Source organism: Oncorhynchus masou, chromosome 12 (genome assembly GCF_036934945.1).
Source record: "Oncorhynchus masou masou isolate Uvic2021 chromosome 12, UVic_Omas_1.1, whole genome shotgun sequence".
NCBI classification, from domain to species: domain Eukaryota; kingdom Metazoa; phylum Chordata; class Actinopteri; order Salmoniformes; family Salmonidae; genus Oncorhynchus; species Oncorhynchus masou.
In genome coordinates this window covers 57098897-57170985 of record NC_088223.1, presented here as the reverse complement: position 1 = coordinate 57170985, position 72089 = coordinate 57098897, and the positions used below count along the sequence as shown (strand labels likewise).

The 72089-nt window shown below is 43.6% G+C and overlaps 2 protein-coding genes across 7 annotated transcripts; one reads left to right on the top strand and one right to left on the bottom strand.

Annotated features, from left to right (window-relative positions):
• Nucleotides 1-33029: 33029 nt before the first annotated feature.
• LOC135550479 (protein phosphatase 1D-like) lies at nucleotides 33030-45527 on the bottom strand. Of its 6 annotated transcripts, none has more exons than XR_010457114.1 (8): nucleotides 44839-45527; nucleotides 44019-44244; nucleotides 40616-40740; nucleotides 40261-40442; nucleotides 39925-40161; nucleotides 39609-39681; nucleotides 36308-37917; nucleotides 35854-35922 (listed from the first exon to the last, which is right to left on the bottom strand). XR_010457114.1 is itself a non-coding variant. In XM_064981330.1 (7 exons), the coding sequence occupies exons 1-6, from the start codon at nucleotides 45356-45358 to the stop codon at nucleotides 39610-39612; spliced, it is 1362 nt and encodes a 453-aa protein (XP_064837402.1). In that variant the 5' UTR covers nucleotides 45359-45527; the 3' UTR covers nucleotides 35831-35919; nucleotide 39609. The 6 variants fall into 6 exon arrangements, 4 of the variants coding, with proteins under 4 accessions (XP_064837399.1, XP_064837400.1, XP_064837402.1 ...); XR_010457115.1 differs by having other exon boundaries at nucleotides 35904-35922; nucleotides 36308-36433; XM_064981330.1 differs by lacking the exon at nucleotides 36308-37917 and having other exon boundaries at nucleotides 35831-35919.
• Nucleotides 45528-55464: 9937 nt separating this feature from the next.
• LOC135550478 (amyloid protein-binding protein 2) lies at nucleotides 55465-71570 on the top strand. Its single transcript, XM_064981326.1, has 13 exons — nucleotides 55465-55867; nucleotides 65764-65852; nucleotides 66097-66248; nucleotides 66322-66445; nucleotides 66559-66727; nucleotides 66826-66915; nucleotides 68259-68326; nucleotides 68418-68523; nucleotides 68607-68731; nucleotides 69108-69193; nucleotides 69436-69626; nucleotides 69900-70065; nucleotides 70181-71570. Exons 1-13 carry the CDS (start codon nucleotides 55730-55732, stop codon nucleotides 70435-70437), a joined length of 1761 nt encoding a protein of 586 aa, XP_064837398.1. The 5' UTR covers nucleotides 55465-55729; the 3' UTR covers nucleotides 70438-71570.
• The last annotated feature ends 519 nt before the right edge of the window (nucleotides 71571-72089 follow it).

Below are 72089 nucleotides of genomic sequence, written 5' to 3'. Positions count from 1 at the left end.
AATGAGCTGACCTATTCATTCTATTAGTAATATACACTACATGGCCAAAAGTATGTAGACTCCTATAGACACAACATCTCATTCAAAATCATGGGCATTAATATGGAGTTGGTACCCCCATTACTGTTATAACAGCCCCCATCCACTTTTCTGGGAAGGCTTTCCACTAGATGTTGGAACATTGCGGGGACTTGATTCCATTCAGCCACAAGAGCATTAGTGAGGTCGGGCACTAATCTAGGGCGATTAGGCTTGGCTCGCAGTCAGCGTTTCAATTCATCCCTAAAGGTGTTTGATGGGGTTGAGGTCAGGGCTCTGTGCAGGCCTGTCAAGTTCTTCCACACAGATCTTGACAAACCATTTCTGTATGGACCTCACTTTGTGCATGGGGGCATTGTCATGCTGAACCCGGAAAGGGCCTACCCAAAACTGTTGTCACAAAGCACAGAATCATCTAGAATAGCATAGTATGTTGTAGCGTTAAGATTTCCCTTCACTGGAACTAAGGGGCCTAGCCCGAACCATGAAAAACAGCCCCAGAACATTATTCCTCCTCCACCAAACTTTACAGTTGACATTATGCATTGGGGTAGGCAGCGTTCCCTGGCATCCGTCAAACCCCGATTTGTCCATCAGACTGCCAGATGGTGAAGCGTGACTCATCATTCCAGAGAACGCGTTCCACTTCTCCAGAGTCCAATGGAGATCTTAGGCTTGTGTGTGGCTGCTTGGCCATGGAAACCCATTTCACGAAGCTCTCGACAAACAGTTCTTGTGCTGACATTGCCTCCAGAGGCAGTTTGGAAACTCAGTAGTGAGTGTTGCAACCATGACAGATTATTTTTTACACGCTTCAGCGCTCTGCGCTTCAGCACTGTGAGCTTGTTTGGCCTACCACTTCGTTTCCACTTCACAATAACACCATTTACAGTTGACCGGGGCAACTCTAGCAGCGCAGAATTATTATGAACTGACTTGTTGGAAAGGTGGCATCCTATGATGGTGCCACGTTGAAATTCACTGAGCTCTTCAGTAAGGCCATTCTACTGCCAATGTTTGTCTATGGAGATTGCATGTCTGTGTGCTCAATTTTATATAACTGTCAGCAACAGGTGCGGCTGAAATAGCCAAACCCACTAATTTGAAGGGGTGTCCATATACTTTTGATATATACTAGTATATATTTAAGAGAACGATGTGTATTTCAAAATGTTGAAATTGATGAATGGAGCTCAAACCAATTAGACCACCAGTTTGTACAAAGATTAGGGAACTCCAAACAAAAAAGTCTAATTTGTCACGTACACAGTTTACAGCAGGTATAAAAGGTGCAACGAAATGCTTGTGTGCTAGCTCCCTCAACGTTAAAGTACAATAATCAATAATCAGAAGTCAAATAGAAAACGTATTTTTAAAAAGCAGCAGTAATAGAAAAGGGACTACTAATAGCCTGATATGTACACAATAGGATATACAGTATAGAGTGTGCATGTTCTCTGTCAAGTATGATTGTATTTACAAATATAAATTGGGTAGTGGCTTGGTCACACGGTTGAATAAATAGTATATACTAGAGCAGCAGCGTTGTGTGAGTGAGTGAGTGAGTGAGTGAGTGAGTGAGTGAGTGAGTGAGTGAGCGAGTGAGTGAGTGAGTGAGTGAGTGAGTGAGTGAGTGAGTGAGTGAGTGAGTGAGTGAGTGAGTGAGCGAGTGAGTGAGTGCGTGCGCTTGTCTGTGTGTCCTTGTGTCTGTGTCGATAGTCTCTGAGGTGCAAATAGTCTCCAAAGTGCAGGTCTGAGCAGGTAGACAGCTAGGAAATAGAAACCTCCATGACAAAAAAAAAAGATTATTTACGGAAACTTAGATAAATATATGCTTTGAGAAGTGGTCAGCATTAACTAGATATTTCTTAAGAATTAGACTTTAGCATGTATAAGCACAGATAGCTTTGGACTTTCAAATCAAAATCAAATCAAACTTTATTTGTCACATGAGCCGAATACAACAAGTATAGACTTTACCGTAAGGGCTTGTAAGTAAGCATTTCACAATAAAGTCTACACTTGTTGTATTCGGCACACATGTAACGTTTGATTTGATTTTGATTTGATTTGATAGTCCAAAGCATGCAAAAAGTACTACACGTAAAGTGGTGTACAACTGTGCTGTCACTAATGTACTTTTACAAAAACTATTTATTGAGCATATCCAATGTACTTATTAACGACAACTCACTTAGTAATCATTTTATATGTATAATATTCAGTTGACATATTTAGTCATATGTCCTGTATAATGCAATAGATATTACAAGCTTCATAAACATGTGACTTCATAACTATTTAATCATTTAATTGTACTGGTAGTAAAAGGCAACTTTTTACAGGATTTGTTTCCCTTCTAATAGTTTTTAGTGTGGACAAAGCTAAAACAATATGTTGCATTTGGACCAAACTCACTGAGTGGAAGCCACAACTATTCTGCTCCTCACACAAGCCATTTCCATTCTGCCACCCAATCTACACCCACAAAACAACACTCAGGCAGAATACAGAAAGAGAGCAGTGAAGTAAATCCTGAGGTTGTTTTCTGGGGTTTGTGACCATGTAAAAACTGTGAATGTTTAGTGACTTGGTGAATCTACAGCGTTCACTCCAGAACTGGAGCACAGATTGTGTGTCCCGCACATGAAACTTATACCATCCTCTCTTATTTTGTCCTTTTTAGCATCAGAACTGATGCTCACGCAAACCCCACATTTTGGCTGATGATTTGTGAGAAGTGTCAAGTTTTATTTTGGAAAGTAGTGAATAAATAAAGTGGACACAATGTTTGAATTATCTAACCATGACATCCTCTCCTAGCGCCTGGTGGATAGGGAAGTATTTTTCAAACCTAAAAATATACTTCTATTCATGTGGTGGTTATATAAATGCATGCAGCACAAATGCCACTTTCACATGTATTGCCAGCACTTCTGTTTTAAATGTGTTGTGTGAATTAGTCCTTACCGGATATGCATTAAATTACACCTTTTAGAAGAGAACGCCTATAATGACCTATCAAATAAACACTTTGAGAATGAAGTTATAACTCATTTATTAAGTTATGACTGACTACGTTTTGATTTAGTTATAATTATATGTAAATAAATGTTCTATCAAACATACTGATAGTGAATTTGAGTCAAAGCTCCCAATAATACTTCAAATGATATTGATAATTGTTTTACGGTTTACAAAGCCTTCCTTCACTCTGTTTTAGTGTGGCATAGACGAGAAGTGTGTCAACACAGAGGCTACTCCATATTCCAATTATAGACAGGTGAACCTTCCAACATCTCTTTGAAATGGAGGCTGATTTACAACACATACAGACTGCTGTTCGGAGACGCACAGTGTTTCCCTGCCGTGATGTCACTCTGGTCCATTCCACATGTTACGTCCCCACTGGTCAGTCATTTAGCTGGGGAAACCAGAGGAGAGATAGGAGTTGCTGTTGCTGGTAAATAATGGGGATATTTATCTGTCTGCTGTTCATCTGCTCTGTGTCCACTGAGTGCACAAAACATTAGAAACACGCCCTTTCCATGACAGACTGACCAGGTGAATCCAGGTGAAAGCTATGATCCCTTACTGATGTAACTTGTTAAGTCCACTTAAATCAGTGTAGATGAAGGTAGAGGAGACAGGTTAAAGAAGGATTTTAAAATATTGAGACATGGATTGTGTATGTGTGCCATTCAGAGGGTGAATGGGCAAGACAAAATATGTAAGTCCCTTTGAACAAGGTATGGTAGTAGGTGCCAGGCGCACCGGTTTGAGTGTGTCAAGAACTGCAACTCAGCCCGGTTTTTCACGCTCAACAGTTTCCCATGTATCAATAATGGTCCTCCACCCAAAGAACAACCAGCCAACGTGACACAACTGTGGGAAGCATTGGAAGCAACATGGGCCAGCATCCCTGTGGAACGTTTTCGCCACCTTAGAAACGTGTTCTAATGTTTTGTCAATTCAGTGTACAACTCTTAAACCTCTGCCTGTGTGTCTCAAAATGCTATGGTGCTGTTGCAATAATGACAATGGGCTCCATATTAATCCCATATCCTCTAACAATATAGATCTGGTTTAAAGATCTAGCAAATATACTTCAGGTCTAGGTTTGCCTGCAGGAAAAATGGTGTGCTTCTGGTTACGAGATGTAGAGGACAGACATTGATAATAAAGCACGATGTAGAGGCAAAACTAGAGCCAGCAGATCAACAACACTAACATCCACCACAATAAAATACCGTCATTGTATCAAAAAAGTCTCTCTTTTACAGTAAGTTTCTCCAAAAAGCACTAGTGTTAAGACGAGAAGAATCTTGTAAAATAACCTTACAGCATTAACATAGTATCACATTGATCTCCATAATTCATTGTTTGTAATGCCTGGCGAGGCTGCCACTCAACAGCCTTCAGACGATCTACCGGGATTCCTCCACTAACAAAACGCACCAGATAAAATCTCTTCAAATATTCCAGACATGCAGCAGAGACAAAGGCGAGAAAGGGTGGGGGTAACCAGTGAGACCATCTCAGACAGCACAGGGTCAAATAGCGATGTCTTTGTCACATTTTTGATCCGTGAAATGGGTGGCTTCAGTAGTCTCTGCCAATCCCTGGCCCCGGCCAGACAAAGTCACATGTGTACCTGTGCTTTTCATGTGGGCCGGCCTCAGACACTGAGGGAATAATTGCCTGGGCAGTGACAGATAATGGCTATATCCCTGCCCATCACCCTCTACAATCACATTCCTGGAGGATTGGCTTTCTCCCTTTTAAGGTAGCTGCTACATTGAACAGCTTTGATTAAAGCTCTGGCCTGCGATGGTTTTGGAATGTAAGGTCAAAGCAAAGGCCTCATGCCAACCAACGCTAACCAGCGCTACGCTGAACAGTCTCAATAGTGTGGCCCCTTGTTTCTCCCCAATAGTCCTCATCATGGAGTTGACGCAGAGTGATACATGATACTGTACATGTACAATTACCGTGTGAGTATTAAGGGATGGTGTTCCATATAAGTGGTTAAGTTTGATATACATACAGCCAAAGCCATACTAAAAGTAATATAATTCAGTTCATTGACTCCAACATCTTCCACGCCTTATCTTCAAAGGTCTGGGCCGATCCCAACTCAAGGACATAAAGTCATTCCAGGGTCTAGGACAGAGGGTATATAATGGAGACCACTGGCTTGACCCACTTGGTAAGTAAGTGTACTGCATTCTAAACTGGTTGACACTGAGTTACTGCCCTGGCCCCCCTGGCCCCACAGTACCCCCCTCCCCTGGTCGTCAGCAGGGCCCATTTCCCTCCACCACCAGCAGCAGCAACACCCACTGAGGTCAGTCCTGAGAGCCCTCTCAGAGAAAGAACAAGCAGAATCAGGCTGCCAGAAAGATAAGGCAAGGTCCCAGCCCTCCGCCGGTCACCATTATCAGTTTACTCTGGGAGAGATAACGCAGCTTTCAGGACGCTTTCTCTCTTCTCTGTGTTTCTACTGTTTACTGGGACCGGGATCAAAGCTTGACGCATGAGCAGCCTGCAATCCTCTGCTGTTCAGTCTTTGACAAATTAACCAGCACTCATCTGGACTGAGGCCTGCCCTCCCATTGCCGGCCCCTGCCATTCTCTCCTCTCTCATGGCTTTGTACACGAGCAGTCCGGCTCCCTGACGGAGCCTCGAGGTGTTTTACACAGCAATTACTCTTGCCTAATGACAGCCCACACTACACTAGGTTGTAAACTACAGGAGGGTCGTAAAGTCGCTGCCACCAGCAGAGGCGCAAGCTTTGTGGCATGGGCCTGCAGCTATGTGGACAGCCCACCCACAAACTCTACCTCACTCTCTGGGTCTCGCACAAAACACCTCTGGTCGGGGCAAGTGCACCAGCTTCCAACTCAGTCACCTCTCAGATGTCATACTAGTAAAGAATGCTCATTAAGTCAATAAACAGTATAGAGAAGGGACTCTACCGGAACATCTGACTGTGCTGGCCACAGTGCTTGTTTTCATGTGTGAGCATGAGTGCATGTACTTGTGTGTGTATACCACGACCCTTTGGGAGTAAATATTAGTTCTGCTGAGTCAAACAGAACCTCACAGGTTAGTGAGGTCACAAAAACAGGTTACAGAGAGCGTAATTTTGAGGCCACAACTAGTCTTTACATTTCTACAACATAACAATGTGGCCCCGATACTTGTTTCAGAATAGCCTCTCTAGTGGCCTTGTCACCTCTTTACACCTACATTTAAACGTCGTCTCGAAGATTGTCTCACCAAGCAAACATTTTTCAGGCCAATTGTTCCTAGGACAATAACCGAGACCTCCTATTTACCAAGTACTTCCTGTTTACCATGTACTTCCTACAGAGAGACAGTCAGCTATTTACTCCCACTGTAAACAACGTTTGTTTTCAAGGCCAGAGATATTAAATATGCTTTATTCCGTTTCGATGGGACCATGGCAGATGACACATCAGTGTCCCTAGACACTTTACCTGGTCTGCACTGACGGTGGCCTGAGTATGTCCCAAGGAGAGACTCAGGAATAAACCAAAATACTGAGCTCGCTCTGGTCTCAGACACTATGGGACAGTGAGAGTTTTTGACAATAAATGCACAGACTAGAATGCATCCAGAAGCACTGAAACTAGATATATAACCCCCACAAAAAAATGGTTAGATCTATCTAAGAGGAAACACAGACCTATACAATTGAAGAGACAACGGTTGTCCTTATTTTCCAAAGGCAGCTACTTCCAATTGGATTTATTAGTAGTTTAACCACCAACTTCACAATATTAGATTTTCCTTGTTGAAGCTCTGAAAGCACTATTGACGGAGAGAGGGAAAACTCAGCTGTATGAACACATAATCAGCCACTTATTACCACTTTCTAGTCATCACACTAATTGTTTTGGCTTTGAAATATGTTGCTTTGGATGGCAATGACTTGATTCGGAACAATGCTGCAATTCCACAGCTGCAAGACATTTTGTCGCACAAAGGTCTTGTATGTAAAAAGCAGTCTCTTGGTCTAAATAATGACTCCCACAAATCAATCCAACTCTTTCGTTTGAGAAAAAGAAGAACTATCTGGATTTTTTTCTTCTCTACGGATATCTTCATGGCAGTCCAGAGAGAGTCTGTTAAACAACACCCCCGTCATCTGGGAAAGGAGCCTGTATGTATGTCTGTATACGTGTATATGTGTGTGATGTGTATGTGTGTGTTTGTGTCTGTGTGTGTGTGTGTTTGAGGTTTATTCTGCTTTAGTACAGATACAGTGATTCTCAAGTGTGTCTGGGAGTCACATCTCTTGACAGTATTTAGATAACACAGGGAGTTACAGGGGAGGATTAAAGGCATTGGATGAATGGTGATTTCCAGTTATCGTTGAGACACAGAGCTGCAGTAAACACTGCACTGCTGGGTGGCCCTGCCGGAACCTAAACACACAGAGAGGGGCCATGCACTGTTACAAAACCTGAGAGTAGGGTTTCTTAACATGGCTCCAAGATCTTCTTTACCTCCTACATTACACACAGAGAGGAGCCATGCACTGTTACAAAACCTGAGAGTAGGGTTTCTTAACATGGCTCCAAGATCTTCTTTACCTCCTACATTACACACAGAGAGGAGCCATGCACTGTTACAAAACCTGAGAGTAGGGTTTCTTAACATGGCTCCAAGATCTTCTTTACCTCCTACATTACACACAGAGAGGAGCCATGCACTGTTACAAAACCTGAGAGTAGGGTTTCTTAACATGGCTCCAAGATCTTCTTTACCTCCTACATTACACACAGAGAGGAGCCATGCACTGTCACAAAACCTGAGAGTAGGGTTTCTTAACATGGCTCCAAGATCTTCTTTACCTCCTACATTACACACAGAGAGGAGCCATGCACTGTTACAAAACCTGAGAGTAGGGTTTCTTAACATGGTTACTCCAAGATCTTCTTTACCTCCTACATTACACACAGAGAGGAGCCATGCACTGTTACAAAACCTGAGAGTAGGGTTTCTTAACATGGCTCCAAGATCTTCTTTACCTCCTACATTACACACAGAGAGGAGCCATGCACTGTTACAAAACCTGAGAGTAGGATTTCTTAACATGGCTCCAAGATCTTCTTACTTCTTTACCTCCTACATTACACACAGAGAGGAGCCATGCACTGTTACAAAACCTGAGAGTAGGGTTTCTTAACATGGCTCCAAGATCTTCTTTACCTCCTACATTACACACAGAGAGGAGCCATGCACTGTCACAAAACCAGAGAGTAGGGTTTCTTAACATGGCTCCAAGATCTTCTGTAGCTCCGACATTACAGACCGATTCATCACAAATATATTACTCCGTTTCTGTTTCTATTTCAGAGAAATTAAAGAATGCGCGATGGGAATGACCTCCACTGAAAAAGCTGTCCTACTTTGGTAATGCAATTAGGATTCCATGTCATGGTTGGTCACCCAAAGTGACTTTAAAAATGGAGTGTTGTTTTGGAAAAACAACTGCTTAAATAGCCTGACTTGTTATTGACATTGTGTATTCATAAGATGGAGCTACCATGCAGACTACAGAAAGTCAACATATCAGCGTCTGTGCGCATGTGACCCATTATTGTAGTACATTTCCAAGAGTGAAGTCTTGGGGTGAGAAGCAATATTCAGTATTATGATTTGTTGTAGTCCCTTCGTCACATGTTTCCAATATTCTCAATGCAAAACATTTGCAGAATCCAATAAATAGTTGCAGGATGTTTCATATACAGAAGTGAGTTGCCACAGCCTCTCTCTCGATCTGCTGGACTAAACAGATTGGAAACAGCAGCTGAAACAGTAACCTATGTCTTATAGGCAGCAGTAACACCATTTTATATTCAAGTGTTGACTGTTGACAGACATTTTGAAGAGAAAAAAGTAGTCTTGAAGAAAAAGAAGAAGTCTCTCAGCGGTCGGAGCACATTTGCTGGATTCACCAAGTTTTGGCATTCAGGCCAACTGTCTCTAGTCTAGGCAATAAATCACAGTGTGGAGTGTGCAGAAAACACACAGTGTGGAGATGCAAAGACCAGGAAGGTAGCTAAAGATCGGGAGAGACCATGCAGGAAACAAGAGAGTGTTGATACTGAGTTACTGACTCACCCACACCTTATCACAAGCCATCTTTCCCCTTGGCCACCCTAGTCTGGAATCCCAGACGGAGTCATCATACAGCACGGTCAGTTAGTTGTTAATGGTTTACCGACAAACCTGACTCACAGTTTCTTCACTTTAATTAATTTCCTAAACAAGGGGTTGCATGCTATTTCGCTCTTTGTTTATGTGTTAGTCTTAACAAATAGTTTCCACCCATTAATGGACATGTGCCCAAACTCCTGGTCCTTCTCAGTGACTCCACTGTGACTCACAGAGAACACAGTAGAACAGTGATGATGACTGGTGGCTTTGGGAGCCTAAATGAATCCCAGTGGTGGGAACCATCATGAGTGAGAACCAGGGGACCAGTATGCAGTGGTGTAAAGTACTTAAGAAAAGTTATTTAAAGTACTACTTAATTAGTTTTGGGATTATCTGCACTTTACTATTGCTATTTGCCAACTTTTACTTTTACTCCACTACATTCCTAAAGAAAATATGAACTTTTTACTCCCATACTTTTTCCCTGACACCAAAAAGTATTTGTTACATTTAGAATGCTCAAGCAGGACAGGAATATGGTCCAATTCACACACCTATCAATATAACGTGTCAACCCTACTGCCTCTGATCTGGCGGAATTACTACACACAAATACTGCACTTGTAAACTATGTCTGAGTGTTGGAGAGTGTCCCAGTCTGTCCATAAATTAAAGAAACAAGAAAACCGTTGCTTAAAATAAGGAATTTGATGTGGAGAATTTACTTTTACTTTGTACTTTTACTCAAGTATGACAATTGAGTACTTTTTCATTTTAAACCAGATAATTTTACTCAAATAGTATTTCACTGGATGACTTGTACTTGAGTCATTTTCTATTAAGGTATCTTTACTTTTACTCAAGTATGACAATTGAGTACTTTTTCCAGCACAGACAGTATGGATGATCCAGCAGGGTGGAGCACGCAACACCCCAGAGCTCTCACTGTGACGAGTCGGGGCCACAGCATGCCACATAGGCCCTAGTCATGGGGAGGTGGAGCATTGTTAAGGATGGTTCAGTGGTAACTGAGAGCCATGATACATCCTCAACAGTGACACCAGCTAGAGCGATTTAAGAAAACCACAACCAAGGTCCCTTTGAGGACAGCGAGAGAGAGGATGGAAAAATAGCACTGGCAATTTGCTTGATACACACTGAAAACCACCAGCCTACCTTAACCACTGTAAAATCTACAATTTGCTGTTGTCCCATTTTTCCAACTGAACAAAGCCATACCAAATGTGACCAAAACCAAAGAGAGAAATATTAAGATTCTCACAAATGTTTTCTGCGTTTCTAGGAAAAATAGCACCATTTCAAAAGGCTTTAGGGTTTAGAGAATGTGTAACCTTTTACTTCCCCACAGACCACTAAAATCTCAACCAAACCTCCATATCCCAGATTAGATCAAAGATCTGAACAGAGCAGCCAAGTTCCTGACCGTCAGGCAGTCTGTAATGCTCCTCTTTGTATCGGAGTGTTACGTTTAACTAAGTAATCCTCCCAAACATGCCCAACACACAGGGAACATTTCACAGTCTTTACCATTCTCTTGTTCCCAATCTAATTGGCTTTGGTGGGGATTAGATTTATTGTAAACTTTTATCTTCAAAACTCTCCATAGTTTCCACAGTACCTCAGTTGTTTTGATGACATACGCGAACGTAAATACAAGTGGCAGAGCCAAATCCTGTTGTAGAGAGAAACTGTCGCCAAGGATGCAACCACAGACAAAATAGTCCTCTCCTCATGTAAAAACAACAACTCCAAACAACCAAACACACTGTGAGGAAGTTCACTTGATGAAATGTTATTTTAACTGAGAGAGATGTGGTGTGTTTGTTCCATCAAACCGTGCAGTGTTGTGTGACAAAGTGGCAGCCAAAGACAACACTTACACAATCTTAATGGAGACACCATAAAAGAAGCTACTGAGCCTTGGACCTTAAACATTGTCAAGGAACATTACCATCGGGCCCACAGGAAAATGGGAGTCTACCAGTTGAATGAAATGCACGTCTCTCTTTTCAGAGCCCATGGCCAAACACAGTCCAAAACCAAGCTAGTCTCTGTCTGACTGCTCTTCTGTGGAGGAGCAAATTCCTTGATTCTTATCAGAGAGGTAATTGAGGAGAATTATAGTGTCAGAGCCTCCTGGGCAGTAAGGGTCTGTCCACACCACCGCCACTCCCCTCCACCACCACCCCCCTCCACCACCACCACCCTTCACAGGCTCCCATGATTTTACAGCGAATTCAATTCAGGCTTTTCCCTCTCCTCTCGAACCATCCGACCACTCCTCCTACGAGACCTTTTTGATCATAGTATAAGCATTAAGAATTAAGGAGGCTAAACCACAGCAAGCTTGGCATGCAAGTCAATTTGCATCCTCCGCAGCCTTGTTAGGCTCACTAACGCAGGTATAACTGGTGACTGGCTTCGTCTTTTTCTTTGTTCTTTTGGTGCCAAACAATTTCATAACTAAAAAAAATTATTGGGAAGGTTTTTAGATTTATACTGAATCAAATGAGGTGATAACAGACATCTCTCATTATTTCTAATCAGAACTGACAGTGGAGGCTGGGAGCGTTTGAAGTCCTCCGCATCCTGCTGTTATCTGAAACTAGCCGCCTGCAGACCTCTCGCCATGGGGCATCTGTGTTGGCGGCACTCAGCTTACCCCACTGTTTTTTAGGCCTTTCACAGAGATTAACGCAGTTGAGAAAGGTAAGTCATGGAAAGCGCTCACCACTGTAAATACAGTTGGTGCCAGAAAATATAGCCTAACCACATACAGTTTTTTTCCCCATGTGTTATTACTGCAATAGTCAAAAAATATAAGAGCACATAAATGTTTTATTTTGACTATTAAAAAAGTGACTAATTGCAGTACAAGTGCACACTTATTCAATGTGCATCTAGCCTACATGCAATAGAAATATTTATATAATTCCCATTCTATTTGTCAGTTGAATGTTGCCAACTCCAACAGTGGTGGACATACAGTACACACATGGCTGCAAGGGAAAGTACTGTTGTGAAGTAGGCATTTACATTACTCTACTCTGTGCATATGGACCAAAGGTTGACCAATAGCGCCCCCTGGAGATAATGCTACACTGTCCGAGGTTGAGTCTCTCCATACCGTCATATTCTTGTTGTTTGTAAATCTGTATACCTGACTGTTGCTGCCTCCTCCTTTCACCTGTCCTTTGGTTCTTACAAATAAACAATGCTTTGATCCAGCAACAATAGCTTTTGAAAGTAAGCCCTAGTAGTGATGCTGATTTGTAGGCTGATATAAGTAATGTGATATTCTTCAACGCTCACATGATAAAAGGGCATCTGTAACCAGGCTTCTATTCAACCTTTTTATGCGGATAAAAAAAATGTCATGACAGGCCTTATGGAGAAAAAAAGTTTTCGCCAAACTTTCTAAATGTCGACAAAACGCTAGACAATGTGGGATCTTTTTGTGTGGGTCAAATTAATTTATCGAGAAATCGCCGTGGATACGCTTTTAAAGGGAAATAATAATCATTATATCTTAAATGAATTTGGAGTCACGCGGTGACATTGTGTGTGGTCCTCCCACTACGCCTCGGGAAACCATGCAGTTTATTAGACTACATATTAAATCAATTATTGTGAACTTCACAGGGTGGTGAAAGTGCACGGTGATCTTGATGCTCCTTTCCGATAAATAGCAATGGTCTTTTTCTGGTGACATGATGATCGATGTTTGACTCCCGTTTGAAAAATAAACATTATCAATCTCATCATGTAGACTAGTTTACCCACAGCCTACCCGCACTTTTTCTGCGAGCTGTTGGCTGGAGCGCTTGTGTCAAAGTATTCACATTGGCTTTTTAACGCAACAGTTTGTGACAAAACTAACGGTCGATGACAAAACTAACGGTCGAGTTGAAAATGCGATGGAAACACACTGAACTTCAGATTTGTATTCTGTACATGAAAATGTAAGCGAAAAAGTGCATTTTATGTGCACTACGTCATCACGCACTGATCTTAATCTGTATCAGGGCAGCTTGGTGGGAACACACCACTTGTGGGAAAATGTGCATATTCCTTTATACTTATTTTTAGAATATTCGCATGAAAATCTGTGACCAATTGGATGGAAACCTAGCTTCTTACAGTAACAATATGACAAATGAAGTGCTAAATGTTTCAAATCGAATTCCTTGTCAGTAGAGCTGCATTAAATATCTTACCTTTTGTTTAGCTTCAGTAACACCATAATCACGACAATGGCTGAGACGCACAGCTAATCTGTGCTGCTTTCCTCCTGGTCAGATTCTTAATATCCCTCTATGATACTTCCTGTCTGCCTGTATAGAGAACACCAATTAAGACCAAGGTCACAGAATGAAAACTATGCTTTCTTTCTCCACAAGGTTCATTTCCAATATGACACGAGTGCTTAGAGAAAGCGGGTTTACAGTAAAGACTGTTGTCATGGTCTGCTCTCACCTCATTAACCTGGATTAACATGCTGCACTGACAACAGATGTGATGATATAACATTGCAAAGGATGTAGGACTAGTTTGAAACACATTATTTTGCAAATCAATGACTGATAACGTATCACGCATAAACTGAGAGGAATCACTTGTACAATACCGTAGCAACAGACTAGGAATTATTTCATGATTTGAAGTATTTTATCTTGTATTTTAAAGTGTGCCTTGCAGTGGAATAAACTCCCAGTGGTCTCAAAGGGCTTTGCAATGGAACGCTGTTTGCAATCCTATCTTTTCCTGGAGGAAGCAGAGCAACGATAGGGAGAAGCAGACGCTGTGTGATTCAAAGCCGTCCACAGGAGCAGTTCAAGCCTGAGGCCAGGACATCTCTACAGATCAGCCAGGGCTCCAAGGGGGAATAGACAACGCTAAGGTCTTTGACAACTCACCATATATGCAGATTCCCTCTAGAAGTTAGCACTACAATTTCATGTTTCTCTGTAATATAAACATGCCCTAATAAGGATGACAGAGCCTGTTAATATCTGGGCTCGTAGCAACAAACCCATCCAACAGCAAACGACAATATAATCAACAGTATAGTATACAGTACAATAGATTCATTAATTGTGCAATACATTTCTGTATGACGGATAATTGCACCATGAGTTCTGCTGTATGTTAAGCCTTTAGGCATCAATAGGTTGCCTTGCCAATGTTGCAGAACATAGCTTTATTTCCCTACTGCCGCAGCTGTACCAGGTTACCCCAGCCTCTTCTCTCCTCCTCTGTTCGTGACAACATTCCTACAAACACTCAGCCTCACACCTACAGAGGCCTGTCCACCATGTCAAGCAGCACTCGGCCATCTTCTCACCCTTTACCAATCAGATCACTGTCTCAGCCGTGCACTTACAAGAACCATCTCTGTGTGTGTGTGTGTGTGTGTGTGTGTGTGTGTGTGTGTGTGTGTGTGTGTGTGTGTGTGTGTGTGTGTGTGTGTGTGTGTGTGTGTGTGTGTGTGTGTGTGTGTGTGTGTGTGTGTGTGTGTGTGTGTGTGTGTGTGTGTGTGTGCGTGTGCATCTACCGGAAGACCAGACTCATCAGAGCATGTGGGAGCCAGTGGAGAGGAGAGGGCCACAGTGTGGTGCGCTGGGGGAGAGAAAACCCTCCCCTGACAGGAGTGAGGAGCTGGCTCGGTCTGCTCCTAATGGACACCCGGTCTAAGGGCTAACGGCTCAGAGTAGACACCGCTCCACTTAAGAAGCCCAGGCTGATGTGTGGGAGAGGCATACTTACCCTTAAGTGCACCAAAGAGCTGCCTCTAAGACAGAAAGCCTGTGGAGGAGAGGTGTGGATGAAATGAAATGTCTGTAGTACTACAGTCGGTCTGTGGTTGGTACAGTGTGTTCTTGTAAAAGCTTTTGTTTTTCCATTTTAAATGAATTGACTCCCAGCTCTGGTGTTCTGATTTCAGGGGGATCTCAAAGTGTTCTCTGTTGAAGGGCTTTAAAGAGACAGGGTGCCATGCCCTATATGCAACTCTATAAGAGTGAGTAGCGTTGGCTCCTACAGTCTTTGTCTCTCCACGAGGCACTGTAGCCTGTGTATGAATAAATTAAGCTATGGTAAATCACACCACAACTTTTCAACAACAAAAGTCCAAGGTACACTTTGAAAAGTTGATCCAAAAGTAACTAAACTCAAACATCTACAATTTGAGTTGACCAGGTGATAAATCTGTGGCCACAGTGCAATTATGGCCCAAACGTCTTATAACAGGATCCCCCGCAAAGAACAGCAAAAGCACCACCAAAACACTAAAACACAGACGCTTATTCCGGATGAAAACAGATCCCTTTATTACGGATGGTAGGACAATATTGTCCTGTCGGGTATCCTGTCGTTCTCTTTGAAAGAGAATTAGCAGCAGCCAACGTCTGTGAGGTAATCCTATTACACAGGAGACAGGGGGCTCACTGCACTCAATCAGAGGGTCAGTCCTCTCCTCTGAAGACGCCGCCTCTGTGGGGACAAAGGGCTGAGGAACGGCGCTAAGAGGCCTGGGAGAAGGCATTGCTGAGGTGACCTGAATGGCTGATTCTCTAGGCTCCCTCCAATCTCTCCTTTCACAGCAGCAGAAGGCATTTGGTCCTGAAAGAACCCAGGCCTGCACCTTGACAGAGCTGAGAGCCAAGCCTCAGGAATGTGCTTCCAATAAGTCTGTGAGTGCTGGCACTACTGCCAGGGCTGAGGCTGAGCTGAGTATTTGAATGGCAGTGGTCCACCATGAGGTAGACAGAGCCAACACAGACATCCTCGGACCCGGCCTCCAAATCTACAGGGGAGCCAACAAGACTATTCCTGCTCTGATCTCTAACAGGGGCAAATGGCCACACTCTCAAAAATATATGTTATAAAAGGGGGGGGGGGGGGGAAGTGAGGTCACTACCAGGACATAACTGTCCATGTTGAAATATAACATTCATGATTCTGGATTCAGTTTTATTTTCACAAAGTATACATCACATTCCATTTATGACAATGTTTAAAAGGGACTGGCAAAAGGTGTGTGGGGTCTGGTGGTGTTTGCTTAAGGGGTATAACTCAGTTCTTCCGAGCAAAAACAAAACAAACAACAACAAAAAACTCAGCTCATACCAACTTTTTACAACCCTCGGATAAGAGGTCTGCGTTCCTGGGGTCATGACGCTCCACCACTGGAGGAGGGAGAAAGGCTCTTACTCAATCAGCCATGTGTGAGCACAGCAAACGTTTCAAAAGCAACTGCCTTTAAAAGGCAACGAATCCCTTTAAAAACGTCCTATGTGACATCAATATGCGTCAGAAACAGTTATTCTACTGTCAAAATTGACTACAAAGTGTAAATAGGATCATTCTGGTCATAAAGTCAGTCTCGTCTGAAACGGAGTTTGGAACATATGTGCGTCACAACGGGTAAATGAAAGACGGGTTTTGATTTGGCAAATATCCATTTGCCCACTAACATGGGCTGAACAGCTTGCTCTGTCTATGCTCTCTATCCAATAGCATAGACAGTGAGACAGACCTGCCCAGCAGCTCTGACTTTGTTTACATAAGACGACCCGTAGCACGTTTTCTTTTCTTGAGAAATACAGCACCACAGAGGTTGGTGGGATCTTAATTGTGGAGGACGAACTTGTGGTAATGGATGGAGCGGAATGATGTCAAATACATGGTTTCCATGTGTTCGATGCCATTCCATTCGCTCAGTGTCAGCTATTGTTATGAGCCGTCCTCCCCTCAGCTGCCTCCGCTGTACTGCACCAAACACCTTAGTTAGATGTAAAATTGCGCAACTAAAACATCCTTGGCAAAAACGTCAAAATGGTATTACAGATTTCGAGATTCATTCTGGGGATTGTGAGAAAGTGAAATAGGCTTCTGCGTCTTCAGTGTCTCATGGGGGACGAACATAATTAACCAAATGGGGAATCAGTCAGGAAACACACCTCCAAGACTGAAATTTCATTTTTTTTCTTCTAATGAGCAACAAAAAAACTCTTTAAACAGCAAACTGTCAAAAGAGCTCCATGTTAGAGGTCATTTTCTTCTGAGTGTGACGTAGGTGGAGGGTAGATATGTTGAGATTTATGGCAAGAGATGTATTTTTTTAGTTTCCAGTCCTCAGACCAAACGGAAGGACGAACCTCTCTGAAAGGAACATATTTAAAATCTTCTGTTGACTCACTGCCTGCCTTCATTCGGCATAGTGAAAGCTGACATGCGTGACCACACCTGGAGGAGATTGGCAGCCTGTGCTGCCTGCTGAGATGACTAAAGAGCATTTACAGTACAGTGTGTGTTTATCTGGAGCACTGGCAGCGAGTGCGTCCTCATGACAAGGTGATGACAGCCCTCGCCACATGGAGAGATGTAATCTCCACTGAACAGGACAGACGCACAGTCTGATTTAATACAAGGTGCAAACTAAGTGGACCGAACATGGAAACAGGCTACAAATTGCCACAATATCCCCTGACTCACCACTATAGAAGTATATAAAAACAGACTGTTTTCAAGCAGAAAGTAAAGAGAGATGTCTAAACACCAAATACAAATTCAAACCAAAATAGCAATAAAGTAAGGATTAGATCAGACCAGTAGAGGCTGCTGAGGGGAGGACGGCTCATAATAATGGCTGGAACGGCACAAATGGAAATGGCATCAAACACATGTAAACCTTGTGTTTAAGGTTTCACCATTCCACTAATTCCGCTCCAGCCTTTACTACGAGCCCATCCTCCGCAATTAAGGTGCCACCAACCTCCTGTGGATTAGACAGTAAACTACAGTATGTACAGTGGGGATAAAAAGTATTTAGTCAGCCACCAATTGCGCAAGTTCTTCCACTTAAAAAGATGAGAGAGGCCTGTAATTTTCATCATAGTTACACTTCAACTATGACAGACAAATTTAGAAAGAAAATCCAGAAAATCACATTGTAGGATTTTTTATGAATTTATTTGCAAATTATGGTGGAAAATAAGTATTTGGTCACCTACAAACAAGCAAGATTTCTGGCTCTCACAGACCTGTAACTTCTTCTTTAAGAGGCTCCTCTGTCCTCCACTCGTTACCTGTATTAATGGCATCTGTTTGAACTTGTCAGTATTAAAGACACCTGTCCACAACCTCAAACAGTCACACTCCAAACTCTATTATGGCCAAGACCAAAGAGCTGTCAAAGGACACCAGAAACAAAATTGTAGACCTGCACCAGGCTGGGAAGACTGAATCTGCAATAGGTAAGCAGCTTGGTTTGAAGAAATCAACTGTGGGAGCAATTATTAGGAAATGGAAGACATACAAGACCACTGATAATCTCCCTCAATCTGGGGCTCCACGCAAGATCTCACCCCGTGGGGTCAAAATGATCATAAGAATGGTGAGCAAAAATCCCAGAACCACACGGGGGGACCTAGTGAATGACCTGCAGAGAGCTGGGACCAAAGTAACAAAACCTACCATCAGTAACACACTACGCCGCCAGGGACTCAAATCCTGCAGTGCCAGATGTGTCTCCCTGCTTGAGCCAGTACATGTCCAGGCCCGTCTGAAGTTTGCTAGAGAGCATTTGGATGATCCAGAAGAAGATTGAGAGAATGTCATATGGTCAGATGATACCAAAATATAACTTTTTGGTGAAAACTCAACTCGTCGTGTTTGGAGGACAAAGAATGCTGAGTTGCATCCAAATAACACCATACCTACTGTGAAGCATGGGGGTAGAAACATCATGCTTTGGGGCTGTTTTTCTGCAAAGGCACCAGGACGACTGATCCGTGTAAAGGAAAGAATGAATGGGGCCATGTATCGTGAGACTTCGAGTAAAAACCTCCTTCCATCAGCAAGGGCATTGAAGATGAAACGTGGCTGGGTCTTTCAGCATGACAAGGATCCCAAACACACCACCCGGGCAACGAAGGAGTGGCTTCGTAAGAAGCATTTCAAGGTCCTGGAGTGGCCTAGCCAGTCTCCAGATCTCAACCCCATAGAAAATCTTTGGAGGGAGTTGAAAGTCCGTGTTGCCCAGCAACAGCCCCAAAACATCACTGCTCTAGAGGAGATCTGCATGGAGGAATGGGTCAAAATACCAGCAACAGTGTGTGAAAACCTTGTGAAGACTTACAGAAAACGTTTGACCTCTGTCATTGCCAACAAAGGGTATATAACAAAGTATTGAGATGAACTTTTGTTATTGACCAAATACTTATTTTCCACCATAATCTGTAAATAAATTCATTAAAAATCCTACAGTGTGATTTTCTGGATTTTGTTTCTCATTTTGTCTGTCATAGTTGAAGTGTACTACCTATGATGAAGGCCTGACATAAGACAGTAAAGCAGTGAGTGACGTGCTGTCCGTCACCCAGGCCCCGACTGAGCACCAGCAGTGAGTCAGTGACATGATGGGAGTGATTGATGATGAGAGAGCCAGGCAGCTCCCCGCCTTAGTCTGGCTCCAGACTGCTCATCAATACTACTGACTACTCTGATTATCACTAAACACTCTTAGGTGCAGTGATTAGAAAACACACTACAGTTAATCAATCCAGAGGTTAATGCTTCTCTGAATAATTAAGGAGGGACAATTTACAAACAGTCAATGTAGTTAGAGGATTTACAGACAGAGAGCCCTGCCAAGATGGTTAAAGTGCTAATCTACAGTGGGGCAAAAAAGTATTTAGTCAGCCACCAATTGTGCAAGTTCTCCCACTTAAAAAGATGAGAGAGGCCTGTAATTTTCATCATAGGTACACTTCAACTATGACAGACAAAATGATAAACAAAAATCCAGAAAATCACATTGTTGGATTTTTTATGAAATTATTTGCAAATTATGGTGGAAAATAAGTATCCGGTGGAATAACAGTGTTGGTTGTTTGAAGTAACTTCTTTGTTGTTGTAATATTGTGACCAGTCATGGCAGTTTCACCATGTACAAATTCCAGCTTTAAAAGCAGCCACTCCATAAAAGTACAGATTTCGAATCATTCTGAGAAGTCCGATTAGAGCCTTGCTTGTCGGGCTCTTACAGCTGTTCAGAATGATTGGAGGGGTCGTTCTAGCTGGCTCCCGGGCTGTCCTGGTCCATGGCTGGGCCCACAGACTCACAGGAGAGGAGATGCGAGCGAGAAAGCGAGAGAGAGAGAGTGGGGGGGGGAGCTGAGGCTCGCCTCAAGGGCATCGTTACAAATTAAGGCGCCGTGCTGCAGACGGGCAGTCTGCACGCTTAGTCCCTCTAACTTAGTTTTCTCCGTTCACCTCCATCTCGGCACAGCCCCTTTGATCTGGCCCACCATTAAGGCTAATGGCCCTTGTCTCGCTCAAGCTGTTGGGAGCTCATTAGGGGGCTTTGGAGTGGCAGGGGGATACAGACGTAACCTTAATAAATCATTGATAATGCTTGAGAGGCTGGGAGAAGACTGGAACCATATGGGAAGCAGAGTGATGCTGATTCATCAACACAGAAGAATAAAGTATTGTATGGTAAGATATGTTACGTTTCAGGACACTGCTGGTCCTGGCCCTCCTGAAGAGATGGGTATTAAAGGTCAGGTAGTATGACATTTTACCCACATGGGTTTCAAGTGTAGGTTAAAGGCCTGCTGTACTCTGATAAGTGGGTATCAATATATTCGGGAGATCTGTTGGGAAGGAGAAAGGAACCACTTCTCCATGGTGAAAAAGCAAAGTTGTGACCCCTAATCTGCACCCACAGATTGCCCCACACCCCCCAGGTGTTGGTGAGTCATCGCTGAAGTCAGAGGCTGGCATGTGGGGTGAGCCGTCACAAGACCGCTGACAGGTTGAGCTGCATCCAGGGATGGACCATCATCACAGACTCCCACCACCACCATACAGGTGTCACTGGACTCAGGGAGAAAGAGTAAGGGTAGAGATAGCTACACATCACACAGAGACAGTGAGCCTCTTGGATCAACCAGGTTCGGGCCAGGGAGACAATGTATTGCGTCAAGGGGACAATTTGCAACAGCCATTAAAATAAATGTCTCCATCTAAACCTATTAGGCCTGCGTGTCTTAAGTGGCAGCCACGTTAGCCAGTGGCTGGAAGATGGCTCCTGTGCTGATTAACTGACAGACATATTGACCCCTCTGACCTCGCTAAGCCCTGAGGGGGGAAACCACTGTCATGAGCAATCAATTTGATCATCCCACTGCAACAACTGAGCGTGGAGTTCTCCTGAGCTAATGGATCAAAGCAAACACACACACACAGTGTTGGTTAAGTCTTGAGGTTCCTCGGGGGTCTCCACCGAATTAGGTAAATCCGCTTCAGTTTTAGTGCCCCCCACTGCTGGAACAATCTGCAGATCTCATAAAAATTGGATGTTCTGGTGCCACTCAGGCAGTTTGAAGTGTTGATTGAGGACTGAGTCGCTAAGAAATGCAACTGTTGTTTATGATTGTTTTTTTGTGCATATTTTTGTATATTTTAACATGTACTTATGGATGTGTAGTTTTAAAAGTGCATATTGTATCATGTGTTGTGTGCACAGGGCTCATCTGGAAATTAGACCCATGTCTCAGTGTTCACTCCCTGATAAAATAAAGGTTAATTTCTTTACAATACACTATAGGCCAGCGTTTCCCAAATTAGGTTCCCAAAACCTGGGAACATCATGGGTGCATGTTTGTTTCTGCCCAAGCACTACACAGCTGATTTAAATAATCAACTAATCACCAAGTTTTGATTACTTGAATAAGCTGTGTAGAACAATGGCAAAAACGATAATGCGCACCCCTTGGTGGCCGCAGGACTGTTTGGGAAACGCTGCTGTAGGATATATATATATATATATATATATATATATATATATATATATATATATATGAACAAAAAAAAATATGAATGCAACATGCAAAGTGTTGGTCCCATGTTTCATGAGCTGAAATAAAAGCCTGCAGTATTTATGCTGCAGTAGTGTCGGGGGACTAGGGTCAGTCTGTTATATCTGGAGTATTTCTCCTGTCTTATCCGGTGTCCTGTGTGAATTTAAGTATGCTCTCTCTAATTCTCTCTTTCTTTCTTTCTTTCTCTCTCTTGGAGGACCTGAGCCCTAGGACCATGCCTCAGGACTACCTGGCATGATGACTCCTTGCTGTCCCCAGTCCACCTGGCCGTGCTGCTGCTCCAGTTTCAACTGTTCTGCCTGTGGCTATGGAACCCTGACCTGTTCACCGGACGTGCTACCTGTCCCAGACCTGCTGTTTTCAACTCTCCAGAGACAGCAGGAGCGGTAGAGATACTCTGAATGATCGGCTATGAGAAGCCAACTGACATTTACTCCTGAGGTGTTGACTTGTTGCACCCTCGACAACTACTCTGAATATTATTATTTGACCATGCTGGTCATTTATGAACATTTTGTCACGCCCTGGTCGAAATATATTATGTTTATTCTTCATTTATTCGGACAGGCCAGGGTGTGACATGGGTTATTGTGGTGTGTTTTTGTCTTGGGGTTTTGTGGGATGTCTAGCGTTAGTCTATGGCTGCCTGAGGCGGTTCTCAATCAGAGTCAGGTGATTATCGTTGTCTCTGATTGGGAACCATATTTAGGCAGCCATATTCTTTGTGTGTTTCGTGGGTGATTGTCCTTAGTGTCCTTGTTCCTGTCTCTATGTTAGTTTACACTAGTATAGGCTGTTTCGGTTTTCGTTACGTTTTTTTTGTTTTGTAGTATTTGTATTGATTCGTGTTTTATGTTTGTTCATTAAACATGGATCGCAATCTACACGCTGCATTTTGGTCCGACTCTCCTTCACCGCATGAAAACCGTTACAGAATCACCTACCACAAACGGACCAAGCAGCGTGTTAACAGGCAGGTGCAGCAAAAGGAGGAATGGACATGGGAAGACGTTTTGGATGGCAAAGGTTGTTACACTTGGGAGGAGATACTGGCTGGAAGAGATCGCCTCCCATGGGAACAGGTGGAGGCACTTAGGAGAGCAGAGGCAGCCGGAGAGAGGAGCCGGCGATATGAGGGAACACGGTTGGCAAGGAAGCCCGAGAGTCAGCCCCAAAAATTTCTTGGGGGGGGCTCACAGGGAGTAGGGCTACCGCCAGGTAGGAGACCTGTGCAAACTCCCTGTGCTTACCGGGGGGCTAGAGAGACCGGGCAGGCACCGTGTTATGCAGTGGTGCGCACGGTGTCCCCAGTGCGGGTGCATAGCCCGGTGCGGTATATTCCAGCTCCTCGTATCGGCCGGGCTAGAATGGGCATCGAGCCAGGTAAGGTTGGGCAGGCTCGGTGCTCAAGAGCTCCAGTGCGCCTGCACGGTCCGGTCTATCCAGTACCACCTCCACACCCCAGCCCTCCGGTGGCAGCTCCCCGCACCAGGCTTCCTGTGCGTGTCCTCGGCCCAGTACCACCAGTGCCAGCACCACGCATCAGACCTACTGTGCGCCTCGCCAGTTCAGCGCAGCCAGAGCCTTCCTCCTCTCCTGCGCTGCTGGAGTCTCCTGCCTGTTCAGCGCAGCCAGAGCTGCCAGCCTGCATGGAGCAGCCAGCCTGCATGGAGCAGCCAGAGCTGCCAGCCTGCATGGAGCAGCCAGAGCTGCCAGCCTGCATGGAGCAGCCAGAGCTGTCAGTCTGCATGAAGCAGCCAGAGCTGCCAGTCTGTATGGAGCAGCCAGAGCGGCCAGTCTGCATGAAGCAGCCAGAGCTGCCAGTCTGCAAGGAGCCGCCAGTCTGCCCAGCGCCGCCAGTCTGCCCAGCGCCACCAGTCTGCCCAGCGCCGCCAGTCTGCCCAGTGCCGCCAGTCTGCCCAGAACCGCCAGTCAGCCAGGATCTGTCGGAACCGCCAGTCAGCCAGACTCTTCCAGATCCGCCAGTCAGCCAGACTCTTCCAGATCCGCCAGTCAACCAGACTCTTCCAGATCCGCCAGTCAACCAGACTCTTCCAGATCCGCCAGTCAACCAGACTCTTCCAGATCCGCCAGCCAGCCAGGATCTGCCGGAGCCAACTACCTGCCTGAGCTTCCTCTCAGTGCCGGGCTTCCTCTCAGTGCCGGGCTTCCCCACAGTCCCGAGCTTCCCCTCAGTCCCGAGCTGCCCCTCTGTCCCGAGCTAACCCTCTGTCCCGAGCTGACCCTCTGTCCCGAGCTGACCCTCAGTCCAGTGGGGTTCTGGGTGAGGACAACTAGGCCATGGTCGGCGGCGAAGGTGGACTATCCTAGGCCTAGGACGCGAGGAGGGGGGACTAAGACATTTATAGAGTGGGTTCCACGTCCCGCGCCGGAGCCGCCACCATGGACAGACGCCCACCCGGACCCTCCCTATTGTATTGATGTGCGTCCGGGCGTCCGCACCTTAGGAGGGGGGTTCTGTCACACCCTGGTCGAAATATATTATGTTTATTCTTCATTTATTCGGTCAGGCCAGGGTGTGACATGGGTTATTGTGGTGTGTTTTTGTCTTGGGGTTTTGTGGGATGTCTAGCGTTAGTCTATGGCTGCCTGAGGCGGTTCTCAATCAGTCAGGTGATTATCGTTGTCTCTGATTGGGAACCATATTTAGGCAGCCATATTCTTTGTGTGTTTCATGGGTGATTGTCCTTAGTGTTCTTGTTCCTGTCTCTGTGTTAGTTTACACTAGTATAGGCTATTTCGGTTTTCATTACATTTTTTTGTTTTGTAGTATTTGTATTGATTCGTGTTTACGTTTGTTCATTAAACATGGATCGCAATCTACACGCTGCATTTTGGTCCGACTCTCCTTCACCGCATGAAAACCGTTACACATTTGAACATCTTGGCCATGTTCTGTTATAATCTCCACCCGGCGCAGCCAGAAGAAGACTGGCCACCCCTCATAGCCTGGTTCCTCTCTAGGTTTCTTCTTAGGTTTTGGCCTCTCTAAGGAGTTTTTCCTAGCCACCGTGCTTCTACACCTGCATTTCTTGCTGTTTGGGGTTTTAGGCTGGGTTTCTGTACAGCACTTTGATATATCAGCTGATGTAAGAAGGGCTATATAAATAAGTTTGATTTGATTTTAAATAAAAGATCCCAGAAATGTTCCATATGCACAAAAATGTTATTTCTCTCAAATGTTGTGCACAAGTTTGTTTACATCCCTGTTAGTGAGCATTTCTCCTTTGCCAAGACCTCCACATGACAGGTGTGGCATATCAAGAAGCTGATTAAACAACATGATCATTACACAGGTGCACATTGTGCTGGGGACAATAAAAGGCCACTCTAAAATGTGCCGTTTTGTCACACAACACAATGCCACAGATGTCTCAAGTTTTGAGTGAGCGTGCAACTGACATGTTGACTGCAGCAATGTCCACCAGGGCTGTTGCCAGATAATTGAATGTTCATTTCTCAACCATACCTCAACCTCCAATGTCGTTTGAGAGAATTTAGCAGTACGTCCAACCAGCCTCACAACCGCAGACCACTTGTAACCACTCCAGACCAGGACCTCCACATCTGGCTTCTTCACCTGCGGGAACATCTGAGAACAGCTACCAGGACAGCTGTTGAAACTGAGGAGTATTTCTGTCTGTAATAAAGCCTTTTTGTGGGGGAAAACTCATCCTGATTGGCTGGGTAGGCCTGGCTCCCAAGTGGGTGGGGCTATGCCCTCCTAAGCCCACCCATGGCTGTGCCCCTTCCCAGTCATGTGAAATCCATAAATGCTGGCCTAATGCATTTATTTCAATTGACTGATTTCCTTATATGAACTGTAACTCATTAAAACCATTGAAATTGTTGCATGTTGCATAAATATTTTTGCTCAATTGAGTAAAACAACTGTTGGCTGTATGGTATGTGTAGGACTATTTTTAATATGGCTACTAGAACCACAACAGTGTGGTGATTGGTGAATAAAAAGTCCAGTGAGAAAAGCTAATAATTTGGAATGCGGGAACAACCAATAGGCCCTTGTGATTAAAACAGGTTGGACCAAAGTGCTATCCAAAATGTAGTGATAATGAAAAAGCATGAATAGCAATGCAAATGTGGGTGTCGTCGAATGTGTTATTACCTTAACAACAAAACTTATCGCAAATGGCCTATCTGCATTTTTTTCCAAGGAGCAGCTGTCCTGTCCTGCTTTGCAAAGCCAACCTATTAAGAAAGGTGTTGCAGACCTCACGAAAATGGAGTAATTCCTCTATAACCAAAGCTGTAGGGCTAACATAATGCCTGGGAAAATACTTAATTTGGTGGTATAGCCAATAGCCACCTTCTGCAAAATCCCAATTCCCGCTGCCTAGTCTATTTCCAAGTAAGTAGGCTAAATTAATGCGCAGGCATTATTGCATTCGTAATTAAAGTACTCCTAATGTTCTTAGACATTGCATTATTATAGCTTCTCAAATAGCCCTACAACAGAGATCGAGGCCCCTTGAGAGTTAGACAGGCAGAAGTAAATCAAATAAAATCTCACACCCATAACTATAGCAGGCCTACTTACGGTTAACCCAGAACTAAAGTCTCGCGTAATTGGTCAGATGTATGTTTACATAGCCCCCACACTACGGTAAAATGTCTTAAGGGACAGTTGACAATTAGGAAGATGCCACTTGTATTTTGCACAAGGGCCTTGAATCACATTTTTATAGATTCCCCCTCTTCTGATGAACAATTTCCCTTTACTGATGGAGCCTAATGTAATTTCTACATACTGGAAAACAAAAGCACGGTTTTAGATTGCAGTGATTATTATGAATAATGTCTGAATGTCAGACCCTGATCAGGGTCTTCCAATCCTGTCTAATATCTGGTGTGATTGCATTATATTAATGTATCAACTATGGTGAATCTGATTGTCCTTTAACTGGATATCCCAGAGGACCAGCAGGAGACAGATCATTGGATTAAACTGGGGTGATGGTTGCAACATACACAGAGCCATTATAATCAGTTTAGCTGTGAGAGCCTCACAAGAGCATTGCCTTTGATAGCAAAGATCTGCGTGGTCTATTGTAATAAGGTCATGTCGGATTTGAACATGGTTTGAGGTTTACTCAAAGGCACATGCTTTAACTAAGCTGACAAACATCAATACCCTTCAAATACCAAGTTGGTACTACTTCAATTTAGAGTCGACCAGCACATCTCGGAAAACCCTTAATAATCAGTGAACCACAAAGCCTGTGCCCAGAGATATGTATGGCTATCCACATTAAAGGATTCATTTAAACAGTGATGAGTATTCATAAGCATTGATGGCAATAGTGCAAGTCCTCCACTCAGTTAGGAAAGTATTTCCATTGTGAGTGCCTTTGGCACAAATTCTAGGTATATGGAACATCACACATGCTTTTTTCCTTTTTGTAGTTTCCCACTTTTTTTTTGTAGATCTTATAATCTTTGCCCAAAACTGAACAAATCAACGTCTAAACCCAACAGAGCCACATTGGCCCACAGCAAAAATCTGTTTTCTATCCATGTGTGAAGAACAAGTCTGCATCTTTTTAGGTGGTCAACAAAAGCCATACTTTTGAAATGATTATACAATACATTGTGTGAGGACAAGTTGCAAGTTTATGAGCTGGTTTATGGAAAGGATTATTCCCTCTGGAGGCTCACAAATAGCAGGTTATTTTCCGAACTCTTGTGTTGAGATGCCATGGTCTCTGGTTATTCCAAGGCCTGCTCTGAAGACAAGGCTATGCTTGAGAGGGATAAAGTATCAGATGTGGGTTCCTTCAAAACAGTCATTTCTTATGCGGTTGTTTGAGGAGACACATACAGTATGACAATGTCATGTTGCTTTGGCTATGATGAGGGCTGGAATGGGTTGGGACTTTGTAGGAACCCTGCAGCTGAGACATCTAGGACAGAGAAGTACAGTGGAGGGCCCCTAACTGTGAGGTCTGAATGATGGATGTAGCTCATGGCCCTGACAACTGTGAGGTCTGAATGATGGATGTAGCTCATGGCCCTGACAACTGTGAGGTCTGAATGATGGATGTAACTCATGGCCCTGACAACTGTGAGGTCTGAATGATGGATGTAACTCATGGCCCTGATAACTGTGAGGTCTGAATGATGGATGTAGCTCGTGGCCCTGATAACTGTGAGGTCTGAATGATGGATGTAGCTCATGGCCCTGATAACTGTGAGGTCTGAATGATGGACGTAGCTCATGGCCCTGATAACTGTGAGGTCTGAATGATGGACGTAGCTCATGGCCCTGATAACTGTGAGGTCTGAATGATGGATGTAGCTCATGGCCCTGACAACTGTGCTCTGTTTTTTGTGTTTGTTTCATAGTAAATGTTATGCTGATCAAAGAATAAATGACAGACCTGTGCTGAAATTGGGGCAGGACTGTGTATCGTCACTACTTACTTGAAGTGGTTTTGTCTAGAGGGTGGTCTTGTCATTACCAAGCTGTCACCGGGTTCCAGAGGACCTGTGAAGTGCACAGAAAAATTCTAAAGTCTAAACAAAGCGGGTATTCTGCTTTAAAGGCCTTTTGAAGTCTCGTGTCTATAGTGTCCCCTACTGAATTACTACAGGCGGCAGGAAGTAGGACTCAGTCGCCACAACAGTGGTTCTGTGATTAGATTAGGCTCTGAAAAGTCATGCAAAAATATGGTATAAATAAATCTGTACCATCTTTTCCCTTTCCTGACAACTTACTAACTTGCTTTCCTGACCACAAAATTATGCAAGGTTTTGGAATGAGAAGGGCAACATGCAAACCCACTGAGAAGAGACAGGGAACAGGCACAACACTGTTGAACTGGAGCCCTTAGTTTCCAGAGGATGGTGAGGAGAGGGAAACAGTAAAGAAGGAGAAGAAGAAAATCCCCAATAGTTCCCAAATTGTTTGCAAAGAAAAAAAAGGCAGAACCCTATTTAGATGTAGTACACCATAAACATGCTGGCTAATCCTGGTCATTTAGACTGTCACTATTGCACAAATTGTGCTTTCAGTCATTCACAAACCAACACTGTAGATTTGACTCCTTTTGTGTTTCAGCCAACCAGCCTTGAAACATGCAGAATTATTAAGAAAAACATTAAGCTCACAGAGTTTCTGATCTATTATATAAACTATGAGAATTGATGACATAGGCTATGGCTACTCTTCCTTTTGTGTGTGCTTGCACTGGCCTCCTTTAGGCGTTTGGAAAAACACCATTACTGACACCTCACCTCTATGTCTGAACATGTCATTCCCAGCAACACCTCCTCATCCCAACACGTTCTCAATTAGCCCAGCAAATCCTCCCACGTATTTCCCAGTGGAGACATACACCTCGCCAGTCAGAGATCCCTCGTAGTGAAGATGTTAATGTGCACACACACTCAGGGTAAATAGAGGCACACGCTGCAGCAGAGACGTGGGGGAGAAGTGTTTCCTTGCCATTAACGAGGGTGTCTGCTTAGTGGCTGTCATGAACATTTCACAATCACTCATGCCCTTAGATTGTGCAGCTTTCAACACTTTCCCAACGGGAAAAACATAAGCATGAAAAACATTTGGTTCAAAACCAGAGGAGGCTGGTGGGAGAAGCTATAGGAGGGCATGATCATTATAATGGCTGGAATGGAATAAACAGAACGAAGTCAAATTCATTCCATTTATTCATATTCAATTCATATTCCATTACAAGCACCTTAACTTGTTTTTTCATGTCAAATGGTTCAAACCATTTTCGGCTCTGTGCTGGGTTTGCCCAAAGCATCGTAGCACTAAGATCATCATAATTCCTGACACTCCATGGATGAAAGATCATCATAATTCCTCTGACACTCCATGGATGAAAGATCATCTTAGTGCTACGATGCTTTTGGATAACCCAGCCCTGCTTCAAACTTGCCCTTGTCACCCACCTGAAATTATTTTGATGTATTTGGTATTTGGTATTTTATTAGGATCCCCCTTAGCTTTTGCAAAAGCAGCAGCTAATTTCCTGGGGTCCACACAAAACATGAAACATAATACAGAATGACATAATACAGAACATCATTAGACAAGAACAGCTCAAGGACAGAACTACATACATTTAAAAAAAGGCACACATAGCCTACATATCAATGCATACACACAAACTATCTAGGTCAAATAGGGGAGAGGGGCTGTGCCGCGAGGTGTTGCTATATCTGTTTTTTTTAAACCAGGTTTGCTGTATATGTGAACAATATGAGATGGAAAGAAGTTCCATACTATATGTTTTCTTTAATTTGTTCTGGATTTGGAGACCCCTGGTGGCATGTCTGATGGGATAAGTGTGCGTGTCAGAGCTGTGAGTAAGTTAACTATGCAAACAATTGGGGATTTTCAACACATTAATGTTTCTTATAAGAAGAAGTGATGCAGTCAGTCTCTCCTCAACTCTCAGCTAAGAGAGACTGGCATGCATAGTATTTATATTAGACCTCTGATTACAATTAAGAGCAAAACGTGCCGCTCTGTTCTGGGCCTGCTGCAGCTTAACTAGGTCTTTCCTTACAGCACTGGACTACACGACTGGACAATAATCAAGATTAGATAAAACTAGAGCCCACAGAACTTGCTTTTTGGAGTGTGGTGTCAAAAAAGCAGAGCATCCCTTTATTACGGATAGACCTCTCCCCATCTTTGAAACCATTGAATCAATATGTTTTGACCATGACAGTTACAAACTAAGGTAACACCAAGTAATTTAGTCTCCTCAATTTGTTCAACAGCCACACCATTCATTACCATATTTAGCCGAGGTCTAGCACTCAAGGAATGATTTGTACCAAATACAATGCTCCTAGTTTAAGAGATTTTCAGGACCAGTTTATTACTGAATCAAATCAAATCAAATTTATTTATATAGCCCTTCGTACATCTGCTGATATCTCAAAGTGCTGTACAGAAACCCAGCCTAAAACCCCAAACAGCAAGCAATGCAGGTGTAGAAGCACGGTGGTTAGGAAAAACTCCCTAGAAAGGCCAAACCCTAGGAAGAAACCTAGAGAGGAACCAGGCTATGTGGGGTGGCCAGTCCTCTTCTGGCTGTGCCGGGTAGAGATTATAACAGAACATGGCCAAGATGTTCAAATGTTCATAAATGACCAGCATGGTCGAATAATAATAAGGCAGAACAGTTGGAACTGGCCACCGATTCCAGAACAGACTGCAACTCTTTGTTAAGGGTTTCAGTGACATCATTAGCTGTGGTTGCTGATGTGTATATCATCAGCATACATGGACACACATGCTTTGTTTAATGCCAGTGGCAGTTCATTGGTAAAAATAGAAAATAGCAAAGGGCCTAGAGAGCTGCCCTGCGGTACACCACACTTTACATTAGAGCTGCTTCCATTAAATAACCCTTTGAGTTCTATTAGATAGATAGCTCTGAATCCACGATATGGCAGAGGTTGAAAAGCCATAGCATTTAAGTTTTTGGTCAATAATATAATATCAAAGGCTGCACCGAAATCTAACAGTACAGCTCCCACAATCTTCTTATTATCAATTTCTTTCAACCATTCATCAGTCATTTGTGTCAGTGCAATACATGTTGAGTGCCCTTCTCTATAAGCATGCTGAAAGTCTGTTAATTTGTTTTCAGTGAAATAGCATCGTATTTGGTCAAACACAATTTATTCCAACAGTTTGCTAAGAGCTGGCAGCAAGCTTATAGGTTTGCTGTTAAAACCAGTAAAGGCCGCTTTACCACTCATGGGTAGAGGAATTACTTTGGCTTCCTTCTAGGCCTGAGGACAAAGACTTGTTAGGAGTGGCTATGGAGTCAGCTACCATCCTCAGTAGCTTTCCATCTTAAGTTGTCAATGCCAGGAGGTTTGTCATTACTGATCGTTAACATCATTTTTTTCCACCTCTCCCACACTAACTTTACTCTGCTTTCCTTTCATTATTTGTTTTTTTTTATACATGAATACGATTGCTCACTGTTTGTCGTGGGCATTTCCTGCCTAAGTTTGCCCACTTTTCCGATGAAATAATCATTAAAATAAATCGGCAACATCAAATGGTTTTGTGATGAATAAGCCAAAGTGATTTGATGAAAGATGGAGTTGAATTTGTCTTTCTACCCAGAATTTAATTTAAAGTACGACAAAGGCTTTTCCCATCATTCTTTTTATCATATATCTTGGCTTCATAATTAAGTTTCTTCTTTTTGTTGAGTTTAGTCACATCATTTCTCAATTTGCAGTAAGTAATCCAGTCAGATGTACAGCCAGACTCCTTTTGCACCATCTCTTTTAGCCATACAGTTTTTCAATATATGTTGTATGATCTCTCATGCACTATTTTAGGCCCAGCTGTTGGAACTTTGGCTTTCCTGGATATAGGCACTATATTGTGATCACTGCATCCAATGGGTACGGATATCGCTTTAGAACAAAGTCCCACAGCATTTGTAAAAATGTAATTGATACATGTGGATGTGACACTAGTGCGCTTTGCACGTCCCTTCGAACCTCAGCCATCCCTCTCCTAACCAGCTAATGAAGCAAATGCAGTCTTTGTTGGCATCTAGTGGAGAGATTATGAATGTGCAACACCCAAGAGCAAATCCACTTAACATGGTGGGGGTGATGGCTATTTTGAGGGCCCTGGCACGCTTCATGGATATCTGTATGTGTTTGTTTTATAAGATGTTGATGGTTGTACATTAGTAACATGTAGTCATTCTAATGCCCGACTTGACTTACCTTGACGAATATACATCATCTCACTCATTTTGGTTTTTCCAGGTTACACCAGTTGAGGGTGCTGTCTGTCATCTGACTGCTCTTTTAGCAACAAGAAAACACATCAATTAATTTGAAATGACAAAGTATTTATTCAACACACTTATTTAGTCACATTCAAGGCAGGTATTGTAGTTTGACATCAAGACATACATTGATTATCACTGTAATGGATGTAAAGTGGAAATTTCTATGTAATCTATCTAGCAAATAATCATTTCTATTAATAAAGCCATCCCTTAATACACTTCACCACAAACAGAGCTGATCATGCCACATTCATGTAAAACCCAATGCCTGGTTTTGCATAATATACTGTACAAATAAAATCATATTTACAAAAGCACTTCAATGCAATGGAAGATATTTTTCTGTTTTCAAAATAACACAATTGTATTAATCTATGCCTGTACAAGATCGACATTATTCTGCAGTGTCAATGGTACCACAATGTTTGGTGTAAGAACAATTATCTGTGCTGCAAATGTGCAATTATCCGATTTGTAAATCCAGTGAGCCATGGGTGCACTAAATATGGCATCATACACCATATATATACAAAAGTATGTGGACAGCCTTTCATATTAGTGGATTCTGCTATTTCAGCCACACCCGTTGCAAACAGGTGTATAGAATCAAGCACACAGCCTTGCAATCTCTATAGACAAACATTGGCAGTAGAATGGCCTTACTGACGAGCTTCAACGTGGCACTGTCATAGGATGCCACCTTTCCAACAAGTCAGTTCATCACATTTCTGCCCTGCTTGAGCTGCCCCGTTCAACTGTAAGTAGCTGTTATTTCGAAGTGGAAACATAGAGGACAACAACAGCTCAGCCACAAAGTAATGGCCACACAAGCTCACAAAACGAGACCTTGCCGCCGATGGACTCTGGAGCAGTGGAAATGCGTTTTCTTCCCCAAAAGTTTGGGGAAGGCTCCTTCCTGTTTCAGCATTTGTCGAGATTGGTGTGGAACAACTTGACTGGCCTGCACAGAGCCCTGACCTCAACTGCACACCTTTGGGATGAAATGGAACACCAACTGCAAGCGATGCCTAATCGCCTAACATCAGTGCCTGACCTCACCAATGTTCCAACATCTAGTAGAAAGCCTTCCCAGAAGAGTGGAGGCTGTTATAGCAGCAAAGGGGGGGGACCAACTTCATATTAATGCCCATGATTTTGGAATGAGATGCTTGACAAGCAGGTGTCCACATACCTTTGACCATGTAGTGTATTTCAGAGGTGTATTCCACTTGTCTGGTTATGAGAACTCAGCTTTGTAAACATAGCACTATTTGACTGATTGAAGTTTAAGGTAATTGTCAACAAACACATTTTAGCTGAGTCAAATATTTTAACTCCAAATATCTCATCATACAAGCAAGGCCAACTTCCCAACGGGGTGACATAATGAGCTGTCATTTGTTAATCGTTTTAAGATTTAAAACTGACAACAATCATAACTTTCATGAGATCAAATCCACTATACTTTATGAATATGGGGTATCTGAACACTTGCAAAGTAAATCACACAGCACTGAAACTACTTGACACCACATTTACACTTGCAGTGGGTGCCCTCCAGTGGATAGCTGAAAGCAATACATGAGAACAATGATGCAAGGCCAACTATTCATGGGGAACCAGGGAAAGATTAAACTATTTGAAATAACAATCAACTATGGGGATATATAAAGTATTCATAGCAGGTAGCACATTCAGGTTATTCTACATTTAACACATGTAGTTCTGAAAACGCCATGGATCCCCCTCTCCCGATTCAAAACGCCATGGATCCCCCTCTCCCGATTCAAAACGCCATGGATCCCCCTCTCCCGATTCAAAACGCCATGGATCCCCCTCTCCCAATTCAAAACACTTATTTGGCATCCCTGACTGCTCTTCGCCTGTCCAGTGATAGAAACTAAGCACCTTGATCTCCGCATGCAAGTTAAAACAGGGTGTGGCGTTTTTCACCAAATTCATTCAGGCTCTGTGGTTTAGTTCAGGATAGTCAATTCATTATGATTTTCAAAAATACACATATCGCTAAGTATGAATAATGTACAGTTTGGAAAGTTTTTAGTATAATATTTTTCTATTGGTACAGAATATGGGATTTTTTATTGATTTATTATTATTATTATTATTAGTATTATTTTAAACATAAAAAGGGGGTGGAAATATGACCAGCAATATACACTAGATAAAATATGTTTTCCATTAAAACAGTTAATAAACAAAATATCATAAAAACACTTAAGATGTAAAGTAAGCAAACACACGAACATCACATTTTTACAAAAATGTTTAGATGGTACCAGACTCCACTATAAAAGTATACTTAACCTATGAATGGAACAGTGGCATACTGTTGATACATGAGCACACAATGTTCAGATGCCCTTATGCATCTCTTTGCAGAATGATAAAGGTCATCATCCTAGTCAATCTGTCGTCCGTGGTAAGATGAGGTTCAGCACACACACAAGGCAGCCTTGCGTTTCTGTGGTAGGATGACGGGAACATTGGGGGAGCGTCTCTGTCCCTTTCCACCTCGCCTCAGAGGGGTTCGGTCACTGAGTCTGCGGCGAGATGTTCTAGGGGACAAGGGACTGCGTGGAGAACGGGCCAGGCTGCGGCGAGGCATCCTGGGAGACAAGGGACTGTGAGGAGACCGACCAAGGCTGTGGTGTGCTATGCTGGGGGAGAGGTGAGTGTGTGGGGGCCTACGAAGCCTCCTCAGCAGAGGGGTGGATGGTGCCGAGAACCCTGGAGTCCCTGTGCCTTCAATTGAACAAACGTTCAAGGTTCTGTCTGTTGGGGTCACTCTCTGTGAGTCCACCTCTGCCAGGGGCTCTGAAGGGGGACAGAGACCAGCCTCACACAGGCTATTCCTCCACTCCAGGGCTGGGAGGGGGAGAGGCTCACCCACAGAGTTAACCTCTGGGTTCTGCTGGAACAGGGCAGACAAACAAACAAAGGTTAACATTCTATAATCCATCAGTCATGATATGAAGCAAATAAGGCACACCGCGTAGAATCCAGAAAAGGAGGGTTATAGCATCAATAATGTAGTGCTGAGCGATTAAACAAAATGTTGGTTACTTTCTGGTTTTCAAAACAACTGACTGGCATTGGTTAAATTATTTTAATTCAATTTTGCTCAGTTTTTTTTCTGTGCGCTTCAATGCGCACATTGTGCAGTATCTCTAGAGATAACTCAGATCAAGCCCGAACAGGGCAATGTAGTAGGGCGTTGTAGAAGACAATATTCTACATAGTTTACCATGGGGGGGGGGGAATTAACTACAAATTACCATAATTCATTGCACACCTACTTGTCAGGTGTGTTTCTTTTATGCCTGTTAGGTTAGTGTGGGGCAGACACAGAGAGCAAGAGAAGAGACAGAATAATGTGCGATCGAGAGGGATTGAGTGCAGTTGCTTCGTGAGGCATCTCTAACCTGAAATGACAAATTATTGGTAGTTGGTATTCAGCAGTCATAAACGTATGTCTTATTAAATTTGAAGAACTACTAAAATAGTGATTGTCAGACAGCATCTGTATAGAGATGAGATGACATGGAACGAAATAAATAAAACTAAATGTAATATACACAACTGAAATATTTTAGTAAAGTGAATAAATTATGGTTAAGCGATACTCATTAATGGGCAGTCACTCCCAGCATGGGATTTTTATTAAAGAGCTTATTCTGTGTTGTCACAGCATTCAGCCCATATAACGCATAGTGCATTTAATGTTTTTTATTTTTTATGATCTTGACTGAAAACCAACCCGAAACGACCTCAGAACTAATCTCTCAGCACTAGATAAATGAGAAAACAAGGTGGCTGCCTTCATGTGGAACGGAACTGCCAATGACAGACATCCTCCAGCTCTCCAGGAGTTCTGGTCAACATCATTTTGTTAGTTTAAATCAGAACGATAAGAGAATGCAGATATGCAATTAACCAAGATCCATCACCTAACCCTGAGTCAGAGGTCTGGACTGGATCAAGATGAAAAACCATAGCCAGACCACAAGCTACCTTTTTAGCGGCTCTATGTCTAATCGTTTTTTTTCCCCTCTTCAATTCTGCATTATCAGCATCACAAGTGCACTGCAGGGAAAACGGGAGAAGATCAAACAAGTCCCACCCCCTCACCCTGAATAAGCCCACGCTCCACTTAAGAGGGCCGTGAAAAGGCTGTGGCAGCAGAAACCTCTTTCTCAAAGCTAAGGATCCAGATCACATTCTGCGCATGTGTTATTTAACACACTTTTTCCCTACGTAGCTGCTGCTCACACTCCCATTCCTTCAGTTTCTCTCTTTACTCACCCTCTTTTGAACCATGTTCTAGCCAGTGTCTGCCTCATTTCTGAACAGCTGAAATAAAAACCCTGCAACGATTCGAACAAACATTCCAAAAGAGATATAGCCTATTATGAAGGCTACAACCTCCCCTGTCTGTTGTAACGGATATTGCAGTTGCACAAGCAGGACGCAGTCCCTACAAAAATATGTGTTGTGTGTGTGTGATGTAGGCTATAGTTGCTGCCATAACGTAGACACAGTTCCTGGGGAGAAAAATAACACTACTACTTAGAACGTCTCTCTGCCTTCTGCTTAGCCAGTCTTCGCAATGAAACATTCGATCTCTAATTAGACTAACAGTACGTGTCGGTGTCATGCTTGTGTTTTATATGCTGCCTAGACAGCTTCATGCAAGTCCTCACTTCAGTTTTGCATTGGGGCTAAACACAATCTGACTTTTCCCACTTCTTTCTCGATGATCCTACAAGAACCGCACGAGTAGGCTACCTAGCTGTTCCATCTCTGGGCAGCCAAGCCGGTCACTTGAGTCTGACAAGGGGCGAGTTCGTTTTGAGTCGACCGGTGCGCCGACATGTAAATAGTTCTGTATGTAGTCTTAACTCCCCCTCTGAAAAAAAGAACACAACATCGTGATCATGCTTGATCACCTAATCTTTTGCAATAGTTTGAATATGTCGACCATGTCTTTTGTGGACAACATGAACTTTGAAGGCGACACCAGACAAAGGCGTTCCTCGCCGATTTAGGAGGGGCAAGCGGCAGCGGAGCAGGCAGCTGAGTGAGCTCAGCTATGTAAAATACATCTATGGCCAGGAAAGCGGTATGGGAATGTGCAGCGGCAGCGGAGCAGGCAGCTGAGTGAGCTCAGCTATGTAAAATACATCTGTAAGGCCAGGAAAGCGGTATGGGAATGTGCAGCGGCAGCGGAGCAGGCAGCTGAGTGAGCTCAGCTATGTAAAATACATCTGTAAGGCCAGGAAAGCGGTATGGGAGTGTGCAGCGGCAGCGGAGCAGGCAGCTGAGTGAGCTCAGCTATGTAAAATGCATCTGTAAGGCCAGGAAAGCGGTATGGGAGTGTGCAGCGTCAGCGGAGCAGGCAGCTGAGTGAGCTCAGCTATGTAAAATACATCTATGGCCAGGAAAGCGGTATGGGAATGTGCAGCGGCAGCGGAGCAGGCAGCTGAGTGAGCTCAGCTATGTAAAATACATCTGTAAGGCCAGGAAAGCGGTATGGGAGTGTGCAGCGGCAGCGGAGCAGGCAGCTGAGTGAGCTCAGCTATGTAAAATACATCTGTAAGGCCAGGAAAGCGGTATGGGAGTGTGCAGCGGCAGCGGAGCAGGCAGCTGAGTGAGCTCAGCTATGTAAAATGCATCTGTAAGGCCAGGAAAGCGGTATGGGAGTGTGCAGCGTCAGCGGAGCAGGCAGCTGAGTGAGCTCAGCTATGTAAAATACATCTAAGGCCAGGAAAGCGGTATGGGAGTGTGCAGCGGCAGCGGAGCAGGCAGCTGAGTGAGCTCAGCTATGTAAAATACATCTGTAAGACCAGGAAAGCGGTATGGGAGTGTGCAGCGGCAGCGGAGCAGGCAGCTGAGTGAGCTCAGCTATGTAAAATACATCTGTAAGGCCAGGAAAGCGGTATGGGAGTGTGCAGCGGCAGCGGAGCAGGCAGCTGAGTGAGCTCAGCTATGTAAAATACATCTGTAAGGCCAGGAAAGCGGTATGGGAATGTGCAGCGGCAAAAAAAAAGTTTAAACAATGCACATGCACAGAAATATCTGTATTCTTATCCGCAGCAAACCAGGTTCAAGAAAATCCAGAACCGCAGCCACTCCGTTTACAGAAAACTGTCTGCCTGCTCTCTAGTTTCCCTCTCTTAATAAAACACTAGACGGCTGCTTCTTTGAATGGGACAACAGTACACAAGATGCACAGCTCTGTTAAAGTCAGAGTCCCTCTTAATATGGGAATACAGAAATCGGGGCCCACTCTTCGTTAGCAGCTTTGTCTCCCTGTGCAAAAACAGCATCCATGAGGGTAGCTACACTCCAACTGCTTGGTGTGAACACAAGCAACGTAGCCTAGCAGAACATTTAACAGTTGAGGGTAGTGACACTCCTAAATGTTTAATTATTTTTTACAGTTCCCTACATCTGTATATATCTGAAATTTCACCTTCAAATCTTAAAAATGTTTTTTTTTTTTTTTACAACAAATGTCAATGACTTGGCCTTCATTTGAACAATTATCAATCACACGCTTGTACACGTTCATTTACAATTCACTGAGTGGACAGTCACCTCACTCCCATTCTAGGTGTCGCCAATGCCCATGTTCTTCATCAAAACAGACCTCCCCATCCTCCTCCTCTGTCTGTCCCAAAAAAACAAAAAGTCGTCTTGGTGAAGGAGCGGTCAGATTCTACAAAGCAGCCGTAAACGACTGGAAAGACCCACTGACACTGGGCTTCCAGGTCACACTAGCAATTCTGCTTTTAATCAAGGCTTCAAATACAATGTTCAATGAAATGCAAATAAAACAAACACGGGTTACATTTAAGCCTGGTGGAAGTATTAAAATGTGATGGTGCTGTTCTAAGTTACACTTGGTACGTACCATAACGGGGCCGTCGTAACGGCGGGGAGAGTTTGCGGTTGTAACGGGGGGGATCTTATCAAGGCCCTCTGCCATATTGACATAGAGCTCCTGTAGGTGCATGGTCATGGGTGGCTCATCAGGGTGCTGCACGGTTATCACTATGACCGTTGTGTTGTCCGCACGGAGCATGCGCTGGCGCCAGAACAGCAAGGCCGTGCATCCTAACCGTTTGGCACAGGACCATCCCTTAGGGCCCTAAGAGCAGACATAGTGACACCATCAACCTGTTAGAAGGGCATCGGCAGACAGCCAAGACGGTTTGGTCTGAATGGGAAACAAGAAGCTCTGGCTTACCACCATCTGATCGTGGCACTCACACATAGCGACAGCATCCTTAGCTGGCATCATGTTCCACAAGCCATCACTACCCAGGATGATGTAGCGGTGCTTCTTAGGGTCAATGGTCATTACAGTGACATCAGGCTCTGGAGAGACCACAAACTCCCCACTGTAGAAGTCATAGCTCCACAGGTCCCCTTTCAACAACAAACCACACACACGCTTCATCACTGGGAAAATATTAAATGAAATGATTGGATGACAAGCTTACTGGAAATCATACTGTTTGCATAAAGGCAGCAGCTATGAAGCGGTAAGGTATCTAGTGGAGGGCACAAACTTGTGTTTAGGCCAACAGTGTGGTGCTTACCCAAAGCTCTGGCCACAGCGAGAAAGGGAATCTGGTCTATGACAGTGCTCCTCCTGACAGGGCCATTGTGGGTCAGTCTGGGCCTCTTCCACACCACACGGTTCACCCCGGACTTCTTCACTACACTGCAAAAGGACACAAGCACAACAGGCACGGAGGTTTTAGTATGTGATCATATCCTGAACAAAAATATAAAACGCAACATGCAACAATTACAGTTCATACAAGGAAATCAGTCAATTGAAATGATTTCATTAGGCCCTAATCTATGGATTTCACATGATTGGTCAGGGGTGCAGCAATGGGTGGGCCTTGGAGAGCATAGGCCCACCCACTTGGCAGCCAGGCCAACCCACAGAATTAGTTCTCTCCTACAAAATTGCTTTATTACAGACAGAAATAGTCATCAGCATCCCCCACGATCCCTCAGGTGAAGAAGCCGGATGTGTAGGTTCTGGGAGGGTGTTGTTACACTTGGTCTGCGGTAAGACTCATTGGTCGGCCGGCTACTTTTTCCACTTCATAAATTAAACTTGGCTTCTTTACATTTCAAAAGTTCAATTCCCTCGTCAGAAAAGTCTGTATAGCCTTCTCCCGCTAGAATGAACGATACACCGTACATCTTCTAGTAATCTATTGATAGAACAGGCGCCTGTCAGTTACAAAGTGAGCGATGACAGGGTAACTGCTGGTTTGTCAGTCTGCTGTCTGTCCTGCCTCTCGGTATCCGTGTTATTTATGTGCGCTGTGGTTGGCTGCAGTCAAACTTATTTTCATGTTAGTTAATTTACACGTAATGGTAACGATGAGTTGAAACACTTAATTGTTGTGTGGCGCATTAATTGTTTCACATAGCCATCCACAGAGTCGGGTCCCATAGGATATTTACTGTGTGCTTTGATTGACGACCGAACAGTAAGTGTTGAAGAGTTCAGTGTTTCTCAACTCCAGTCCTCCAGTTCCCAACAGCACACGTTTGTTGTAGCTCAGGACAAACTCACCTGGCTCATTGATGATTAGTTGACAGGTTGAATCAGGTTGAATCCGGGGCTACAACAACAGAAAATGTGCTGTTGGGGGTATTGGAGGATTGGAGTTGGGAAACACTGGACATGTTGTTTTTTTGTTTGTTTAAGGCGTCGAACTGACTGAATCAAGTCGATCTCCTATATCCCTTTGATATTTATAGATCGTACAGCATAGTTATATGTCCATCGTATCGCAACCAGTAACTTGTTTGTACTTTCCTAGGATTCGAAGCCTGTGACTTGCTAGGGACTGCTAAAATGACGTGTCAGTGTAGCCTACGGATGGTGACAGGCTGTTCGAACTAACGGCTGTTTGAATGGCTCTTTTAGGTGGACTTCAGGAACCGAATCGTGATGAAGATGTTCATTTGGCCCTCTAAATTGCATACTGGGAGGTTTTTACTGCTCTTTGCCGATTATCTGCAGCTAAATTATGAAAATATTAAATGAAGATGGTTAATCCTCACTGCAGGAACAATGGGTAGTGGCTAGAGTCTCATTCTGGTTCAAAATATGATAAAAGAAAACAGATTGAAGGTTATAAAAGCTAAGCATACTGACACTACATGACCAGAAGTATGTGGACACCTGCTCGTCAAACGTCTCATTCAAAATCATGGGCATTAATATGGAATTGGTCCCCCCTTTGCTACAAAAACAGCCTCCACTCTTCTGGGAAGGCTTTCCACTAGATGTTGGGGATTGCTTCCATTCAGCCACAAGAGAATTAGTGAGGTTAGGCGATAAGGCATTGCTCGCAGTCAGCGTTCCAGTTCATCCCAAGGGTGTTCAAATGGGGTTGAGGTCAGGGTTCTGTGCAGGCCAGTCAAGTTCTTCCACACCGATCTCGAAAAAAAAATTCTGTATAGACCTTGCTTTGTGCACAGGGGCATTGTCATGTTGAAACAGGAAAGGGCCTTCCACAAACGATTGCCACAAAGTTGGAAGCACATAAATCGTCTAGCGTTGAGATTTCCCTTCACTGGAACTAAGGGGCCTAGCCCAAACCATGAAAAACTGCCCCAGGTCATTATTCCTCCTCCACCAAACTTTACAGTTGGCATTATGCATTGGGGCAGGTAGTGTTCGCCTGGCACCAAACCCAGATTCATCCGTCGGACTGTTAGATTTCTGTTAGATGGTGAAGCGTGATTCATCACTCCAGAGAATGTGTTTCCACTACTCCAGAGTCCAATGGCGGCAAGCTTTACACCACTCCAGCGAACGCTTGGTATTGCGCATGGTGGTCTTAGGCTTGTATGCGACTGCTCGGTCATGGAAACCCATTTCATGAAGCTCCTGACGAACAGATCTTGTGCTGACGTTGCTTCCAGAGGCTGGTTGGAACTCATTAGTGTGTGTTCATTAGAATTCTTACCCATTTTTCTCCCCAATTTCATGGTATCCAAGGTCGAGAGCTGTGCGTCCTCCGAAACACAACCCAGCCAAGCAGCACTGCTTCTTTACATAATGCCCACTTAACCCGGAAGGAGGAAACACTGTACACCTGCCAACCGTGTCAGTATGCATTGCACCCGGCCCGCCACAGGAGTCGAAAGATGGGACAAGAACATCCCTGCCGGCCAAACCCGCCCCTAACCCAATTGTGCACCGCCCCATGGGTCTCCCGGTCGCGGACAGCTGCGACAGAACCTGGACTCTAACCAGGATCTCTAGTGGCACTTCTAGCACTGCGATGCAGTGCCTTAGACCACTGCGCCAGTCCGGAGGCTGGTGGTGTGTGTTGCAACCGAGGAAAGACGATTTTTTTTTTTTTACGCACTTCAGCACTCGGTGGTCCCGTTTTGTGAGCTCGCATGGCCTACCACTTCGCAGCTGAGAAGTTATTGCTCCTAGACATTTTCACTTCACAATAATAACACAGTTGACCGGGGCAGCTCGAGCAGGGCAGAAATTTGACAATCTATATTGTTACTCAGAGAATCTGTGTTTACATGACAAAACACCACATTTGTTGTCATGTTTTTTCCACAATAAAAGAAATTGAAAGAGTACACTATATTTAGTTATTGCCAAAAATAAATTACAATAAGAGTTACCTTTTCTGACGAGATTATTAGTCTACCGCCTTCCCTCAAAGTCCCACACACAGTGATTGACAGGTCCAAAACCCTACCAACTCTGACAAACATCCTGCCCCCTCCCTTACAACTCCACCCACAGTGATTAATTGACAGGCCAAACCGCTAAAGGGATAGTTAACCCAAATAACAAACTGACACATTGGTTTCCTTACAGCCACAGAGCCAATAAAACACATAATTTGAAGAACAATTTGTCTGGCTACTCCATGTACTTACGGAACACACTGGGCACTGACACAAACTGAGACTGTAGTGTCCTCTTCAACTCACCTGCCCCCAAGTCTCTCAATGCGCTCCTTCTCTTTGGGAAGTTCAGGTTTGTGGTCCTGTGTGACTTCCAAGGCCCTGATGTTCTTTTCACCAGGCTCTTTCACCCCAACAACCACTGCCGAGTCCCCCACATGGGCTACGTACATCAGATCCCCGCGGATCAGCACTATACTGGCCGTTGTTCCTGCAGTACTAGGCTGGCCAGTCAGAGTCTTGGGCCACTCAGCTGTAGGATTAAGATGGGGAAAGCATTGGAGAACATTATTATGAACAAACAACTTGCAGCAACACAGATGAGTGGATGTAACAATTGGCATTCGGCCATCATATTAAAGAAGTGTATTCAGAATAGAGGAAATCTTTGGGAGACCTTTGGATGACACATGTCAGAGGTTGAGACAAGAACACGCTTGTCATGAGAGAAACTCATCATTGCTTTTGGAACATAAGGTTGACATACTTACTTTTTATGCTCTACTTACAGAGCTAGGTATTCACAAACCCCCAAAATTGTTTTGTCTTCCCAAACCCCCGAGCAATAACGTTACATAGAAAATACCTGCTCATAAAATTGCCAGTTAATAGCTAATATTAAAAGGGATGGATATCAGTACTGTAGCAGAGGGGACGAGGCGATCATATTTGGTAGTAACAGCAGCAAAAAGGCATTAGTTAGCTACAGACTGTACAGTAGCTAGCTAAACCAGTTATTGTGGCGCCATAATTTCGCAACAATAACTTGAACGTTGTTGGCTAGCTAGCAGGTAGATCGCGTCAGTCAGCGAAGAAGATACAACCACGAGCTAACTAGTTCACTTACGTAGCTCTTTCCACATATCATGGTGGCAGGCAATGAACCCCTTTCGAATTGCTTCACAGACTTCTCCTTGATCTTCTGACCAAAACCCCCTTTGCTTTTTCAGAATACCCCACAGATTGTCTCGGGCAAAATGAGCAGCTTCTCGCCCTCCGTGACCGTCAAATACACCAAAAAACGCCACAGACTTCCGAACGACCGTGTGCACTGCTGGAACTTCTGCCTGGGAAATGTCCCCATGCTTCTCACATGTTATGTTTTCTGTCCACATTGCACTAACAGGCACCGATTCTTGAACGTTTTCGGGAGAATTGCTTATTATGGTCTGCTCAGTATGACCATTCTCCTGTTTCTCTACTTTTGACTCCCATTGTTGTTCTACCGAATTCAGACCACCCTCTGCTGGCACTGGTTCAGGCGGTTCGTACTCCACTTTAAACTCAATAACATCCTCCATGTATCTCCTTCCTCCTTGCTCGGAGAATGCACTAACTCGGAAAATTAATGCGTCGTTCATGGCCATGAAAAATCCAAGCAAAACTATACAATATATACTTGTACACCGGTTATGCTAAGCCGTGTTCGAAGCCAAAATGTGCAATGATATCTGGATCGAAAAACCTTTTCCCCGTTCCTTCTTTGCTTCTGTTTATTTTTCGACGATTGGTCGTAAGGTATTTGAACCGCCTGTGTGAAGCTAGCCACAATAGTGGAATTTGCAGTTTGCCTTAATAAAAAAAATAAAAGTCCCCAATTGAAACATCCAAACAGGATACACATAGAGTAATAATGTCATATTTGGACTAGATCATGTTTAACCAGGTTGGAATGTTTTTATATAGCTTAAAAATAAATACAATAACGAATTAATTTGACAATTAATAGTAAAATTCAAATCCCACTGTGGATTTATTAGACTGCATAATTGCTTTGGGGGCATACATATGTGCACTGTACAGCCTTCCCTATGGAGTGTGCATCCATGAAGTGGGTTATCAGCTTACTCAGTGAGTCCAATTCTAAAGAGTTTACACAAATATTAGCATCATAGCTCTTATTGCAGAACTTTGACTGCGGAGAATCCCCTCCACAGTTGGTCTATTATGAGTGTTGAACATTCATATTATATTGTAAAGCCTTACCTATAGTGTGCACCCATGAAATGGGGTATCAGTCTACGCAGTACACCCACATATTACAATTCCAAAGAGTTTAAACAAATATTAGCTTCATAGCTTTTATCGCAGGAATTTGAAACCACTGTGAAGTGAGCCACATTAGTTAACCGGTCAGCCTATAATAAATATGGAACATTCATATTACACTATTGTACAGCCTTACATATAAAGTGTGCTCCGGGGGAGAACAACTTCTCCCTCTCTTTGAAGCCACAGAGGTTCAAGGCCGACCACGTTGTTAGCAGAAAACAGTATTATAGTGCATGGGAAAATGTCAACTTTTTTTAAAGACAATCATGGTACCAATAATTGCTTCTAATAAGCCAGATGTATGTCCTTGAACCAATTATTGTAAAATCGCACACAGAATAAATTATACGGATAATGTGGTTGCTAATGGTAGCCTGCAGTACCCCAGTCGGCCTTCAGTAAAATTACTCAATGAGAGGCTGCAGCACTGAGCTAGCCTGCAATGTCATTTCCTGGAGTATTTCTTATTTATATTGAACACAAATATAAACGCAACATCAACCATTTCAAAGATTTTACTGAGTTACAGTTCATATAAGGAAATCAGTCAATTTAAATAAATAAATGTGGCACTAATCTAAGGATTTCACATGACTGGGCAAGGGTGCAGTGATTTTAGGCGCTGCATCTCAGTGCAAGAGGTGTCACAACAGTCCCGTGTTCTAATCCAGGCTGTATCACATCCGGCCGTGATTGGGAGTCCCATAGGACGGCGCACAATTGGCCCAGAGTCGTCCGGGGTCGGCCGTCATTGTTAATAAGAATTTGTTCTTAACTGACTTGCCTAGTTAAATAAGGGTCAAATAAAGAAATAAAAAACAGCTCTGGTGGACATTCCTGCAGCCAGCATGCCAGTTGCATGCTCCCTCAACTTGAGTCATTTGTTGCATTGTGTTGTGTGACAAAACTGCACATTTTAAAGTAACCTTTTATTGTCCCCAGCACAAGGTGCACCTGTGTAATGATCATGCTATTTAATCAGCTTCTTGATATGCCACACCTGTCAGGTGAATGGATTATCTTGACTAAGGAGAAATGCTCACTAACAGGGGTGTATACAAATGTGTGCACAACATTTTAAAGAAATAAGCTTTTTGTGTGTACAAAACATTTCTGGGATTTTTATTTCAGCTCATGAAACATGGGACCAACGCTTTACATGTTGCGTTTATATATTTTTTTCAGTGTAGTATTTATTCGGATCCCCAATTAGCTACTGCCGAGGCAGCGACTACTCTTCCAAACAGGAAATAACAATAAAATACACAATATACATAAACCTACATTTACATAAAATAAAAAAATTGATTGGTGGCATACACATATTTAGCAGATATTATTGTGGGTGTAGTGAAATGCTTGTGTTCCTAGCTCCAACAATGCAGTAATATCTAACAGTACACAAAATACAATTCTAAAATTAAATGAATGAATTAAGAAATATATAAATATTAGGACAAGCAATGTCGGAGTTCAGTGTATCATTTTTTAAAAATAAAACAGTACATTCAGAAAGAATTCAGACCCCTTGACTTTTTCCACATTTTGTTAAGTTACAGACTTATTCTAAAATTGATTCAATTTGTTTTTTTCCTCATCAATCTACACACAATACAAATCAAATCAAATCAAAATCAAATTTTATTTGTCACATACACATGGTTAGCACATGTTAATGCAAGTGTAGCGAAATGCTTGTGCTTCTAGTTCCGACAATGCAGTAATAACCAACAAGTAATCTAACTAACAATTCCAAAACTAATTTCTTATACACAGTGTAAGGGGATAAAGAATATGTACATAAAGATATATGAATGAGTGATGGTACAGAGCAGCATAGGCAATATACAGTAGATGGTATCGAGTACCATATATACATATGAGATGAGTATGTAAACAAAGTGGCATAGTTAAAGTGGCTAGTGATACATGTATTACATAAGGATGCAGTAGATGATATAGAGTACAGTATATACGTATACATATGAGATGAATAATGTAGGGTATGTAAACATTATATTAGGTAGCATTGTTTAAAGTGGCTAGTGATATATTTTACATAATTTCCCATCAATTCCCATTATTAAAGTGGCTGGAGTTGAGTCAGTGTGTTGGCAGCAGCCACTCAATGTTAGTGTTTGCTGTTTAACAGTCTGATGGCCTTGAGATAGAAGCTGTTTTTCAGTCTCACGGTCCCAGCTTTGATGCACCTGTACTGACCTCGCCTTCTGGATGATAACGGGGTGAACAGGCAGTGGCTCGGGTGGGTGTTGTCCTTGATGATCTTTATGGCCTTGTAACATCGGGTGGTGTAGGTGTCCTAGAGGGCAGGTAGTTTGCCTACGGTGATGCGTTGTGCAGACCTCACTACCCTCTGGAGAGCCTTACGGTTGTGGGCGGAGCAGTTGCCGCACCGGGCGGTGATACAGCCCGCCAGGATGCTCTCGATTGTGCATCTGTAGAAGTTTGTGAGTGCTTTTGGTGTCAAGCTGAATTTCTTCAGCCTCCTGAGGTTGAAGAGGCGCTGCTGCGCCTTCTTCACGATGCTGTCTGTGTGAGTGGACCAATTCAGTTTGTCTGTGATGTGTATGCCGAGGAACTTAAAACTTACTACCCTCTCCACTACTGTCCATCGATGTGGATAGGGGGGTGTTCCCCCATAATGACAAAGCAAAATCAGATTTTTCTTTTTTTTTTCAATTTATAAAATTAAACTGAAATATCACATTTACATAAGTATTCAAACCCTTTACTCAGTACTTTGTTGAAGCACCTTTGGCAGTGATTACAGGGTTGATTATTCTTAGGTGTGAAGCTACAAGCTTGGCACACTTGTATTTGGGGAGTTTCTCCCATTCTTCTCTGCAGATCCTCTCAAGCTCTGTCAGGCAGGATGGGGAGCGTCGCTGCACAACTACTTTCAGGTTCCAGAGATTTTAGATCGGGGGCTCTGGCTGGGCCACTCAGGGATATTCAGAGATTTGTCCCGAATCCACTCCTGCATTTCCTTGGCGGTGTGCTTAGGGTTGTTGTGCTGTTGGAAGGTGAACCTTCACCCCAGTCAGAGGTTCTGAGCTCTCTGGAGCAGGTTTTCATCAAGGATCTCTCTGTACTTTACTCTGTTCATCTTTCCCTGGATCCTGACTAGTCTCCCTGTCCCTGCCGCTGAAAAACATACACACAGCATGATGCTGCCACCACCATGCTTCACCGTATGGATGTTGCCAGGTTTTCTCCAGACGTGACACTTGGCATTCAGGCCAAGTAGAAGTTGGCTTACCTTGGGGACGGGCCATCAGAAATAGATTGCCTGGTAATGAGAAAATATATCCCACCGCCGAAAAGTGCCATGCTGCCCAGAGCAACCCACATCAGTTGACACCCTGGTTGCTTTATTAGAAAATCACCAGGTTACGGTACAGATGTTGCGAATCAGTAGGCCAGAGCCCAGTAGACCTGAATTCAAGGCCGAACTAACGTATGGTAGAAAGGGAGACGCCTATTTGAACCCTGCTTCAAGACGGCCTCCAACACCTCATTTGGCCGCCTTTCGTTCCAGTACTCTGCTGCCTGTGAATGGAACGAATTGCAAAAATCCCTGAAGTTGGAGACTTTTATCTCCCTCACCAACTTCAAACATGTGCTATCTGAGCAGCTAACCGATCGCTGCAGCTGTACATAGTCTATTGGTAAATAGCCCACCCATTTTCACCTACCTCATCCCCACACTGTTTTTATTTATTTACTTTTCTGCTCTTTTGCACACCAGTATCTCTACCTGTACATGACCATCTGATCATTTATCACTCCAGTGCTAATCTGCAAAATTGTAATTATTCGCCTACCTCCTCATGCCTTTTGCACACAATGTATATAGACTCACCTTTTTTTGTACTGTGTTATTGACTTGTTAATTGTTTACTCCATGTGTAATTCTGTGTTGTCTGTTCACACTGCTAAGCTTTATCTTGGCCAGGTCGCAGTTGCAAATGAGAACTTGTTCTCAACTAGCCTACCTGGTTAAATAAAGGTGAAATAAAATAAAAAATACTTCAGTGGAAGTTCATTAGTATCACAGAAAACAATAATGGTCCAAGCCAGCTGCCTTGCAGTACGCCACACTAGAATTTGCATCAGAGAGGCTTCCATTAAAGAAAACCCTCTGTGTTCTATTGGATAGATAACGGTCCATCCATTAAAAGGCAGAGGATGTTAATCCATAACACCTAAGTTTTCAGCAATATGTTATGATCAATGATATCAAAGGCTGCGCTGAAGTCTAACAAAATAGCTCCCACAATCTTCTTATCAATTTCTTTCAGCCATTTGTGTCACCACTGAGCATGTTGAGTTCCCTTCCCTGCAGGCATGTTGAAAGTCTGTTAATTTGTTAACTGTAAAATAACATTGTATTTGGTCAAACATAATGTTTACCAAAGCTTTGCTAAGAACCGGTTTTAGTCTGATTGGTCTGCTGTTTGAACCATTGCTATAACCGTAGCTATTTTTTGGCCGAGGACTGACCTTTGCCTCCCTCCAGGCCTGTGGGCACACTCCGCGTTCTAGGCTTAGATTGAAGATGTGCCAAATAGGAGTCGCAATGTACTCCACTACCAACCTCAGTAATTTACCATCGAGGTGGTTTGTCCTTATTTACAGATAGCAATACTTTTTTCAACTCTTCCACACTTTGAAGAATTCAAAGCTGCAGTGCTTATCTTTTGTTATTTGGTCCGTTATATGTGTGATTATGAAGGCTCTGCATTGGATTTTTGTATGTAGTGTCTAAATGTGCTAATCTTGTCAACAAATGAGTTATTAAAGTAGTTTGCAATATCAAAGGGTTTTGTTATGAATGAGCCATCAGCCTCAATGAAGGATGGAGCTGAGTTGGCTTTTCTGCCTAAAATATAATGTCAGGGACTCCAGAGCGTTTTACTATCAATCTTTATATCATGTATCTTTGTTCCATAGTATAGTTGTTTTCTTATTTTTGTTTAGTCACTTGATTTGTCAATTTACTGTATGTTTGCCAATCTGCTGTGTTCCCAGACTTATTTTCCATTCCCTAGCCTCATCCCTCTCAGCCATACAGTTTTAACAGTCAGTTTCTTTATGGCTGTCAGTAACCGGAAGAAGCAATGTCATAAAATGCTTTAAAGATGTGAAAAATATGTGTTGGTCTGATGTGTGTAATGAGGAACATCCTGACGCTGCACTTAACATAGGAATCATTGCAAAACCTATTGTATGACCGCTTATACACTATTTTAGGTGCAGTCTTAGTAACTTGGGTTTCCTAGACATGGCTATTATATTATGTTGGGTTGGCAGGGTAGACTGGTGGTTAGAGCGGTGGACGAGCAAACCCCTGAGCTGACACAGTACAAATCTGTCGTTCTGCCCCTGAACAGGCCTAGGCCGTCATTGAAAATAAGAATTTGTTCTTAACTGTCTTGCCTCGTAAAATAAATAAATATGTTCACTACATCTGATGGGTGTGGATACTGCTTAAGAGTGGATTTCTGCAGCATTAATAAAGATGTGGCCAATACAAGTTGATGTTCTGTTTGTAAATACCTTGGTAGGTTGACTGATAACCAGGTTACAGTTTGAAGCTTTTTCTTGAGTGGACAGCTTGATGGAAGCCAGTCAATATTTACGGCACTGAGAAATATACCTCTCTGTTGATATCACATACATTATCAAGCATTTCACACATAGTATCCAGATACTGACTGTTAGCACTTGGTGGTCTATAGCAACTTCCCACAATAATAGGCTTTAGGTGAGGTAGGTGAACCTGTATCCATATTACTTCAACAGCATTTGACATAAGATCCTATATGCTTTACAGGAATATGACTCTGAATATAAACAGCGATACATCCTCCATTGGCATTTCTGTCTCTTCTGTAGATGTTATAACCATATATTGATACCACTGTATCATCAAAGGAATTATTTAAGTGAGTTTCAGAGAGCAGCTCAAACTGAGCATGTTATGCCTCCATGACACGCCATCTTAACCGACAGTCAGCATATTATACGTATTGAACATTCATATTACACTGTACAAACTTACCTATAGAGTGTGCTCCCATGAACTGGGGTATCAGCCTACTCAGTGACACCCACAGACTAAAATTCTGAAGAGTTTACACAAATATTACTGTGGTAGGTCTTATTGCAGGTCTTTGACTGTGGCAAATCCATAGTTAGTCTGTTATGTGTAATTGAGCATTCGTAATGAATTATTGTCAAATTAGATCATTATTGTATTTATTGTTACGTTTTGTAACAACATTCCAACCATGTTTAGAAATATCTAGTCCAAATATGGCATTATTCCACTATATGTATCCTTCTGCATGTTTCAATTGGGGACTTTTATTTTGAAGGCAAACTTCAAATTCCACTATTGTGGTTAATCGTTATTGTGGCTAGCTTCACAAAGGTCCAATGAACGTTCCGACGTCAGATTTCTACACCTATCAATCCAGCCGCTTTTACTGCCTGGCAACAATTTTGCAGTGGGTGCACTTGGTTTGAGCTTTGCGGTGCGCCGGTTGTTTCGCATTTTCTCCACATCCTATTTCGCTTTTACAAGGTTTGTGGATTTGAGGACATATTATGCACATTTGTCCAGTCTTGGCCACAAGAGCTTGTGGTGCTTTCAAAGTTGCTATTATTCAACCTCTTAGTGGTCTCTGATCAGTTTCCACAATGCCTGCTTGTAAAGGGACAACAATATAAAAATGTATGTTGTGTGCTGCAGATCTGTTACGTTTATGTTCCAGGGACACACATATTTTATAAAAAAAATAAAAAGGAATGACGTCCATAGGACAACGATGAATACTGATGATTCATTTTTTTAAATATATTATGCTGTGAGTATGTGATTGATTGGTGACTGATTAACAGAGCAAGTATTTTGGATGCATTTAGAAAACACCACACACATTCCACTTCCATCTTCTCGCATCGCCAGATCAGAGTTTGCGATCTCTTTGGCAAGATAGCATACAGCTGACGTTACAGTACAGTCTACCTAGCAGCCTGACTAACCCACGTGACTACACAGCAATGCTGGTTTTATGCCGCCTTCACGCACTTGTCGGAAGCTCTGAAGTGTCCAATTGCTAACTGGTTGAAAGCGGCACGTGTATAACTACAACAAGTTGGCAAATTGGACATTTCAGAGTTTTCAAGTTCCGACTAGGACTTGAATGCATCATTAGCAAGAGTACGGGTCTACCCCGGTCTATCGACAGAATTCTGTGACAGGATCATCATCTGCGCAGCGGTGAGGGGATTCGATTAATGCCCAGGGCGAACCGGGTTAGCGTTGACTGCATCCGGTTGGGATACTTGCTGCCTCCCTTGCGCGAGCCAGGTGCCCGATTTTGGCCGACAGCGATGTCGGCTAAAAACAGAAGTGAAGTAAGTTAAGCACGCATAATGAGTAACGAGTAGTAATTCTGTTTTCACATGCAAAAGTGATTGCTTTTCATAAAAATAAAAAATAAGTATATCTGCCTTCCCAATGAAAACTAGTTTGAAAATAAGATAACATATTTTTTGGAAACGAGATGTTTGTTTCTGAATTATGCATCAGTTAGTTACTTTAAGGAGCAGTTCTCTCTGTGGGTCCAACCTGTTCTGGAAAACAGTTAAAGACCTGGAGAATAAACCCTCCTCACAGCTGCCCATGTCCCTTAATGTTGATGATGTGGTTGTTACTGACACGAAGCACATGGCTGAGCTCTTTAATCACCATCATGATGACAGGATTCCAACATTTCCTCATCTCCCACCCCTTCTAATGCGACTATCTCAGGTGCGTCTTCCTCTTTTTCCCATGACCTGACCTGGTTTGCTAACTACCTCTCTCAAAGAGCGCAATGAAAAAAGTCAGAACATCTGCTGTCTCAGCCACTGCCTGTCACCAAGGGAGTACCCCAAGGCTTGATCCTAGGCCTCACATTCTTCTAAATTTACATCACCAACAGAGCTCAGGCAGTAGGAAGCTCTCTCATCCATTTATATGCAGATGATACAGTCTTATACTCAGCTGGCGCCTCCCCAAATGTTGTGTTAAATGCTCTACAACAAAGCTTTCTTAGTGTCCAACAAGCTTTCTCTACCCTTAACCTTGTTATGAACACATCTAAAACAAAGGTCATGTGGTTTGGTAAGAAGAATGCCCCTCTCCAAACAGGTGTGATTACTACCTTTGAGGGTTTAGAGCTTGAGGTAGTCACCTCAAACAAGTACTTGGGAGTATGGCAAGATGGTGCACTGTCCTTCTCAGCACATATCAAACCTGCAGGCTAAAGTTAAATCTAAACTTGTTTTCCTCTATCGTAATCACTCCTCTTAACACTCCAGCTGCCAAACTAACCCTGATTCAAATGACCATCCTAACCGTTTTAGATTACGGAGATCGACAGGTAAGGGTGCTCTCGAGCGGCTAGATGTTCTTTACCATTCGGCCATCAGATTTGCCACCAATGCTCCTTATAGGACACATCACTGCACTCTATAATCCTATGTAAACTGGTCTGTATCTCTGTACACCCGTCACAAGACCCACTGGTTGATGCTTATTTATAAAACCCTCTTAGGCCTCAATCCCCCCTATCTGAGTTATCTACTGCAGCCCTCATCCTCCACATACAACACCTGTTCAGCCAGTCACATTCTGTTCAAGGTCCCCAAAGCACACACATCTCTGGGTCGCTCATATTTTCAGTTCACTGCAACTAGCTACTGGAACGAGCTGCAACAAACACTCAAACTGGACAGTTTTATCTCAATGTCTTCATTCAAAGACTCAATCATGGACACTCTTACTGACAGTTGTCCTGCTTTGCGTGATTTATTGTTGTCTCTACCTTCTTGCCCTTTATGCTGTTGTCTGAGCCCAATAATGTTTGTAACATGATTTATGCTGCTACCATGTTGTGTTGCTACCATGTTGTGTTGCTACCATGTTGTTGTCATGTGTTGCTGCCTTGCTATGTTGTTGTCTTAGGTATCTCTTTATGTAGTGTTGTGTTATCTCTCTTGTCGTGATGTGTGTTTTGTCCTATATTTATATTTATATTTTATTTATATTTTATTTTTAATCCCAGCCCTAGTCCCTGCAGGGGGCCTTTTGCCTTTTGGTAGGCTGTCATTGGGCGTAATTGTAAATAAGAATTTGTTAATTAACTGACTTGCCTAGTTAAATAAAGGTTAAATAAAAAATAAAAATAATGAAATCATGCTGCCTTTGAAAACGACCGAGCGGCGTAGACTTTCGCTCCTCCCGTTCACTTCAGGTATGAACGGGCGTCACGGGCAATACTCCCTGCCTGTTTAGCCCGGTGCGGGTTCAATTAATCAAACTCCCTCAGGAACGAAGCGAAGTACATTTGACTCCGGCGAATCAGACCCCGAGTGTGAAAAACAGGGTGGGGGCAGAGATAGACCTTCGGGCAGACTGCACTGGTTCAGTGCGTATCCTATGAACATGGCCGATGGTTAATGCTGGTGCTTAACCAGATGAGACAGTCAAAACTGTTTTGTTACATGAGAAGGTACAAGAAAGGGAGTTTAAACTTGGCAAGGTGGTTAGCTAGCTACCGACCGTCGATCGAGCAGAGGGGGTGTTATTGGCTGGAGAAAAGGAAAACAACATGGCGGCCTTGGAGCTCGAATGGATCCCAGAGACACTGTACAACACTGCTATATCAGCAGTGGTGGACAATTACAGTCGATCGCGAAGAGATATTCGTTCCCTCCCTGAAAATATTCAATTTGATGTGTATTACAAGGTAAGTTCTTAGTCTAGTTTGCTAACTAACGTTATACAATGTGATGTTCCCGAGTTGATTCGTTTTAGCTAGCCAATTAACGTTACAGCTAACGTTGCAAACTCTCTGCAAAGCAAACCAGCTGATTAACTTGCTTGCTAGCTATCCTGCTTAAAAGGTTAACAACAATATATTCCATTTAGCAGACATTTTTATCCAGAGCGACTTGCAGTCATGCGTGCATACATTTTTACATGTGGGTGGTCCCAGGAATCGAACCCACTATTCTGGTGTTGCAAATACCAAAGCTGGGGAACGATGGTATCTTAAGGGGGAGGAGGAAAAAAAATGAACATTTTTAAAATTAAGGCTTCGTCATAATGTAGGTGTTTATTATTCATTTATTTATTATGGAAAGCTGGGGGAAAAAATGAAAATGTAGTTTTCTAATTAAGGAAGAGGAAGAGAGGACCTGAAGGTCTCCAGTTCGAATCATGCCTCGGCCAGAAATTACATTTCTAAACAACCACCAAAAGTGTTCATTTTTTACTCTCACATTGGTCAATATAAGAGTTAATGTTACGATTATGGTAGCATAATTATTATATATATATATATATATATATATATATACATATATGCGTGTGTTCTAATGAGGTTGGTTTATTATGTACTGTACTCCCACAACCTTGTTTATACAATTAGTATCTTAAATTATCTGTTGCAGTGTCTTGTGGACTGCATATTACCTGTTGTATTTATAAATACATCACATCTATGAACATTTACTCAGAGCCACGTATGTTAGTTATTTAAAGTGAATAATGATTGACCTACAATCAAAAGTCATTCAAATAATTGGTTGAAATATAGAAACATGTTTATTAATGTGAAATGTCACACACACAGCCCCTAGGGACCCAAAGTAATGAGTGGGTATGGCACTGCCTGATTCTGAGTGAATGACACAATCGGAACCAAACATATGACAACATCCATGCAAACAGAGGGAAAAAAAACTATATCTAAAAGTTCTAGGGCTCGATTTAATCAGATTAGTGTTGGTCAACACCAGCATAGCGGTTGTTTTGGTGGTATTGGAGCTGAAACTGTGTTAGAGCTGTCAAATTCACAAGCAGAACCTTGTTACCTTATCACCTTGAATGCAACAAAACCACCCAACTTTATATTCAACAAATCCCATGCAGCCGCGTTAGAAACACTGAAATACGTGATGTTCTATTGTAGGCTATAGGCCCTACACCTGTCTAGATTGATAGGCTTTAAGTCCCCCCATCCAAATTAACATGAAAATTATGCAATAGCCTACACTTTCTAACTCTGTTTTGAACTTCTAATGTGGTAAGGATAATAAAGAAGGGAGTGGTTTGTGACACATGAGCAACATTGGGTTAATGCTTGATCTGATTGAATCAAGCCCCTGGTTGTAGAAATAAGATTTAAAACAGGACTACAGTACAGCAGAGTCTAATATGGAAACTATTGATGTGTTGACACATCTCAATCAGTTTTTTTGCATGGGTGGAGTTGGCTGGCAGCAGACTTGGGCTGTGGGTGAAGCAGGCCAGGTACTGGTGGCAGCAGACTGGGCTGTGGGTGAAGCAGGCCAGGTACTGGTGGCAGCAGACTGGGCTGTGGGTGAAGCAGGCCAGGTACTGGTGGCAGCAGACTGGGCTGTGGGTGAAGCAGGCCAGGTACTGGTGGCAGCAGACTGGGCTGTGGGTGAAGCAGGCCAGGTACTGGTGGCAGCAGACTGTAGTGGGAGCATCCTGGGTGGGGCTAGGAGCAGAGAAATCATCAGCAGTGGTGGTGAAGTCATCCAGAAGACTACCAACTGTGGGGTCCGTTGCATAGTTCTCAAAATCAGTCTCATCCATGTCCTTCCCAGTCTGCCTGAGCAGGTAGTCCACACCAATCCGCTCCCCTGAAAAAGAAAAAGAAAAGCAAAACAAGACAGAAATGTAATATTACTCACAATATCTTCATCATATCAATACACCGACGCGCAGTTTTGTTTCTGCAATGTTTTAATGTATATCATGATATTGGTTAAGAAATTACAGTTTGGTATGTCTTAGAGGCTATAGCAGAGGAGAGCACTTAATGCGTCGGCATGCTTCAATTTGGCTGGCGGCTAGCCTAACCGACCAAGTATGCTTGCATACTCCCTTAAAAGACCTTCGCTTGAAAAAGTGGTACGAGTCGTCTCTTGAATGACAGACTACTGAAGAATCCCAAAAGTTGACCTCGGCTACCAACTTCGGCATGCCTCAAGACGAATAGTGTGCTCGACCAACCTTAAAAATGGAGAAATGTCACAATGTTGTCATAATATATGCACAATCTATTCAAAAGCATGAGGGCGCCTTTACAGAGGCTCTAGCAGAGCGCTCAGTTCCCTGAGAGACAGTGGTGGTCTTCACGCAGGCTGTAGCAGAGGGAGTCGGGGAGAAGGGCGAGGTGGTCTTCACAGAGGCCCATAGCAGGGCTGGGGAGAAAGGCGAGGAGGTCTTCACAGAGGCCTGTAGAAGGGCTGGGGAGAAGGGCGAGGTGGTCTTCACAGAGGCCTGTAGCAGGGCGGGGAGAAGGGCGAGGTGGTCTTCACAGAAACCCGTAGCAGGGCTGGGGAGAAAGGCGAGGAGGTCTTCACAGAGGCCTGTAGAAGGGCTGGGGAGAAGGGTGAGGTGGTCTTCACAGAGGCCTGTAGCAGGGCGGGGAGAAGGGCGAGGTGGTCTTCACAGAGGCCCGTAGCAGGGCTGGGGAGAAGGGCGAGGTGGTCTTCACAGAGGCCTGTAGCAGAGCTGGGGAGAAAAGCGAGGTGGTCTTCACAGATGCCCGTAGCGGGCTGGGGAGAAGGGCAGGGCTGGGGAGAAGGGCGAGGTGTTCTTCACAGATGCCCGTAGCAGGGCTGGGGAGAAGGGCTTCACAGAGGCCCGTGCAGGGCTGGGGAGAAGGGTGAGGTGGTCTTCACAGATGCCCGTAGCAGGGCTGGGGAGAAAGGCGAGGAGGTCTTCACAGAGGCCCGTAGCAGGGCTGGGGAGAAGGGCGAGGTGGTCTTCACAGAAACCCGTAGCAGGGCTGGGGAGAAAGGCGAGGAGGTCTTCACAGAGGCCTGTAGAAGGGCTGGGGAGAAGGGCGAGGTGGTCTTCACAGAGGCCCGTAGCAGGGCGGGGAGAAGGGCGAGGTGGTCTTCACAGAGGCCCGTAGCAAGGCTGGGGAGAAGGGCGAGGTGGTCTTCACAGAGGCCCGTAGCTGGGGAGAAGGGCTGGGGAGAAGGGGCTGGGGAGGTGGTGGTCTTCACAGAGGCCCGTAGCAGGGCTGGGGAGAAGGGCGAGGTGGTCTTCACAGAGGCCCGTAGCAGGGCTGGGGAGAAGGGCGAGGTGGTCTTCACAGAGGCCCGTAGCAGGGCTGGGGAGAAGGGCGAGGTGGTCTTCACAGAGGCCCGTGGGGAGAAGGGCGAGGTGGTCTTCACAGAGGCCCGTAGTAGCAGGGCTGGGGAGAAGGGCGAGGTGGTCTTCACAGAGGCCCGTAGCAGGGCTGGGGAGAAGGGCGAGGTGGTCTTCACAGAGGCCCGTAGCAGGGCTGGGGAGAAGGGCGAGGTGGTCTTCACAGAGGCCCGTAGCAGGGCTGGGGAGAAGGCGAGGTGGTCTTCACAGAGGCCCGTAGCAGGGCTGGGGAGAAGGGCGAGGTGGTCTTCACAGATGCCCGTAGCAGGGCTGGGGAGAAGGGCGAGGTGGTCTTCACAGAGGCCCGTAGCAGGGCTGGGGAGAAAGGCGAGGTGGTCTTCACAGAGGCCCGTAGCAGGGCTGGGGAGAAGGGTGAGGTGGTCTTCACAGGTGGTGGGGAGAAAGGCTTCACAGAGGCCCAGGGCTGGGGAGAAAGGCGAGGTGGTCTTCACAGAGGCCCGTAGCAGGGCTGGGGAGAAGGGTGAGGTGGTCTTCACAGCGCCCCGCAGGGCTGGGGATAAAGAGGAAAAGGTATAAGATTTATTATGAAAATGATTTGAACGTAAACCGTATTAAAAACAAACATGTAATCAATCAAGCTCTTGACAGGTTAAGCTATAGCTGGCACGATACACAAAAAATGATCACCGACCATACCGATCATGTATCGCAAGCATTTGGCTGATATCGTTCATTACGTTAGTTAGCGTATATTAGAGAAATGTAATGTTTGAAATGATATAAGTTTGCCAATACCAATTTGGTATTGGGACAATTTTGCCTTTATCGCCCAGCTCAAGAATAAGCTACACTGAGTGGACAAAACATTAAGAACACCTTCTTAATATTGAGTTGCACCACCTTTTGCCCTCAGAACAGCCGCAATTTATCAGAGCATGGACTACAAGGTGTTAAGTGTTCCACAGGGATGCTGGCCCGTGTTTCTCATGATCTTCTCAAATTGGCAGGATGTCAAGAATGGTGGACCATTCTTGATACACACGGGACACTGTTGAGTGTGAACCCAGCAGCGTTTTAGTTCTTGACAAACTCAAACTGGTGCGCCTCACACCTACTACAATACCCTGTTCAAAGGTACTTCAATCTTTTGTCTGCCCATTCACCCTCTGAGTGGCACACATACACAATCTGTCTCAATGCTTAAAAATCCTTATGTCTCCTCCCCTTCATCTACACTGATTGAATTGGATTTAATAGGTTACATCAAGGGATCAGAGCTTTCACCTGGTCAGTTTGTCATGGAAACAGCAGGTGTTCTTAATGTTTTGTACACTCAAGTGTATATATCAATTTTACCCCAACAGACTTCCTAGGCACGTCATGCTGAAATGATAAAGGAAGTAAAGAAGGGAAAAAAATTGTATATGAATACGGTCATGTGAGATTTAAAACATGACAGTAGTTTTTCTCCATGTTTTGATGAATGTTAGTTCTAGGTGTTAGTTCTGAAAGGATCATGGTGCATGATGTAGTAAGTAAAAGGCCACTCGCAGACAGCGGTTTGGGGCACTTGCAGACGTTGTCTATGGGCGGGGACACTCACAGAGGCTGTAGACAACTTGGCTAGGCTACAGACATCTAGTGTCAGTTAAAAAAAATATATATTTACACAGTGGGGCAAAAAAGTATTTAGTCAGCCACCAATTGTGCAAGTTCTCCCACTTAAAAATATGAGAGGCCTATAATTTTCATCATAGGTACACTTCAACTATGACAGACAAAATGAGGGGAAAAAATCCAGAAAGTCACATTGTAGGATTTTTAATGAATTTATTTGCAAATTATGGTGGAAAATAAGTATTTGGTCAATAACAAACGTTTACCTCAATACTTTGTCATTGCCAACAAAGGGTATATAACAGAGGTCAAATGTTTTCTGTAAGCCTTCACAAGGTTTTCACACACTGTTGCTGGTATTTTGGCCTATTCCTCCATGCAGATCTCCTCGAGAGCAGTGAGGGTTTGGGGCTGTTGCTGGGCAACACGGACTTTCAACTCCCTCCAAAGATTTTCTATGTGGTTGAGATCTGGAGACTGGCTCGGACATTCCAGGACCTTGAAATGCTTCTTACGAAGCCACTCCTCCGTTGCCCGGGCAGTGTGTTTGGGATCATTGTCATGCTGAAAGACCCAGCCACGTTTCATCTGCAATGCCCTTGCTGATGGAAGGCTTTGTTACTTTGGTCCCAGCTCCCTGCAGGACATTCACTAGGTTCCCCTGTGTGGTTCTGCGATTTTTGCTCACCGTTCTTATGATCATTTTGACCCCACGGGGTGAGATCTTGCGTGGAGCCCCAGATCGAGGGAGATTATCAGTGTTCTTGTATGTCTTCCATTTCCTAATAATTGCTCCCACAGTTGATTTCTTCAAACCAAGCTGCTTACCTATTGCAGATTCAGTCTTCCCAGCCTGGTGTAGGTCTACAATTTTGTTTCTGGTGTCCTTTGACAGCTCTTTGGTCTTGGCCATAGTGGAGTTTGGAGTGTGACTTTTTGAGGTTGTGGACAGGTGTCTTTTATACTGATAACAAGTTCAAACCGGTGCCATTAAAACAGGTAATACAGCCCCTCAAAGAAGAAGTTACAGGTCTGTGAGAGCCAGAAATCTTGCTTGTTTGTAGGTGACCAAATACTTATTTTCCACCATAATTTGCAAATAGATTCATTAAAAATCCTACAATGTGATTTTCTGGAGAATTTTTTTTCTCATTTTGTCTGTCATAGTTGAAGTGTACCTATGATGAAAATTATAGGCCTCATCTTTTTAAGTGGGAGAACTTGCACAATTGGTGGCTGACTAAATACTTTTTTGCCCCACTGTATATATTAGTTCAATTTTAAGGTTGTACTGTTATAAAAACCAATCAAATTTTATTGGTTACATAAACGTATTTAGCAGATGTTATTTCTGGTGTAGCAAAATGCTTGTACTTCTAGTTCCGACTGCAGCAATATCTAACAAGTAATATCTAACAATTTCACAACATATACCCAATACACACAAATCTACGTAAAGGAATGGAATAAGAATATATAAATATATGGACGAGCAATGTCAGAGCGGCATAGACATAAGATACAGTAGAATAGAATACAGTATATACATATGAGATGAGTAATGCAAAATATGTAAACATTATTAAAGTGGCCAATGATTTCAAAAATGTATGTAGGCAGCAGTCTCTCTGTGCTAGTGATGGCTATTTAACAGACTGATGGCCTTGAGAGACAAGCTGTTTTTCAGTCTCGGCCCCTGCTTTGATGCACCTGTACTGACCTCGTCTTCTGGATGATAGCAGGATGAACAGGCAGTGGCTCGGGTGGTTGTTGTCCTTAATGATCTTTTGGGCTTTCCTGTGACATTGGGTGCTTTTCTTATTGAACTGCAAAAGAGAGAGAGAAACAGAATGGACACAATGATCAAAGAAGGAAACCAAGTCACCTGTCAAAAGGATTATCTGAATCAATGTTCTGTCATGGCAGCAGAGCCATAGTAATTGTGAAAAAATATGACAAAAAAAATAAATATTTACCATTGACAACAAGTTCAATGCGGTCCTCAATGGAGGAGTCTGAACAGCAGATACAGACGCTGGGGGTGCTGTAGGTGTTGGCCCAGCAGGTTCATTGGAGAGACCTGCTTAAAATATAGACGGGACATTACTAGATAGAGTATGGTACCTCATTTGAATTAATCAGGAAAGTGAATACATGTTTTAGCCTGTAAGCTTTATTAATCCCCCCCCGGGGGGGGGCTGCTGTTGACTCCAGCACTCTCAAGCAGCTCACCCCACAACCCATCCCCCTCACAACGGAAACCGTGAGTCAAGGGGTGATGAACTCTGGCTCTCTCTGAAACTTTCATTGACCTGTTGTGATTGGTTGATAAGATCACAGCTTGGGACATTGACACTGTGCATACTCTCTTTGTTACAATATGCAATGACAATTTAATGGCCAAATATTAGAATAAAGTTGCTGTTCATTAGTATTAAAGGCTTACATTTAATGACCGGTATTTCTAGTACTGTATATACAAAAGTATGTCAACACCCCTTCAAATTAGTGGATTTGGCTATTTCAGCCATACTCATCACTGACAGGTGTATAAAATCAAACACCCAGCCATGCAATCTCCATGGACAAACATTGACAGTAGAATGGCCTTACTGAAGACGTTGGAAAGGTGGCATCCTATGACGTTGCCACAAGTCAGTTCATCACATTTCTGCCCTGTTAGAGCTGCCCCGGTCAACTGTAAGTGCTGTTATTTTGAAATGGAAATGTCTTGCAGCATCAACGGCTCAGCGGGAAAGTGGTAGGCCACACAAGCTCACAGAACGGGACCGCTGAAGTGCGTAGCACGTAAAAATAGTCTGTCCTCGTTTGCAGCACTCACTCACTACCGAGTTCCAAACTGCCTCTGGATGCACCGTCAGCACAATAACTGTTTGTCGGGATCTGCATGAAATTGGTTTCTGTGGCCAAGAAGCCGCACACAAGCTTAAGATCACCATGTGCAATGCCAAGTGTCTGCTGGAGTGGTGTAAAGCTAGACGACATTGGATTCTGGAGCAGACGAAACACATTTTCTGGTCACGCTTCACCATCCGGCAGTCTGACTGACTAATCTGTGTTTGGCAGATGCCAGGCGAACACGACCTGCCCCAATGCATAGTGCCAACTGTAAAGTTTGGTGAAGGAGGAATAATGGTCTGGGGTTGTTTTTCATGGTTCGGTCTAGGACCCTTAGTTCCAGTGAAGGGAAATCTTAACGCTACAGAATTCAGTGACATTCTAGACGAGTCTGTGCTTCCAACTTTGGAAACAGTTTGGGGAAGGCCCTTACAGGTTTCAACATGCACCCGTGCACAAAGCGACGTCTTTACAGAAATGGTTTGTCGATCGGTGTGGAAGAACTTGACTGGCATGCGCAGAGCCCTGACCTCAACCCCATCAAACACCTTTGGGAAGAATTCGAACTCCAATTGTGAGCCAGGCATTATCGCCCAATATCAGCCGCCAGCCTCACTAATGCTCTTGTGGCTGACGGAATCAAGTCCCCAACATGTAGTGGAAAGCCTTCTCAGAGGAGTGGAGGCTGTTATAGCAGCAAAGAGGGGACCAACTCCGTATTAATGCCCATGAATTTGGAATGAGATGTTTGACGAGTAGGTGTCCACATACTTTTGGTCATGTAGTGTAAAACGGTATGTTTTCTAGATGAACACACAGTTCAAATGTCACAGGCCTAGGCATGTTTTGCTATTTAACTCTTGTCATAATACATACCTTCTTAAAGAGGTCATACCACTTCTACCTCGGAGCTGGCCTGTTGCCTGCATCCGGAAGGCCAAACCCCTGTGGTGGCAAATGTCTGTAAGCAGGACATTCACTTATAGGGCTTATGGGTCTTTTTAGGCATCTGAAACCAACAGGATGAATGTATCACACTACCACAAGAACAATTAGCAAGACATAGCAAACCTAATGTGAACTAGGCTAATGCAGTCAGCCTAAAATAATACACTGTGTTATTGGAAAACAAGTCCGTATTCAAGCAAGTAGGCTCATCATTGCAAATTTGTAAGCTAGGCTATAGCATGGACTGACTGATTTTTAATTAATCAACCATTACATATATGTGTAAGTTACATTCGCTAAAGCTGTTTTATAACTAGAAGTTTGTCCCCTGGATATCAAAGCACAATCTAACTTAGCTGGCATAATACTGTAAACTGTTTATACATGGCTAGCTAGCCAACAAACGTAGCTAGCTGAAAATGATTCACCCAAATGGGCAATAACCTTGTTAACGTTAGCAGATTGCATGATATTTTGGCTCTCACCAACTTTGACAGTTCTCTTCCCCATGAAAACAAATGTTAGAGCTACTGTAATGTTAATGTACTGTTACCATGCTAGCTAGATAGCTAGCTAGCTTGCCAGGCCGTTAATCTAACCACTTTCCACAGGGTGATGAAAGTGCACTGTAATCTTGATGCTCCTTTACGATAAATATTGAGGGTCTTATTCTGGTGACATGACGATACTTGACTGCTGTTTTGACAAATAAAAAATATTCTCGCTCTTATCCATAATAATCTCATGTAAACTAGCCTACCCTACACAGTCTACCACCACTGTACCCACACAGTTTACCTGCACTGTATCTGCGAGCTGTTGGCGAGAGCACACGTGCTAAGACCAGAGTAGACACGTTTGCTATTTAACGCAACTTTTTGAGACAAAACTATCCGTTGAATTTCCATATTTCGGAAACGCCACTGGTGTGAAAATGCGCACATTTTTCTTTATGCAGATTTTAGAATATTCGCATGAAAATCTGTGACCAGTTGGATGGAAACCTAGCTTCTGACACTCCTGTCCATTTTTTGCTATCCTAACTTTGTCTTCATGTTTCTCCAGCTGTACCAGCAGGGTCGGCTCTGCCAGCTGGGAGGGGAGTTCTGTGAGCTGGAGGTGTTTGCCAAAGTTCTAAGGGCATCTGACAAAAGGTACTTTGTGTGTATATATATATATCTTACCATACAGAATATTATATATATATCTTACCATACAGAATATTATATATATATATATAATCTGTATAGTAATCTGACTACATGATCATGTGAAGCAAAAGGGATATGATGATCCTTGAGAGATCCTTGAATGTCATTGTCACACATTTTGACCGGTTCTCATGTGGATATGATTGTATCACGTCGTCATGCCCGGTCTTTGTGTATGTGCCTGCAGACACCTCCTGCACCATTGCTTCCAGGCCCTGATGGATCATGGGGTGAAAGTGGCTTCTGTCCTGGCCAACTCCTTCAGCCGCCGCTGCTCCTACATTGCAGAGTCTGATGCCCATGTGAAAGAGAAGGCCATTCAGTTTGGCTTTGTTTTAGGTAGGTGCCCGCACCCATCAACTTTCTTTACCATTTTGTGTCTGATTGTACTAATGTTCACCCTGTCCTGTAGGTGGCTTTCTGTCTGATGCAGGCTGGTATGGTGATGCAGAGAAGGTGTTTCTGTCGTGTCTGCAGCTGTGCACACTGCATGATGAGGTTCTGCACTGGTATCGTGCTGTGGAGTGCTGTGTCAGGTCAGTGGGTCACAGAGCGTTAGTATATTCTGCTCCAATTCTAGTTCTATGGCTGGTTACTCTTAGTCTGTATTTTTCCACAAAAGCTAACCAGATTCACTCATTTCTCTTAGGTTGCTTCATGTCCGGAATGGCAACTGCAAGTACCATCTTGGTGAAGAGACTGTCAAGTTGGCCCAGTTGTATATGGACAAATTGGCCAAACATGGTCATCAGGCCAACAAAGCTGCGCTCTATGGAGAGCTGTGTGCACTGCTCTTTGCTAAGAGCCACTATGATGAGGTATGTTGCCTGGTAAAGATATATCAATTGGTTCTGTTAGATTCTTTTGGTGTTCTGGTTTATCATGTTGATCTCATCACTGATATTGTCTTTTGCAGGCCTACAGGTGGTGCATAGAGGCAATGAAAGAAATCACAGTGGGTTTGCCTGTTAAAGTTGTGGTAGATGTCCTGAGACAGGCCTCCAAGGTACGAGTGTTCCCTTTTCCTGTGTTATAGACATGTCTATGAATGTATTAATAAATACTTTTTGAGATGTCCCCATACTATTGTCACATGAGTCACTGCAGTACTCTGTTAGTCCTAGATACTGCTTCAGACTGAAGTTAGTAGGGATGTAACAATTCACCGATATACATTGGTCCCAGATACAAGTGCTTTGGTCTGAAGACGCCAAACCGAACCAAATGTAGCATACATTGGTCAGAAAATAGATTCAAACGTTACAAATCGCTTTCACATTTGTTTTTTATGTTAGTTCACTAACATTTATTACATGAATTCTACCTTCTGAAAAATAGTGCTTTCAGAAAGTATTCAGACCCCTTGACTTTTTCCAAATGTTGTTGTTACAGCCTGATTTAAAAATTGATTTAAGTTCACACACAAAAATTCACTGGCCTACACACACAATACACCATAAAGTCAAAGTAGAATTGTGTTTTATTTATTTTACAAATTAATTAAAAATTAAAAGCTGAAATGTCTTGAGTAAATAAATATTCAATCCCTTGTTATGGTAACCTCATCTCTGTACCCCACACATACATATAATTGTAAGGCCCCTCATTCGACCACGGAATTTCAACCACAAAGACCAGGGAGCTTTGCCTCGCAAAGAAGGGTACCTATAGGTAGAAGCGTAAAAAAATGTATAAAATAAAAATCAGACATTGAGTGTCCCTTTTGAGCATGGTCAAGTTTTTCATTATACTTTGGATGGTGTATCAATACACCCAGTCACTACAAAGATACAGGCATCCTTCTTAACTCAGTTGACGGAAAGGAAGGAAACCACTCAGGGATTTCACCATGAGGCCAATGGTGACTTTTTTTAATGGTTGTGATAGGAGAAATTGAGGATGAATCAACAACCATCCAGAAGGACAACCATCTCTGAAGCACTCCACCAATCAGGCCTTTATGGTAGAGTGGCCAGACGGAAGCCACTCCTCAGTAAAAGGCATATGACGGCCCGCTTGGAGTTTGCCAAAAGGCACTCTGACCATGAGAAACAAGATTCTCTGGTCTGAGGAAACCAAGATTGAACTCTTTGGCCTGAATGTCAAGCATCACCTCTGGAGGAAACCAGGCATGAATGTTTATGCAACAAATGTTAGTGTATCGCATCTATTCAGTTTCTAATTGAACCAAATCTTACCGAATCATTTCAAACTAAAAGGTATGGTTCCTGTATCATATCAGAGCCCATGTACTGTATCTCGATACGTAGCGAATCGTCTGGGAAAGATGCACATCCCTAGTAGTTTGATCTTAGTGTGGTTTCATGCCTTTTGTGTTTGGACCAACAGGCCTGTGTGGTAAAGAGGGAGTTCAGTAAGGCAGAGCAGCTGATAAAGCATGCTGTTTTCCTGGCACGGTAAGTTAGATTCACCACACTTTTTGTTTGTGTGTTGTAGTCCTTGTCTCTGTCTCCTTCAGTAATGTCTGTTTCCTTATTGTTTCTGCAGTGAGCATTTTGGACACAAGCATCCCAAATATTCAGACACTCTCCTCGATTATGGGTTTTATTTGCTGAATGTGGATAACATCTGCCAATCAGTTGCAATATACCAGGTGGGTGAGTCAGTCTGAGATGTCGATTGACAGCAGAGAGGGTGTATCAGATGTGTGATATTGAAACTGTGTTAATATTCCAGACGGCTCTAGATATCCGGCAGTCGGTTTTCGGGGGAAAGAATATCCATGTGGCCACAGCACACGAGGACCTGGCATACTCCTCCTATGTCCATCTGTACAGCTCTGGCAAATTTGACAACGCGCTGTGAGTAATCAACCAGGAGTACTTGGCCTATCCACAGGGGGTATTTAAAGACTCATGAGACCATAGCTTTACTGGTAAAATGGACATGAGGGGTTACTTCTAGTGAACTCCAGGCAGAGCAGAATTCAGTTGGTAGTACAGTAACTGAGAAAGGTTGGGAACCACTGCTGTAAGGTACTTGTTGTCCATTTGATGTTATGTATGTACTTTTAGTCTCTCTTGTATTTGGAAGTTCATGCAGGCCAATTGCAGTGTCCCTCCCAAAAGTGATGTTCCTGCCTTTATTTTGTTTCCTAGGAAATGTTTGTGCTTTAGCTACTGTGTCACGGAGATAAATCTGTTTCTCTGCTGTGCCCCCTGGGTATGTTGTGTACAGATTCCACGCAGAGAGGGCCATAGACATCATCACTCACATTCTCCCAGAGGATCATCTGCTGCTGGCCTCCTCCAAAAGAGTCAAAGGTAAAACGGCTTTCACAACCATCTGTTTACTCCTGTCCCGCGTTGTCCGTGATGGGCACGATGATGTCTGTGATTCTCAACTGCTGCCGAGTCAATTACTGAAGAGGAGTTGTTTTATTTTGGAGGAGAGGTCCGAGTTATTTGGATTAGATCAGTTGATCCGTTTTCATCTTTCATTTCCTGACTAACTTGAGGTGTATGTCTGACTCTCTGTACCTCTTCTGACTGTGCTGCTCACTCAGCTCTGATCCTGGAGGAGATCGCTATTGACTGCCACAACAAGGAAACAGAGGAGAGGCTGCTCCAGGATGCCCATGACCTCCACCTCTCCTCCCTCCAGCTGGCCAAGAAAGCCTTCGGGGAGTTTAATGTTCAGACAGCGAAACACTATGGCAACCTGGGCCGCCTCTACCAATCCATGAGGAAGTTCAAGGTCAGAATTAGATCATCCCTCCCTTCCAACCCCTGAGACAAGTGTCTGTAGAAAGCATGCAGAAGGTGACCTGTGACACACTTTCATCATAAACTGCCATCCAAATGTTCTCCACGGTGTTTACGGACCCTGTGACCCACTTTTGGAGCAGGAATCTGCTCTCCAAGTAGGTTAAAATGTCACAGAGGCTGGGATTTAATGGTAGCTGAAAAGCTGTATACAGACCCCCTGGCTGTGATTGACTGAGAGGTCTCATCTGTTTTTGTTTTTCAGGAGGCAGAGGAGATGCACATCAAGGCCATCCAGATCAAGGAGCAGCTTCTGGGTCAGGAGGACTATGAGGTGGCTCTGTCTGTGGGCCACCTGGCTTCTCTCTACAACTACGACATGAACCAGTATGAAGATGCTGAGAGGCTCTACCTGCGCTCCATCGCTATCGGTCAGTCACTAGTTTCGATGGGGTCTATTTTACAGTTGTACTCTTCTTTTGTAATCTATTCTTCCTCATTGTCCTATTCAATATTCTTACCAGTTTGTGTACTTTTCCCCTGCAGGTAAGAAGCTGTTTGGCGAGGGCTACAGTGGACTGGAATATGACTACAGGGGCCTAATTAAACTGTACAACTCTTTGGGGAACTATGAGAAAGTCTTTGAGTATCACAATATTTTATCCAATTGGAATCGGCTGAGGGACCGGCAGTTTGCTGTAGCTGATGCCCTGGAGGACGTCAACACCAGCCCCCAGGCTACAGAGGAGGTGGTGCAGTCCTTCCTACTGTCACAGAACCATGGGGCCGGTCCACATGCTTAGGCTTCCTACACAGACACATGCACACACATGCCCACACGCAGATAGAAACGCTAAGGTGTTCACAGCTTGCTTAAATCTATTGAACACACCCTCTCCACATCAAGTTACACGGTTGGCCTTGCAATGGGCCACCTGGCTTTAGGGAAATGCACTATGGCCTGTGGAATGCATCTGATCCAGTCTTTTTATCTTTCTCCTGTGATCAACCCTGCAGATAACATTTGATGGGAGGAATCACTTGCTATACACTTTGCATTACCTAACACCGCTTTCATCACCGTCAGTCTTCTGTTAGAGGAATTGAGACCGGGGGGGGGGAGAAAACAATGAGAACATAGTGTTTTATAGAATAGTACATGGGTTTTTTTCTGCTTCATTTTTGGTCAGAGCTTGCCCTTTATTGACCATTGATGTCCCCTGTAAGCATGGATTCAGCACCACTTGGCTTTTTGCTTTGGTCAATTATAAAAAGCCAGTGACTTTTTCTGGGTGCAATCCTTCTGTTATTGTGCTAATGTCATGAGGGAGTTTTACAACCCATTTCTTCCGTGGACCAAATCTTTGGTTCTATTTCTTTTTGGAACATCTGTTTCTGCCTCACTCTAAAGATGTTGTTGGTGCAGTCCGTCATGCATGCGTTTTAAAGGTTGTCTGTGATTTGATGAATTTGAAATGCACCAGCATGTGTATTGAAATGGACCACAATTGTGCTCCACAATTGTTGGACCACTGACTTATGGAATATTTGAAAGTGTACGTTAGAGTACCTTTGTGGAATTAAAATGCCAAGTATTTATAAGAAATTTCATGAAGCTAAACCAAACAAGTCAGCTAAAATTTGCTATTGAGATGACTCCCTCCCTGTCGGACTGAGACCCTCAACACACCGTTAACAATGGAATTAGGTCTCTTGTTTTCATTTTAGAATGAAGATAGTAAAGGTAGTAGTGCAAGTGAACGGTTACCTAGTGCAACGTTAATTAATGATGTACCCCATTTTGTATGGACTAGGTAAATAGAAATGATTGCCTTGCTTTTAAACATGCACGTCTGTCTCATGGCTGTTAATTTTACATGTGCTGTTATAGTCCAACTGAAGTCCAAGCCTTAGCCTTAAAGGACGATCAGCCCAAGGTGCTCTTGCTCTGGTTATTAGCATGCTTCCTTTCCATATGCCGACACATGACAGAGACAGGAAGGTCACATGTTTAACCTGACATGCACTGCATGGCCAAAATTATGGGGACATCCCTTCAAATAAGTGGATTTGGCCATTTCAGCTACACCCATGCTGATAGGTGTATAAAATCAAGGACACAGCCATGCAATCTCAAAGGCCAAACATTGGCAGTAATTTTGAAAAGCTCTGACTTTCAATGTGGCACCATCGTAGGATGCCACCTTTCCAACAAGTCAGTTTGTCAAATGTCTGCCCTGCTATAGCTGCTATGGTCAAATGTAAGTGCTGTTATTGTGAAGTGGAAACGTCTAGGGGCAACAACGGCTCAGCTGCTAAGTGGTTGGCCACACAAGCTCACAGAACAGGAGTGTAGGGTGTAGTGCATAAAAATCATCTCCTTGGTTGCAACGCTCTCTACCGAGTTCCAAACTGCCTCTGGAAGCAACGTCCGCACGAGCTGTTCGTCGGGAGA

What these genes read in the sequence shown, in the direction of transcription:
- LOC135550479 (XM_064981327.1), bottom strand. Translation starts at nt 45,358, where the DNA reads ATGGCCATGAACGACGCATTAATTTTCCGAGTTAGTGCATTCTCCGAG. An exon ending in CGCTGTGGCCAGAGCTTTGG is followed by an intron (nt 40,443 to 40,615) that starts GTAAGCACCACA and finishes TGTTGTTGAAAG; the next exon opens with GGGACCTGTGGAGCTATGAC. An exon ending in GTTACGACGGCCCCGTTATG is followed by an intron (nt 35,923 to 39,924) that starts GTACGTACCAAG and finishes GCCCTGTTCCAG; the next exon opens with CAGAACCCAGAGGTTAACTC.
- LOC135550478 (XM_064981326.1), top strand. Translation starts at nt 55,730, where the DNA reads ATGGCGGCCTTGGAGCTCGAATGGATCCCAGAGACACTGTACAACACT. An exon ending in GCTGTGGAGTGCTGTGTCAG is followed by an intron (nt 66,446 to 66,558) that starts GTCAGTGGGTCA and finishes CATTTCTCTTAG; the next exon opens with GTTGCTTCATGTCCGGAATG. An exon ending in AATCAGTTGCAATATACCAG is followed by an intron (nt 68,524 to 68,606) that starts GTGGGTGAGTCA and finishes TTAATATTCCAG; the next exon opens with ACGGCTCTAGATATCCGGCA.